Source organism: Heloderma suspectum, chromosome 5 (genome assembly GCF_057233095.1).
Source record: "Heloderma suspectum isolate Gila_16-S chromosome 5, 16-S_ref, whole genome shotgun sequence".
NCBI lineage: Eukaryota > Metazoa > Chordata > Lepidosauria > Squamata > Helodermatidae > Heloderma > Heloderma suspectum.
In genome coordinates, this window is record NC_139462.1 from 57809635 (window position 1) to 57881723 (window position 72089).

The following is a 72089-nucleotide window of genomic DNA, read 5'->3' on the forward strand; positions in this document are numbered from 1 at the left end:
TTTTCTATGTCTAGATCTATTTGCATGTTCATTTAGGGTGGTAGTATTAATCGACGAAAAGCTAAAAGGGCTATTTTAAAGGTGATTCTTGTGTGCATTTACCATGCCTAGCCTCAGAGCTGGTTGACTGGAAGCAGCCAAACAGCCAGTTATTCAGGCAAGCCAAATAAAATCAAGTTTTATTTGTGATTATAAGCCACCTTGAGTGCCATTTTTCTTGATAGAAAGGTGGGGTACAAATCCAATAAATAAATGGGCAGCCTGAGACAAAGCAGCATAGTTTATTTCTGAGCAATGTCTCACAGGTGCTCAGACTAAAGAGCTAAACCAAAGTCAGCTGCTTTATAGGGCCATGTGGTAATATATCGGCCCATTGTGTTACCTCAACCCTCATGAATTTGTAGCAGCCATCCATTCCTAACCTCTGGGAGTCTGCAGTGGTGATGGTACAGCACTTTAAGCCAGGCAGCACCTGCCTCTGTTGGCAAACTACCACAGTGGTCCAGTAAGGCATCATTTCTAGAGCTCTAGTTCAAAAGCCCTGGCACTTTATCACTCCTTTGTTGTACCTGCATGTATCACTGTATGTTGTTGAGTGCAAATAAGGAATTTAGCCCATCATTCCAGTTTAATTTAATTAATAAATCTATTCCAAATGTTTCTAGACTGCCTTTCAGGGCAGGACCCCTCCCAAGACAGCACTCAACAATATAATTCACATAATAAAAACAGATGCGGTAATAAAACAGTCAACAACACTCCAAAAAACAATGAACACCAGCATAAGACAAAACCTACAACACAATTGCAGTTACAACCCAGTCCAATAAAACATAGTCAGGGGAAGGCAAGAGTAAACAAGTATGTTTACAGGGCTTTCCTAAAAGCCTACAACGATCAGGCCTGGTGGACCTCCAATGGCATTGCATTCAAGAGGTGTGGGGCCATTGCAGAAAAGGCCTTCTCTCATGTACTCTTCCACCTAACTGCCCTCAAAGGTGGGCAAGTGAAAGGGCCGCTGTTGCTTGTGGGAAGGCTGATATGGGTGAAGGGGGTCCTTCAGCTGATTTGGCCCCAAACCATTTAAAAGCCAAAACGTTAGTGGAGGGTCCAAGAGGACTTGCAGACTATGCACTTGGTCTTTTACGGAGAGTGCAACCCCATCCAAGACAAGTTGTAAACCTCTATCCAGAGTAGTTGGTTTCTCAACCCACAGTACTTCCATCATGTCTGTTAAATCTCACTTTATTCACCCACATCTATCCCCAAACAGCCTCTGGACTGTTCAAGAGTTCAACAACCTCCCTGGGATGTGTAGGTGGAAATGAGAAGTAGAGCTGAGCATCATCCTCATATTGATGACACTTCAGGCCAAACCTCCTGATGACTTTCCACAACAGTTTTATGTAGATGTTTAGAAGCATGGGGGACAGGACATAACCTTTTGGCACTCAACACAGGCTAATGGCCATGGAGTGGAACAGAAGTTCCCCAGCACCACCTTCTAAGACCGCTCCTCCAGGAAGGACTGGAACACTTTAACACCATGCCTCCTAATTGCAACCCAGATACACGATCCAGAAGGATACCATGGTGAGGTCAATGATATCAAAGGCAGCTGAGAAGTCCAGAAGAACCAATAGCGTTGCACTTCTTCACATCCATTCCCAACAGAAGTCATCAATCAGGGTGACCAAGGCCATTTCCATCCCTTAACTAGGTCTTAAACCTGATTCTAAGTTTAGGGAGTTTTATATGAGTAGCATTCAAATTAGCAATCCTCCAGTAGTAGTTTAAAAGTATGGGGACCAGCAAGAGCTGCACTACATAATCCTGGTGTAGGTATATTCACCTCAAAGCCAATTCTCTTTGCATGTGCAGATTTCCAGGCTACTATGTATTGTTGCACACATATGCATGCACCACTAACATACCACAACTTAGCCCATTTTATGGCATATTGCTCGTGCATGCATCTATATGCATCAATACATAGTAGAATGAAACTCTCTACATGTAAAGACAATATACTGCCATAAGATTGAAAACTTGAATGTCAGTCCATTTTAAATCCCCCAAACTTAGTAAATTGGCATGTTGAGTAGGCAGGTCTACAGCCTTTTCCCTGGTATGCTAGCTTACTATATGCACATAATTGGGGCAGAGGGGAGAGAGAGCATTCAATCATATAATCCCCCACTATATCCCAAAGTGGTGTAGTCCAGGCAAGAACTTCACTACATGGTTTTCCTATAGCTTGAGTCTTAGACATTAGACATTGAGTCTTAGACCAAGAGTGCACTTAAGAATTTACCCTTTGACTTAAGTACATGTTATGTGTAAAAAAAAAAAAAAAACCCACCACTCCCAGACTATGATGACAGGGAGACACCCTATAATTGTCAGAGAAAAGCTGGAAGGGACACGGAGAGAATGGAGACAGCAAGTGATAATGGATTGGGAATTGAAGGATTGATATTTATCTTGAGTGGGGGGTTCAAAAATATCTGGGCATCGTTGCCCTTTCTTTTGCTTGCTAGCCAGTTGCCCTCAGAATAGAAACATAGAAACTTTGTACATTTATAACCATACCCTAAATAAATTGACATGTGCACATATACCTTCCTGTCCAGTGGGCTATAAATCCTGACCCTTACCTGTCAAGATACTTTCTAGTTCACCCAGAGTTGCTGCAAGCTTTCATCAGTTGCTGTGGCTTCCTCTACATACTGTGAATGAAACAGCAACAGCAGCAGCATGACAGATAGTTACATAACACTGTCCATCTTAAATCTGGAAAGTGAGCTACATTATCCATCACGCGTACTATAATTCAGATGCTACTTTCTGGATAGGAATATTTAGTGGTGTTTTTTCCCCCCTGTACATGAGACAAGAGGGTTCTATAATCTGTTCTATATCTATTTTCCCAAGTTGGAACCTCTCTGGTTCCAACTGTGGCCTCAACAATGCCTATCATCTCTTATTTAATGCAATCTAATCCAAGCACAGCAAGTGGCTCTTTCTAAAGAACACACACCCCCAATCACACGTGAACATATTGCACACACATTCTCTAGAGAGAAATGGTCGTGGAACAATATTCTCATAAGCAGTTCACCGGGTGACATTCCTCTCCCATTACAGATCTGAACCCAATGTGACCCGTCAGACAGATTCTCCTGCACTGAAATTTGTTTGCACTTGCCTCCCACTGGTCCTTGTTTGTGCTCCTTCTGAAAACCATGTCGGGCCACATTTAGTTCTGGCACAGACGTTTGTGTTTGACCATGTTTCACAGGGGAGATATACAATACAACTGAAGGCTCCAGATACAAAATTGACAGAATCCATTTTCATTCCTAAACTCAGGCAGGCTTTCATTGCATATGTATTAACCCTGTGGAGATGATGATGATGATAATGATGATAAATGTTCCGTTTTCAGTTAAAAGGCTGGGGGCGGAGAACCATTACGAACAACAATGCTTTCAGGATTCAGCCCACCATCTATATTTGCTTTGCAATATGTGAGATGGGCTCTATTTGGCTTCTTTTTCTCTGGTTGTGAGCTCTGAAAACCTTGGGACTGAGGAGAGAGATTGGATGTGTTTAGGCCTTAACTGAGGAGTGTGAAAAAGGAGAGAGAGAGTGGAAGAAAGAGGAGAAAGAGGAGGTGCTCATACATAATTCTTCCCTGAAACTCAACCACAGAAATGGGCAGATGAGCTGGCAGAGTTACCAATAATCCCCCTGCCAGCCTGAGGATTTCTGCCCACAGAGCAGTCGCCATATGTTTGGCTTCCAACCAAGCAGCAGAGCAGACAGCCTTGAGGCCGATACACTGAACACAAACAGATTCCTCTCTCAAGAGTGCACAGAGCCTGAGCATTTCCAAGGGCTTGCCAAGCTTCCTTAAGAAACAATGCTTGTAATGGTTGGTTCAGTGTGCTGTGCCTTGCACAAATATAGTCTGTCCCAAGCACCATCTACCAGAATAGGCCTGTGCACAATAAAGAAGCAATTACCACTGAATGGTTTACTAATAAACAAAATGGATGAAGCACACTGATTAGCAGAACCAAATAATGCTTCTGTTTATCTTCAGCTTGCTGAAGATGCCTAGAGGGGCTGTCCTCTAACCTCATTCATTTGCCATATATTCTCAGAGCCCGTTTCATGTCAGTGTTTTGTTCAGTACCTATTGAGGGCCATGCCTGTGGGATGTCTCTCAACGACAGAGTACATGTTTTATCTGCATGAAGTCCTGGGATGTTGGAGAACTGTTCGCTGTGTTTTGATTTGAACCAGTACTATGATTCTATATTACAGGTCAGATCTTGCTTGCTACCTTTCTAATGTTGTCCTTGCATACTTGATAATGGGCATGAAAGGAACTCAGGATCATATTCAGAAAATGAAAAAAAAAAATCTTTGCAAAGTTATCTCTCTTTTTTTTCTTTGAAAAGATACAAGCTGTGGAAATAATAACTGTGCCTGCAGGGAGCTTCTCTTTCTATATTTCAGAGGAGCACAAAATTTTAAATCAAAGGATATTAATTAAAATTCACTGATTTTTTAATATCTTTTCATCCTTTGTGTGTGCGTATAAAGATAGTTTAAAGCCTGGTATTCAAATATTGCATTATAACACAAAGGTCAGAGAAGAAATATTCCAGGATAAAGAAGTAGCAAATGCTCATAAAGTTATAGGAGATGTACGTCATTATCTTTGACTTTTTGGGTTTCATCCAAATACTGTTTTATGTAGCCCCTCAAGCAACATACTACTAGATTTATGCATGAATTCCCTCCCTGTCTCTCTGTCTCTCTGTTTATACACAAAAGTACTTAAGTAGCTCATGATTTGTTCGCTCTGACTGTGCCACAGAAGCAGAGAAATGTAAAATGATGGGTTGCTTCACACTTGATGATTTTCCTGTATGGGGATGGCAATGATGCCTTTGCAGGGTAAAACCCATTATGTGTACACCATCATGTGTGATGGTGGTCTTCAGGCTTTTAACAGGAAACAATTCCAGTTCCTCCATTCACCTATGCAACCCCAACATACGTTAAAGAGGTGGCTCTGTAGCCATGTTAGCTGGAGCAACATAATTGCTGCTGCCTCCAGGATTATGCAGAGATCCACACACAATGTGTCTATAATACCCACTTCTCGCAAACAGCAGGAGAGGTGGTAAAGTTTAAATTGATTTTATCTGTACGCCGCCCTGAGATCTTAATGATGTAGGGTGGGATGCAATGTTTTAAATAAATACGTTACAATAAATAATAATACATGAAATAAAGCTATGTCTGGACTGTACCACTTCTGGACAGTATCACTGTACCAGCCAGCAAAGAAGCTCACATGATTCAATGCTCCTTCATAGATGGACGGACGGACGGACGGACAGACATTTAGAAAACTAGATGTCACAGAGAAAGTAGCCTTCTCTTTGACATGCGCATTTTCCCTGTGTAGCATTCTGTTATGAGAGCCCTCATCTGAAGTCAAAGTGATATTGTGGTGATGCAGGTTTACCACTTCAACTGTTGCTTGTAAGAACTAGGCTTATCCAATCTGCCCACATGGCTTGTGTGTGGTTATGTTATGTATCCTCAGCAGCATGGTATATAACTATGCACACCCATGTAGACACATTGTATCCGGAAGGGCCATAGCTCAGCATAGAGCTCAGTGTAGAGCAGATGCTTTGCCCATGGAGGCTGGTGGCTCCGATTTTGGTGGGGCTGTGAATCCATCCTAGGTTCCAGTCAGAGCCAACCAGAACTCTAAAGGAGCTACCCATGGTGCCAAACCCTATCCCCACATAGGTTCAGTGCCTTGGTTAGCTCCTTTAGGGTTCTGGGTGGTTCTGATTGAAACCCAGAATGGATTCACAGCCTCACCAAAGTCAGAGCCACCAGCCTCTACTGTGCTTTGCATAGAAAAGGTCTGAGGTTCAGTCCCTGGCATCTAGAGGTAAGGCTGGGAAGGGCTCCTGCATGAGTCCCTGGAGAGCTGCTGCCAGTCAGTGCAAACGATGTTAAGCTAGAATGACCAATGGCCCGAGTTGGTGCAAGGGATCTTTCTGTCCTTCCCTGTTTGTGACATCTGCTCTCTCACATACTACAGTGAAGAGCTCCACAGAGAAGTCACTTCCACTTGGCTTGGTGTGTGTGTGTGTGTGTGTGTGTAGCCTTAGGGGGTGAGAGATGAATACGTTACCAAGAATGTGGCACTGGCAACACCACATCGTGCCACACTCTAAGTAACAGATAGTCTCCTGACTTTACACTGTCCCTGAGAGCTGACCCAGGACACCAGAATGGTTTGGGATCCTAAGTCAGTATTCCAATGTCAAAAGCCCCAAATGGATCCTCACTGCATTCATTTATATTCTAGGGATTTGGGTGGGATGGGAGTGCAGTGGCAACGTGCCAGGACCAAAACAGGTATATCTCACCTGTCACTTATGTGACTTTTTAAGGACCCTTTTCAGCCACCACTGAACCACCTACCTCAGCACAACTGTGGTCACCACTGACAGGTCAGGCAGCAAAGGAAGATAATATTTGCCCCACTTACTGAGCATGAGAACCTGCTACAGCTACATTGGCATGAGCTATTCTTTGTTTAGCACCACAGCTATCCATAGCTGTAAGGGAGTGCAAAAGGGTGAACTTAAAGACTGCTTTACAAACCAAATGCATTTCCATAGCAATTTCCCTGCTTCATCTTGGATTTCATATCTGACATGGTCCCTCTTCCGATGACTCAGATGTTGCTGAACCTGAAGGCTCCCCGACTCTAGCACTGCTCTGGCCAACCCCAGCATCTCTGAAGATGCCACGCTGGACCCGACCACAGAGGAGGACCAGGGGAGACCAATAAAGGTGTCCCCAACCACCTTTAGACAATGTCCCCCTGGTGCAGCCAGAGGTGGAGGTTGAGTCACCTCCCAGCCCTAGACAGTGCTGCTGCCAGAAGGTGCAGGGACAGGCCACCACTCGAAGGCAAAGCATGTGACTAAAGCAACCAGTCTCCTCAAGAGTAGGGGATTCTTCAGGAGCAGGGAAGCTCCAAAGATAGGACTAAGTATTTGCAGCTGTACCTGGGAGTGTGCTGGGAAATCTGACTATATCTGCTCTCAGTTGAGAGCTACTGCTAGTCGGAATAAGTCCATTGTAGGGATGGCGGAGAATTCCGCCACAGATTTCAGTGAGGCTGAAATCCGTGGCAGAAAGGCCTGCCACCCCCCCACCCCCCACGGATTCCCCCCAGGATGAGGCTTATCTGGGGCGGATTTTCCGGGTGGCGGCGGCTCCGGGGCCGGCGCCATGTCAGCAGCACCGGCTGGTCTTTCGACTGGCTGCCGAGCCGCCAATGTCATCTTGGTCTTTGCCGTGATAGGCTATGTAAGTATTTACGTAGCCTATCACGGCAAGCCAATAATTTAAAAAAACGGCGTACGCAAATGGCGGCAGCTACGGCGGCCGCCATTTGCATTCACCATTTTTCGCCATTCTAGCCTACATAAATATTTACATAGGCTATTACAGCAAAAAAAAGGGGGACGCAAATAGCATAGTGGGTGCTATTTGCGTTCCTTTATTTTTCGCCATTCTAGCCTACATATTTACGTAGGCTATTATGGCAAAAAAGAGGGGAATGCAAATAGCATAGTGGGCGCTATTTGCATTCCTTTATTTTTCACCATTCTAAATAGCCCACTACACTATTTGCGTTCCCCTTTTTTTCGCCATAATAGCCTACGTAAATATTTACGCAGGCTAGAACGGCGAAAAATAGGGAACGCAAATGGTGGCCGCTGTAGCCACCGCCATTTGCCTATACCGTTTTGTGGGGTTTTTGGATTGGCTTGCCATGATAGTCTAAGTATTTACATAGCCTATCATGGCAAAGACCAGGACGACAATGGCGGCCGCGGCAGCTGGTCGAAAGACCAGCTGCTGCCACCGCCGGACCCGCCGCTGGACCCGCTGCCGTCCGGAACGTCTGCCCCAGGTAAGCCTCGTCCTGGGGGGAATCCGCAGGGGGGGCAGGGGGGAGGGAGGCCATTCCGCCACGGATTTCGGGGGGCCGAATGCCAGTGCATTCAGCCTCATTGAAATCCATGGCGGAATTCCCCACCATCCCTAGTAGCCTATCACAGCTAATGCAGGGACGCACATGGCGGCTGCTACGGCAGCTGGCATTTGCGTCTACACCAGCCTGTCCACGGCCGGAAATCCGGCTGCGTACGGCCCTGGCCAGCTGCTCTGCGGAGCCACTGCGGAGTGGAGCTGGCCGGACAGGATTCCAGGGGGGAGGACTGGAACGCCTCCCCCCCCATTGAGGATTCCAGGGGGAGGGACGGAGCGCCTCCCCCCCACCGCAAATCAATCTGTGAAAAGGTGAGTTTCATACATCCCTAGATTGCAACCTAGTCTCACCCTGCATCTTCTCTTGACCAATCTCCTGTGCTGCTGACCCCTGGGCTCCTACTAACATGTTGCTCCTTGGATTGGGCTTGTATTGGACTGCTTGTCTGTGCTTGACTTCAGCTCTGCTCTTGGATTGCGCTTTTCTTGACTGGTAACACTGCAGTGCTGTTCATGATCTGCTTTTTAACTTTGCTGTATGGATTTGCCCCGGCCCGGACTGAGCTTTACCTAACCATAGCAGGACAATGGCTAAATTTGAAATGAAAAAATCCTACCATTTTTCAGTCTCACTCAAAAGGCTTGGACTCATTTTTTAAAGAATGTCCCACAGCTGTACTGGCTTAGCCATAACAGCAATTTATGAGATAGGCAAGGGATTTTAAAGCTATTCTAACCTTTGAAGAGTCTTCTATTCTTTGTGGGATGAAAAAAAAAACCTGGGTTTGCATAAGATTTCCTTCCTACTTCAAACTTGTTCCTTAAAAAAAAAATCATAGACTTTCAGCATGGGTTAGTCCTTTGTACTGTTCTTCTTGTGTTGTGAAACGTATTCCTAACTATGTTCTGAACTGAAGAAATAGGCAGGAAATAACATCCAAAACAAAATACACCGATTTTTGTGGTTTGGATTGAAATGCAAGCCTTATTTATTAAATAGAGAGGGCTTTTCAGATAAAAAACAAACAAGTAAACATTGTTATTTGCCCTTAATTATCTTGTGAAACAAAATACCTGTAATCCCCAGCTGGGGTAGGGAAAATGGTGCTGTAATTTTCAATTTTGACAGCACAGCTGAATGCTAGAAACAAGCAATTCCTTTAAGCTAGCCATATTGAAACATTCACATTGTTCCTCTTATATGCATCAATGTTGCATGCAGAAAAAAAGGCCTCATGGTATGGTGTGTGGGTTATATATGTGACAGTGTGGTAACAATGGAGGCATTTTCCTTTCTATACCCCCTCCTCAACAAATGGGGAGATCTTGAAAAAAAAGGGGGGATTTTTAATTCTCCCTCTCCAGTGCATTATGGTCCTGATCTGAAGTGCAGCTGTGTGCACTGTGCACTCACTCAAGTAACTGTGTGCATGCATATGTATGTATGAGTATAATCCTTAGCCACATCCTACTCAATTAATGCAACATGCTGTTTGACCCTCAGAGATCCTGGTCCTGAGCTACTTAAGGCTTTAAAAGTAATAGTCAGCACTTTGAATTGGACTTGGAAATCAGTCAAGAGCCAGGGAAACAGACGTAATAATGGAGTAGGGATGGTGGAGAATTCCGCCACGGATTTCAGTGAGGCCAAATGCATTGGCATTCGGCCCCCCGAAACCCGTGGTGGAACAGCCTCCCACCCCCTGCCCCCCGCGGAATCCCCCCCGGGATAAAAGCTTACCTGGGGCGGATGGTCTCTCAGCCAGCAGCGGCAGCTGGTCTCTCGGCCGGCTGCTGCAGACTCAAATGGCGGCCACCACGCCATTTGCGTAGCTGCCTTTGCCATGATAGGCTATGTAAATACTTATGTAGCCTATCATGGCAAGCAAAAAAAAAAAAACAGCGTACGCAAATGGCGGCGGCTATGGTGGCCGCCATTTGCATTCCCTTTTTTTTGCTGTTTTAGCCTACATAAATATTTACGTAAGCTATTAAGGTGAAAAAAAGCAGTGGGCGCTATTTGTGTTCTTTTTTTTTCACCGTAATAGCTTACATAAATATTTACATAGGCTAAAACGGCAAAAAAAAGGAACACAAATGGCGCCTACTACGCTATTTGCGTTCCCCATTTTTTCGCCGTAATAGCTTACATAAATATTTACGTAGGCTAAAACAGCGAAAAAAAGAGAACGCAAATGGCGGCCACCGTAGCCACCGCCATTTGCGTACACTTTTTTTTCCCAGAAGGCTGCCCAGCGGCCGGATGTCCAGCTGCAGGTGGCCCCGGCCAGCGGCTCCGCAGAATCACCATGGAGCGGAGCCGGCCAGATCAGGATTTCGAATCCTGATCCGCGAATCACCCCATCAAAAAGGTAAGTGACTTTCGTACATCCCTATAATGGAGTCATATGACCCAAGAAATTGTCCCTGTTCAAAATTCAAGCTGATAATTTTTGACCCAACTGAAGTTTCTGAATACTTTACAAAGGCAGTCTCACAAAAGAGCGTTACAGGGTGCAAACCTGTGGGTGCTAGACAGCATCTAGACAGCCACAGGATTTTTCATTTTCTGGGAACCAAGCTCAGAGCCAGCGCTCCCAGGTCAGTTCCCAGAAAACCGACTCCCCGCCACCTCATAGGCAGCATGGTTCACCCGTGGCTCCACACTCATAAGAGCAGTGTAGAGCGGCTGAAAAGGGGGCATTCCTGTGGGTGGGGTGGGGACGTCAGAAGTGCCATTATGCTTCATATATCTGCAGAGGGTTGCACCCACAGTAATCCATCCTTGATGTAATTAAGGGACCGTGACTTTGGCCAGGTCCATCATCTTCTTCAGGAATGAGCACACCTGGAATATGCAGCTGCCTACAAGTCCACCCAGGAGCTTTGTCAGCACAGGGATCTGACACAGTGGTAAAATTAAAATAATAATTGTGATACATTTTCTTGGACCAAATATGTTGACTGGCTTTGATAGCAAGTTTTCCAACATACTGTTTTAGTGGGCCCATGTGGGTCAGGAGATCTACTTGGAAACCACCAGGAGTAGGGACTTCAGCGTGATGGTCCCAACCTATTGAATGCCTTTCCAACTGAGATCAGGCACGCACCTCCGCTGTTTTGTTTTCAGTGTTTACCGAAGACTTTTCTTTCCAGGCAAGCATTTCCTGAATGGGTAAATCCCATCCACTGTTTTATTGACCTATTTGCTTTTACTGTAATGTTTTGTATTTTGTGTTCTAATTTTTTGTACACCACTTCACTATCTCAATGTGGAGCAGTTAATAAATTTTACAGTAAATAAGCATGGCTCACCCAATAAGAATTGCAATCTGAACAATTTCTTTTCTTGTTTCTTTGGGACCAACATGGGAATCACTCTTAGAACTTCTTGACATCAATTTTAATTGGATTATCCACATCTGATGACAAATCATGAGCAGACACTAAATGAGTTCGCTCGTTTCAAAGGAAGTACATTCATGCCTGGAAGAGAAACATTTAATTTTAGCAATACCACATCCTCTGCAATTCCCAGCAAATCTAAGGTGTGTAGGGAATAAATGCAGATGCATAGATGCATAGGACTTCATCACAGGGAGCTTTTATCCTGTGATTGCGATTGCTCCTTCATGGAAGTTTGCAGACTCTTTACATGGTGCTGTTAACCTGCAAGGTATCTCCTGCACTAAATGCCCTTTGATCCATTTTTAAATAGATCGTAGATAATGAGCTATCAAATTACCCCATTGTGTTCCGCTTCAGTTTTCTCCATGCAAAGAGTTAAAGCAGCAAGAAGAGGAGCAAGATCAGTGAAAGATAATGGAAGACTCAGATACAGGGAAAAAGTGCAGGGAGGAAATGCGTGTAAGGGAGTCAGTAGTGGTCCTGCATTTAGAAGCAGAAAGCCCAGTTTTAAATGTAGGATTTTAGGCTGGTGTAGAAATGCCCATAGACACAGACTCTCTCTTTGTCAGAGTGTTTGTTTTTTAGATATAAGAATAGCGTATCTTGATATGTACATTTATAGATGCTTCACTGATTCTGTAGTAAACTACACTCTTGTCTGCAGAACTTCCGACCTGGGAAATTTGAGAATACCCACGAGGGTTGCCACACATCATGTTACCGTTTGCTGTAATGGAACAAAAATCACTTCCAGAGAAGTCTTTTTCCTTTCTTGTTTTTGGTCATTACAGTGCATGGCAGTTCTTTTTATTTTGAATATATTTTTATTTATTTTATATGAATGAAATAAACAGTACCAGAATTACCAACAACCTCATCAATGCTTCAATTTCCCAGCAATATAATATTCTGATGAGGACACCACAATAACAAAAAGAGAAGAAAAAAGAAAGAAAAAAATAAAGGGAAAAGGGAGGAGGAAAGGAAGCAAAGGAAAAAGAAGAAAATTCCTTCCCCCTCGCTCCCCCTCCCTCTCCCTCCCCCTAATGAATTGAATTTAAGCTCCAACACCCCCCAGTCTCCAATGTCATTATATTTTAAAGACTATATCTATAACCTTAAATCTTACAATTTAGTATACAACCTTACATTTCTATATCATATCCTCAATCTTATATCAAAAAAGTAGAATTCATTCCCAAAAGCCTAGTATTATTAGTAATAATAATAATTACATATACATATAATATTATATAACAATAAAACTTAATATAAACCTTCAACATTCAGTAATATATATTATACGACATATATTATCTATTTTAAAACAAAAGCAAGAAAAAACAAGAAAAAGTAAGAAATGAAAGAAAGTAAGCATATATATATATATATATATATATATATATATATAAACATTTATCTTCTGAGTTAGCCTGGATCAAATAGACTAAATAGAAACAATTAACAAGGCTTGTTTAAAGATTCCAATAGGGATGTACGAAAGGTGCTTACCTTTCCCAGGATTATGCTGATGCTGGGGGGGAGGCGTTCCATCCCTCACCCCGGAATCCTGGCTGGGGGGGAGACGCTCCATTCCTCCCCCCCCCCAGAATCCTGGCTGGCCGGCTCCGCTCTGCAGGGATTCTGCGGAGCCGCCGGCCAGCTCCGCCAGCAGCCGGACATCCAGCCGCTGGCTAGCAGGGACGCAAATGGCGGTGGCCATAGCCGCCGCCGTTAGCATCCCTGCAGTGAGCTGTGATAGGCTATGTAAATGTTTACATAGCCTATCATGGCTGATTAAAAAACAAAAACAAAAACGCATGTATGCAAATGGCGGCACCCATGGGCGCCGCCGTTTGCGTACGCGTGTTTTTGTTTTGTTTTTTTGATCAACCATGATAGGCTACGTAAACATTTACATAGCCTATCATGGTGTTTTTTTAAAATCTAGCCGTGATAGGCTATGTAAATCTTTACGTAGCCTATCACGTTTTTTTGTTTTGTTTTGTTTTTTACCTGGAAATGGCGGCGGCAGCAGCCAGTTGGAAGACCGGCCACCGCCGCCAAACCACCGCCGGAGCCTCCGCTGGAGCCGCCACCGCCGCCAGAAAGACCCGCCTAAGGTAAGTCCCGTCCTGGGGGGGGCGGGTGGCTGTTCCGCCACCAATTTCGGGGGGCCAAATGCGCTGGCATTCGGCCTCCCCGAGATCCGTGGCAGAATTTTCGTACATCCCTACAATTCATGGGGTTGTAACGAAGTTCTCATGCTTTTTTTACATTCAGCCAAGCCTCTGCCATTTCATGATTTTGAAACTCCTTCATCTGATCTTCAGACACGAACGATACAGAGAGTATCTGGATATTTTAAGTGGTATTGTAAATTCATTTGTTTTGCCAAGTTCTTTGCTTTGATAAATTGCCTTCTTTTATTCGCCACCTCTTACGTAGTCTGGAAATAGCATAACTTTATCTTCTTTCCAGGAAAGGCTTCGTGCGTCTCTAGCCAAATGCAGGATAAAATTCTTTGTGAAGACTTTTGCAAATTGAGCTATGATAGTGTAATCAGTCCCTTTAGCATTTGGCACATGAAATGCCTGCTCAATATCAAGTAAATAATCAGATGGAATAGGGAGTATTTCATGCAAAAGTTTATCCACAAAAACAAGCAATTTTACATAATTAGGCAAAATTTTAATCCCCAAAATACATACATTGGATCTCTTCATGAAGGCCTCCAGTTGAAAAATTCTATCAGAGGTGTTTTTAAAATAAATTTGTGTCGTGGTTTCATGGTCTTCAAGCTCATTAATTTTTGCTTCCATTTTTTGCCGTGATGCATTAATCAAATCTACAGCTCCTTGCAGGGTGGTGATGGAATAATTTTGGATTAAATCCAACCTCTTGACTTGCTCTGTAAATTGCAAAGATAAGGTCTTTATCAGCATAAATAATTCACCAATATCTTCTCTTCTTGACATTTTTGACACAGAAGGTTCAGGGGGAGTAGATGCAAGTTCCCTTCTTCTCCTCGGCACAGACATGTTTCTCTCAGGCAGATCTTACAGGTCCTCAGATGTTCTCAAATATTGTTAAAATCATCCCTCAAAGGTTGTTGATATTTCTTAAAGTATGTATTATATGGGACACATCAGCCCTGTTTTCTCCTATAAAATAGGAGTCTCAGTACAGCTTTTTGCATTGGTAAAGCTCTGGGGAGATAATCCTGGCATCCAGCCCCCCCCCCCCACTATTGCGTGGGAGTTACCTTTCTCCAAGATGTTGTCCAAAGTTTGCTTGCCTTGCCCCCCATTTCCATTCCAGGGGGGAGATGAAAAGGTTTTTCAACCTTTTAAAAAGCTGTTTGAGAAAGCTCCATGGAGCCCCATGGGAAGCTACCAGAGAGACATTGGTCCCAAATGGAAGTCGTCGGTGCATGGCAGTTCTGAGGAAACATTCCTGGATTTCTTTTTGCCAGAAAGTCCCTTTTATTGACAATGGTTTTTAAATGCTTGTGGCTATCCATACAAAATGACTGGTGGGCACAAACCAATTTAAGGATTTTATATTTCAGACAGGTCGCTAATCCCAGTGGACTGTGAAAACTGAATTTATTGAATACAGTTGTTAAGGTCTAGAGGCATTTCTGGTATTTTCTCTTTTGGGGTAAAATAAGTTTATGTGGGAAAGGAGAACACCTATCACAGGCTCCAGAAATTAAATTTAGACTTGACTCCAGTGACACTACCTCAGGACAAACGGATGGGCTTTTAGCAAAATTCATCACTTCTGTTGGTACACCACATTCAAGCTTTCCAGAATACTAATCTTTCAATGTGATACGTGCTCCCATCTGCCAGCAGTGCCCGGCTGCAGTCCACGCAGTGGTGCCATTAAGGTCAGACCTTGGGGAAGTTGTCCTGGGTCTCACAGCCCCTACTCGGGGGGGGGGGAGAAACACTTGATGGGAGTGGCAGCAGTGCACCAGTGTTCCCCATCCCTGGCCCTCTCCTCTTTCAGCCTGTCATTGTTGTGCCAGTGCTCTGGCTGCTGGCAACACCCTGAGTGACCCTTTCTCCATGTTAGGGATGTACGAAAGTCACTTACTGTTTCGTGGATCTGCTTCGCGGGGGGGGGGGAGGCGCTCCATCCCTCCCACCGGAATCCTCGACAGGGGGGAGGCGCTATGACCCTCCCCCCAGAGTCCTGGCCGGCCAGCTCCACTCTGCGGGGATTCTGTGGAGCCACCGGCTGGCTCCGCCCACAGCCGGACATCCGACCGCTGGGCAGCAGGGACGCAAATGGCAAAAGCCGCCGTTTGCATCCCTGTACTTAACCGTGATAGGGTACGTAAATATTTACATAGCCTATCATGACAAAGTAAAAAAAAAAAACGCGTACGCAAATGGCGGCAGCTATGGCGGCTGCCATTTGCATTCACTATTTTTCACCGTTCTAGCCTATGTAAATATTTACATAGGCTAGAATGGAGAAAAATAACCAGGAGACCACCCGCCGCCGCCCCTGCTGCAGCCGCAACCGCTGCCGCCCCTGCCGCCACTGCACCCGCCGCTGCTGCCCCTGCACCCGCCGCCGCACCCGCTGCCAAATCTGCTGCTGCTGCTGCACCCGCAGCCACTGAATCCACTGCGGCCGCATCTGCCGCATCCGTCCCAGGCAAGTGCCATCCCGGGGGATTCCACGGGGCAGGGGCAAGGGGCAGGAGGCCGTTCCACCTGGGGAAGTACGAAAGTGACTTACCTTTCCGCGGATTATGTTGATGCTGGGGGGGGGAGGCATTCTGTCCCTCCCCCCGGAATCCTGGCCTAGGGGGGAGGCGCTCCGTTCCTCCCCCCCGGAATCCTGGCCGGCCGGCTGTGCTTTGCAGCGATTCTGCGGAGCCGCCGGCCAGCTCCGCCAGCAGCCGGACATCTGGCGGCTGGCTAGCAGGGACACAAATGGCAGCGGCCGTAGCCGCCGCAGTTTGCGTCCCTGCAGTCAGCTGTGATAGGCTACATAAATGTTTACGTAGCCTATCACGTTTTTTTGTTTTTGTTTTTGTTTTAACTGGAAATGATGGCGGCGGCAGCCAGTCGGAAGACCGGCCGCCGCAGCCGCCACCGCCAAACCGCCGCCAGAGCCGCCTCCAGAGCCGCCGCCACCAGGAAGATCCACCCAAGGTAAGTCCCGTCCCGGGGGGGCAGGCCATTCCACCACCGATTCGGGGGGCCGAATGCGCTGGCATTTGGCCTCCCCGAGATCCGTGGCAGAACTTTCGTACATCCCTAGTTCCGCCACAGATTCCGGGGGGCCGGATTTACAGAATCCAGCCTCCCTGGAATTCATGGCAGAATTCTCTGCCATCCCTACTCCATGTACCATTCAGCTGTCAGACTCAGAGAGAAGACTAAGTAGCAAGAGAAAGTGCACACACCCTTGGTGGTGATGTTTCTGGCTTGTCTTTCCCTTCTTGTGTCTGTGCTGCTCTTCTCCCATTGGTGCAAACCAGTTAGCAAGCAAGCAGAGAAGGAGGAAAAAAGAAGCTTAAGATGCCATGAAGTGCTGCTGGCTGCAAGTTCCAGTGCACAAATGCTAGGCCCCACTGGAGCTGATGTCGGCTTTCTAGTTAACATTGTTTATTATTTTTGTTGTTTTTATATTGCCCAGTTCTGAAGAGAAGCATTAGGTGAGGCAACGACAGGCATTGCTGCAGCCACCCTATTTCTTCTCTCCAATGCCTCATGGCACTGTGTACATCAGAGGTAGGCCCAGAGGAACTGGGAAGGGAAGCTAGCCCAGAGAGGGGGTCACAGAGGGCACCTTCCTAGATGCCCAGCTCAAACCTGGAGCTGGCTCTCTGTACACCTGCAGTTTGGTGGGGGGGGGGATGTGTGTGTGTGCATGCAAAGGCTGTGCATCGGGATGGTGGATAATTTCATTTACTCTGCGTTTTTAAGTGAAACCTAATTTGCACTTCCTGGACATAGCTTAGTGAAACTTGCATATGAAAATAAATGCATATCTTAATGCAGTTTTAAAAAAGAAAACATTTACAAAATGATGCTGAAATTGGACAATAGATGTGTGATTTAATACATTCAGAACTGACATGGACTGGATGTACATTAGTCCATCCTGGGGAGAGGGGCATAGTACCATTGAGCATAGAGTCTAAATTTACTAGGGATGGGGGAGAATTTCTCCACGAAACTTCGGGGGGCCTAGTGCCAACGTATTCAGCCCCCCGAAGTAGTTTCGGGGAGAAATTCTCTGCCCCACCCACCCCCCACCCGCCCCCCGGGAAGGAACTTACCTTTCCCGAATGTCGCTCCCGGTGGCGGGTCGCAGCGGTGGTTCAGCAGGGCTTCGACAGCGGCAGGGCAGGGGCGACAGCCGGTATTTCGACCGGCTGCCGCCACCGCCATTCCAAGAAAAGTACAAAAAAAAAAACGCCCCCGTGATAGGCTACGTGACGATTAACGTAGCCTATCACGGCTAGATTTGCAAAGTCAGCCATGATAGGCTACGTTAATCGTCACATAGCCTATCACGGGTGACTTAAAAAAAAAAAAAGCGCGTAAGGCTAATGCTGTAAGCGTAAGGCTGTAGTCTACGTAAATCTTTACATAGACTATGGAGAAAATAAGGGCAACGCAAATAGCGTTGCCCTTATTTTCGCCGTAGTCTACGTAATCTTTACGTAGACTACAGCGACCAAATAAGGAACGCGAATGGCAGCTCCCTATGGGGGCCGCCATTTGCGTACGCGCTTTTTTTTTTTTTAAGTCACCTGTGATAGGCTACGTGACGATTAACATAGCCTATCATGGCTGACTTTGCAGATCTAGCCATGATAGGCTACGTAAATCGTCATGTAGCCTATCACGGGGGCGTGTTGTTTTTTTTTTACTTTTTATTTCGCGGCCGGGGGAGGCGAGGCGCCTCCTCCCCGGCCTGAATTTCGGCTGGGCGAGGCGGGAAGCCTCCCCCCCCCGGCCTGAACTTTGGGGGGAGCAGCGAAGCGCCTCCCCCCCCACCGCGAAGCAAGCTGCAAGACCAGGTAAGTGACTTTCGTTCACCCCTAAAATTTACCTAACATAATTGAGTCTACATAGGACAAATTGGTCAGTCTTGTGACTCTTGGGGGGCTGTAACCCCATTCTGGGTTTCAGCCATTTACATAGGCTATTACAGCTAAAAAAAAAGGGGAACACAAATAGTGTAGTGGGCGCTATTTGCGTTCCTTTTTTATTCACCGTTTTAGCCTACGTAATTATTTATGTAGGCTAAAAACATACACCGTTTTGTTGTTGTTGTTGTTTACTAGGAATGGATGAAAGGGACTTACCTTGTCCCGTGGCTTGCTTCGCAGTGGGGGGGAGGCGCTTCGGTTCTCCCCCCGAAGTTCAGGCGAGGGGGGGAGGCGCCCCATCCCTCGCCGGCGAAATTCAGGCCGGGGAGGAGTGCCCCGTCTCCCCGGCCGCGAAAAAAAAAAGTAAAACACACACACACACACACACACCCGTGATAGGCTACGTAACGATTTGCGTAGCCTATCACGGCTAGATTTCCAAAGTCAGCCGTGATAGGCTACGTAAATCGTCACGTAGCCTATCACAGGTGACTTTGGAAAAGAAAAAGTACACACGCAAAATGGGCCATTTGCGTTCCTTATTTTGGCACGTCTAGTCTACGTAAAGATTTACGTAGACTACGGCGAAAATAAGGGCAATGCAAATAGTGTTCCCTTATTTTCGCCGTAGTCTACGTAAATCTTTACGTAGACTACCCCCGTCCAAATAAGGAACGCAAATGATACGCAAATAAGGAACGTAAATATTTACGTAGGCTAAAACGGCAAAAAAAAGGGAACGCAAATGATGGCCGCCGTAGCCGCTGCCATTTGCGTCCACTGTTCTGTTTTGGTTTTTTGCCGTGATAGGCTATGTAAATATTTACGTAGCCTATCCTGGTAAAATATAGGGACGCAAATGGCGGCAGCTACAGCAGCCGCCATTTGCATCCCTGCAGGCTGCCCAGAGGCCCGATGTCCAGCTGCGGTCGGCCCTGGTCGGCGACTCCATGGAATCTCCATGGAGCGGAGCCGGCTGGAGAGAATTTCGGGGGGAGGGACAGAGCGCCTACCCCCTACCGCAAATGTCACCCTTAGAAAAGGTAACTGACTTTCGTACATCCCTATTGAAAACACCAGTGTCAAGCTGCTGAATTAACACTTATCAAGAAGTTCAGTTCTATTACCTGTGGCCTAAATCAAGATAACAGGTTTTAATTCTATTACAGGACTTAATTTGCTTGCCAATGGCAGTATGTTTGTATTATATCTACATTGCTTTCTGGATGGTCATTAATTCACATATATTTAAACTATAACACAATAATCAGAGTCTGTGTTCTTGCATTTCATTTCCCTCTGACCTCACTGCTAACATTTTTCATCTCTGCACCCACCCATGTATGTGTGTGCATATATATACGTGCGAGTGTGCGCACGCAGATATATAAATGCATACCAACTCAAGAGGAAATTGCATGCATGTGATGAAGTGAACTCTAGTCCGCCAAAGTTTATGCCATAATACATCTCTTAATCTTTAAGGTGCCGCAAGGCTCTTGTTTTGCTGTTGTCCTCATTTTGCTAGAACAGACTACCACAGCTGCCCTTCTGGAAATTGCCCTTTTGCATATGGAGGCATGTATATAAAAACTAGGCATCAGGGAGATAGTCTTAGCCTTTTAGACTATTTTAGATCATTGCTGTCTTCCCTAAGGGAACATTCCATCATGTGAATTGCCTCCTGCAGTTTGAACTGGTACAGGCATAACACAAGTTTGCCATCTCATCTACTATTTCTGAGAACTCCTAATTCTCATCTCAAATATATATCAGATATCTCACTTGTGTTTGTTCACTGGACTCCTCTCCTGTGTTAGTTTGCTTGGTTTCCACTGTTAAGCACAGCCTAGACCCCATCCCTCTGCCCTGCAGCCACTTGGAGAGGAGACACCAGAATAAACCTGGTGTGTGTGTGTGTGTGTGTATGCTTGTGCTGCTGTTATCCCTTTTTTCCTGCTTGACTGTCGAGATGTTCTCTATCTACTCTTACATAGTAGAGAATTGTCAGTGCACTCCTGCTGCATTTATTTCATTCCCCAGCCACTGAATATGCTTCAGTATGTGTGTGTATGAAAAAATGCCGCCATTTCCTCCTTCGATAGCAATTCCTTGCCTACCTCCCAAATGCTATTTAAAAGCTTCCTCTATTTATTGAAATTCATTCAAATGTAATTTGCTCAGTCACATCTCAACTGCAGCCCCTGAATCTCGTATTGAACTTCCTGCCACCTATATAATTGCTAACATGAATTTCAGTTTCCCTTTTGGTGGCTGGATAACTCTTCCAATCCCATTTAGTTCCCAATAAGGCTTTGGTTATCCTTTTTCTCCTACAACTCAGCAGCATTCATGTGCTTATCGCTACACTGATACTAGTTTAGAAAACTGCTTTAAAGCCCCAAATGAAAAACCCGTTTTGGTCCTGATATCTTCCTCTATCGTCTCTTTGCAGAGGATGAATTCTTACATACCCAGTTCTGCTGAGAAGCACATCATTGGTTTCCCTGAGTCTGGTATTAAAGTTAGGCCGTATTGCACAAGGCAAAGAATATCAAAGCCTTGCACCCTGAATTCCCCTGTATAACCCAACACCACACAGGAGATACTGCAAGCTGAAAAACAATAACAGGATGCTACTGGAAGGCTATAGGTAAGGTTACAGAACACTTTCTTTTGCAGACAAATCCCAATTTGCAGTTAGTCATTTTACCAAGTATGCACTTGGACTTATATTCTATTTAATTTAACCAGTTTGTAGTTAAAACATTGTGGTTAAATGTGGTTTGTAGTTCAAACATTTTCATCTTAGACACTGTATCCAACCTGTCCTTATATATGGTACAGTCAGACAGATGACTTTGTTCATGTATACATCTGCTGCTGATTTATATTCAGCAACAGTTCTGAGATGCCACTAAGGGACATAAGATCAGACATTATGTTAAATCCAGAGCATGCAGCTGCCTGTCTACTTTTACTTACTCACAATAACCATGAGCAACCCCCAATCTAGACTGGGACCACATGAGGAGCAAATATTTGGAGGGAAGTGACTGAGAGGAGGGTTTAAGCCTCCTCTTCCCACATCTGGTGGTCCCTATCTGGATTGGGGTCCCCACAAGCTTATTTAAAAAGTAGAGAGACAGCTGATATGCAGTTAACATAAGGTAGATGTTGCAAGGCTGTTATTTTTCTGTCTGAGGGCAGCAAACAGCACCCCTGCCCCTGATGCACAGCAAGTCAAGGTATATAGCAGCACCCAAGGCAAATCAATTTATTTTGACACAATATGCAGAAAAATCCAACAAGTGTCTCTTCCCCTCCCTGGCAGTGAAATGCAATAAATATTATTATTAAATAGTATTAATAATACTATTATTAATAAAAATCGAATGACTGACAATTTACTGTCCTTCCAAAAGCAGCTGCCTGAGGTGGCCATCTCATTCTGCTCCTCCACACAAAACCCACTACAAAAACCTCCCCAATATAGAAAGCTAATATTAGGTAGACATCTTGGCCTCTCCCATTTAGCAACAGGGGCTCAGAATCCCACTCCATCCCACCCCCAATTGGCCAGGTAGTAGTTTTCCAGCCAGTTGGCAATTCTAGCTCCAGCATTAGATACAAGTTGTATTCAAACCAGCCACAGGCCAGCTTGACCAAACCTTCATTTCTGTGAGGAAATGTACTATACATATTCAACAGGTCTATAGAAGAGTAAGTATTGAAGTAGTAACCCTCATTTACTCAGGGATGAGACCATGATTGTGATAAGCTTGCTACAGTTTTAGATTTGCCTTTTATTATTGGCTACCATTTTTATTTACTGAGCCTCAATGCTAGACAAAAGACATATGTTTTCATCCTAATTTATATATAGCATATATTTAAATGACTGAATAGATGCAAACATGACTTTTAAGATTTTAGGTGAAATGAAAGGATAATTAGATCCACTACATGAAAGGGCATTTCTAAAATTTACCAAGATTAGAGACCTGCAGGGGCATCAAAAACAAAATAGCTGTAATGACGATAGCTAACCTAAACATTAAGTTTTAATGTTTTAAAGCTGCTTTGAGTCCCAGTATTGGGAAAAAGGTGAGATATAAATATTATTATTAATAATAATAGTAATAGTAATAGTAACAACCTGATAGGCGCTGGCACCTTAAGAAGATGTGCTCCATAATGAAGTTCAGTAGCCCTATCCCAGCCTAAATGCTCTATGAAGGACCTTAAAGATTACATTTGAAAGTTGTACTCAAGTTTAATATTAGTTTCTTTTTAGGATTTTTTGCCCATGTGGATTTTGTCCTGATTTGTGATAAGGATAATGTTCCTCTTTCCCCCTGCTCCTCTAATTATATTGGAGAATGAATTTATCCTGAAAATGAAAAGAACTTCTAGGCTTCCAGGGAGTTTGCAACACTTTATTATAAGAATGAAACATTGCAACAAGATGTTAGATCAGTTATTGAAACTAACATTTGGATAAGGTTTCACTTGATTTGATTTTGTACCATAACATTTAATTTGGGGGAAGGAACTCATGGAAAATGGCATCCCTTAGCTCTTAGCTTTTATACACTCTCGTGGTAGGAATACTGAATGTCAGACACAAACAGTGCCAAGTGCTTATATGTAGGAAAACATGCTTGCCCTGGGAGTACAAAAATAAAATTTATTTGTTAAATTACACATAAATATAAGGTACAAATGTATTTTTAAAATACAGTTAAAGATAATCACACTTGTATTGTGTACATATGAAAATACAGTATCTTAATATTCAACATACACAGACACATTTATGATAAATGTAACTAATTGGCAATGCCAGTTCTTTTCATTCTGGGTTCCCATCCCTCCGTTTTCCATAAATATGGAAAATTAATATGCTCTGAAACAAAACTCTCTAGTTCTGCCGGACATCTTGTAGCAGCTTGTTAATTTCTGCCACCAGCTCACTAGCATCCATGAGTTCATGTTTACCATCACTGAGGTGGTTGAGCACATTGTCAAAGTCATCTTCTTCGTAATTCTCTGGGATTTCCTCCATGGCCGGCAGCCATTTTGAAGATGGTTGGGCACCCGAGTGAGTCCCCAAAGTAAGCCCAGTGCTGTTTGCAGGGTTTTGGAAGTGTGTACTGGCTGCCCACGCTGCCACCCCTTGTGGGTAGCTCACAGTCTTGGCAGGCAAGTGTCCTTTCCTGCGCTCCAGTGAACTGGAAGGATCGATTTCGTTGCATTCTGTGTAGGCATCTAATGAAGGGGGCAGGAGCCGCTGGAAAACACTGTTCATTTCAGACAGCAGAGATGAGGTACACATGTCACCTGCCTCTTCCTCGTTCTGACTATCTTTGCCAAAAGTTGAAAAGCTCTTTTTCTTTTCAGATGACTCAACAGCCTGAGAATCCTCTTCCAGTACCGGCGGCGGCGGCGGTGGCGGCTGGCTTTGCTGGGGCGGAAATTCTTCTCCAGGAATAAACATATTACTCCTGTAATCAGAAGATGGAGAAGGCAGAGGTGGCATCCAGCACTGGTCTGAATGCCCTAGGACTCTGCATTCCTCTGTGCATAACCTCATTGCTGTAAGCAAAATGAAAGCAAGAACTTAATATGCATTCATTTCCACACACAATTCAAGTGCTGCTCTTAACCTCTAAAACCCTAAACAGCCTGGGCCATGCTTATTCTAAGTGTGATGGCTGTGGTTTGAACATGCATTTTATGGCCAAGGAAACAAACTCAGATGATGTGTGTTCAAAGCCTTATCCACCACAGTTTAGGATGATTGTCTCCCTTCTCCCTGAAGGAACACTCCTCCCATGTATTGAATGTGCTGAGACCAGTTATGAGTGACCCTGCCTGTCTGAGATATAGTGAATGGTTATAATGTCGGGGGGGGGGTGTTAAATGATGGCTGCCCATTATGGGAATCACTGTCCAACTGATTTTTATTTTTTTTTACTTTCCTCATTCCATATAAGAACAGATAAGAACAGTTATTTCCGTTCTTTTTCAGACTGCATGTATGTAATTATACTGGCAGCTGCCGATCGTATCCAATAGATTGTGTCCAATGTTAATCTAACTTAAGTCCCATTCATTCCAATGGGTCTCTACTAGTAGGACTAGAGATTTGCTTCTTCTTCTTCTTTTTCTTTTACTTCTTGCTTTGTTTTGATAGTGTAGTTGTAGTATGAGATTATGGTAAACTTGTGTTATTGGTATATTGGTATATTGACAGAGAATGTGTGTTTTAAACTCCTCCTGAAAGCGTACTTGTTTATGCAAGCTTTCCTTGTCTTGTAACTGATTATCATGATACTTCTCCATTTTACTGCTTTGTTCGACTGTTTCTTTTCATTTATTTATGTTTGCTGTAGTAGTTAAAATACATGTTAATAAACAATTACAACAGCAATTCTTGATAGTCTGTGTAAATTGCTTAGATACGTTATTATATTAAGTAGTAGATAAGTATTATTAATTAACAAACTAACAAATATTTTATCTGGAGGATTCTCCCTCACCGCTCCCCCCCCCCCCCACACACACACACCTTAATTTTTTCTTATAAACTGCTTTGGGAGCTATTCTATGAAGCAGGCAATGAACCTGCAAAATGAACATTTATGGTATATCTGTAAAAAGTTGAAGATTGAATGTCCTCAAAACCAAGATTCTTGACCAGCTTAGCAAATCTTATAAGTGGGAAAATTAGGAACTTTGGCTAAACTATTAATGTTGGAAAAAGAGCACTGCAACAACTTCCTGTCACTGTTTTCTAGTGACAGTGAATTTCACAGACTGACATCTGTTGCTTCCCATTTTATTCGGCTTTGTAAAGATAGCTAAATAGATGTGACCTATATGCGTTCAAGTCAACCCAGAACTCCATGTGGGATCAAATTTTAATTTCATTTGTTGCACTTATACTTATCCAGGATTGTACTTCCTTATATTGTTTCTTGGAAGAAGCTCAAATAGCTACAGTCAAGTTACTATTGGATTATTGATGAGCTTCAAAAAGCCTTTGTGTATAGAGAACTGTATAAATGTTGGCTCAGTTGACCTGCAAGATGTTCAGGCTTGGAAACTAAGCAAAGATTTGCAGCCTAAGATTACACAAACTCCATCCAATTTTTGAAAATGCTTCTTGCCTGAGTTAATTTTGCCAGTCTACATTTGTGCAGACAGGAACAAAACCAGTAGATTTTGGCATCCTCTCTGCCATCATTATTGGAAAATCCTTTTTTATGTTTTGCTTATAACTCCCATAGGTGAAGGGGTATGGCTGGAAATTTTGTTTGGGAAAAAGCCCAACACAATTTTTACAGCTATGGTTCTGGCATAATATCAGCAAGGGTAGACATAGTTATAAGGGAAACAGCAAAACCCATGAGACTCTGAGCGTTGTACACATCTGTAAAATGAAATGCATGAGCAGAGGTGTGTGTAGCACAAACGGGGATGCCTTACTTACATGGTATCCTAAGAGATTACATACATCTCAAAGTGAGCTCCTTTGACACAGTGGTTGGTGCTTTTATAATGGATGGGCATGACACAATTGTCCTGCAGAAATAATTCTACTGTTATGTTGGTATTATGCAAATATCTGCAGGGGACTGAGAAACTCCTGAGTGTCTAATAGCCTAACTTTGCTTTAATTATTTTACAGTGACCTAATGGTGATTGATGGGGAGGGGGTGTCTTCCATTATCTAATTTTTGAATGCCTCATATTAAATGAAAGTGCTATGAAAAAATGGATATGCCTGTCTACTTTTACATTCATGTACCACCAGGCAATCAAACAATCCAAGCAAAGTTTTTATTTCACTCTTGTATTTAGGAGGGCAAAGATGTTACACAAATGCCATTCCCTATGGAGACAGTACATAAGATGGTGCTTCATACTAGGTCAAATCATCTAGCCCAGTATTGTCTACCCTGACTGGCAGTGGCTTTCCAGGGTCTCAAGCAGAGCATCTTCCCCATCACTTGCTACCTAACCCCTTTTTTAAAAGCTTGAGATACAAGGGATTGAGCCTGGGACCATAGGCATGTAAAGCCTGTGCTCTACCACTGAACTACAGATCCTACCAATATAAATGAAGCTTAAGGATACCCAGCTTAGTAGCAATCTTACATGCATGTACTTAGGTACTTATTTCTCTAAGATTTATTTTTCATGGGACTTCTGAGTAAGCATAAGCATGCACAGGATTGCACTGTATTTATTATTTATTTGTTGCATTTATATCCTGCCTTTTCTCCAAGGAGACATACATAGTCCTCCTCCACTCCATTTTATCCTCACAACAATCCTGTGAGGTAGGTTAGGCTGAGGGTCAGTGACTGGTCCAAAGTCACCCAATGAGCTCAAGGCCGGCCCGATCATTAGGCAGTGTGAAGCAGTTGCCTTAGGCAGCAGATGCTAGGAGGTGGCAGCAAGTTATTGGAGGAGAAACCTGTATGCCATATCATCTGCTCTGCACCCCCTAAATTAGCCTGTCCCTTTCAGGTGCCATGGAGGATGCTGTCCCATCCTCAGGGTTAAAGACAGATTCATCTGCCAGTCCAGTTGGCTTTTGTATGCAGAATGGAAGGGGCACCATTTTTGCTCTTTACCTCAGGCTGCAGAATGTCTTGGAACATTTGAGTCAGCTTCATGACTGAGTGGGACTAGAATCTGGATCTCCCAAGTCCCACTATAAGCTCTACACCACACTGTCTCTCACACTGTGAGAGAACAAGTTCATCTGGTTGCAGCATCGTGGACTTAATCTGGAAGTGCAGCTGGAGTACAAGGAGAGGAGAGTCCCCATAGGGTTTAGGGCAGGGGTGTTGAACCTCTTTCAGCTCAAGGGCCAAATTCCATTTTGGAGATGCTCTCAGGGACCCCATTCCAGTGGTGGGTGGTGTCAAAGTCAAAAGGGGTGGAAATAAAGGCAAAAGGGATGGGTCTAAAATATTGTAGTTTAAAGCTCTTCCTGCCAGGAACTAAGCCTTAGGAGAAGCATTTCAACATTTCAGAATAGGGAAAAAAACTGCACCAAAGCTGGGAAAAGTCCAAACCATCAGTGGGTGGGGGAAGGGCTTGGGGCAAGGGAAGGGTGTGTGGCCATTTGGAGAACCCCAGAGGGCCAGATTAGGACCCAGGATTGCTGGATTCCCAGGCCTGAAGTTCTACACCCTGGTTTCAGGCTTTAAGGCATTTTGGATCACTGCACATAACAATTTAAATGTAGTAATAAACCCCCAAAGCTAGCTCACAAATGGCAGGCTGTAATACCAGTCATTCTAACTAAATACACATTTGGCCTAAAGGGGAATGGTCCTCTTTCACATTCAGACTTTCCATTGGAACACATCTCATATCCCTGTACAAGGCATTTTAAGTGTGACATGTGTGGCATTGCATCTCATCATCCTCAAACACACATATCTAATTGCCATTCACTTTATTTTAATGCAACACACCAAATAGGCTCCACAGATTGCAAAGCTCAGGGGACTTAACATTTTGTTTTTCTTCATTATAGGGAGGATTTAAAGAGCCAGTTCATGGGACTGCAAGAGGTATCAGGAATGGTACATGTGGCCTTTAAGCTTTGGATAGATTCGCAGCTTTTGCAATACACAACTGGTATATTCAAAGCTTTGGTGAGGTGGGCTGGGCTATAGGTATTGTCAAGGAGAAGAAGGATGAAGGCTAAAGAGTTAATTTTTCCTCAATGTGAACCTGCCTCAATGTGACTGTCAGAGAGCACTGTAAATAAACTCTTCAACTTTTATTGCATTCTTACCTGCAGGAATTCTTCCATCTGTAAGGAAAAGGTCACTGAATCCTTCTCCAAGAAGTCTGTCAATTGGAGAATCTCTCCCCAAATCATAATCACTGTCTCCTGCTTCACTGTCACCACGGCCACTGTCTTTCAAGCTGAACTTATCCATATCTTGAAGGGCATACCTGTGATATAATAGAAGTGACATGTTGATTGAATGTTGCTTTATGGGCTCACATGCAGGGCTGTCTCCTCAGGTAAAAACTACTTCCAACATTGATCTGGGTTGTTTTAAAAAAACACACAAAACCTTACCTGTAGCTTCTGGAATATTTGTTTCCTCGAAAACTTGGCCTTGGCTGATACTGGCCTTGATGAAGCATCGAGAGAAGTTGAGAGACCTGTTAAGAAATATGCAAGAAAGACTCATGATATAAAAATTCTGTAAGAACCAATCTGTGTTGTAAAGAGATAATATGATATAGTACAAAACAGATGAGAGAACCATCTAATGGCACGTCACCAATATAGTTCAGTCATGTTTATTAGCCTCAGGATCTAAAATAATTAAAGACCGGTAGTCCAATCCTCAATCTAGTTAAGCTGAAGTATTTGGATGTGAATGGATTTATCTCCATTGAAGTGACTAGAAAATCAGCTTACATTCAAGTGCTCTGATCTATGGCTCAGGGCCTTAAAACACATTCATTAACAGATTTGCATGTACAGTTCACACAAGCTGTTAGAGCAGCTGTAGTGAAAATTGCACCAGTGTCGGTAATATACTCCATTGTTTTGTGCCATTTGTATATGTAAATACATTATGAAATGTGTCAAAATACAGAGACAAAAAAGACCATGTGACTTTAGCATACTGAAAGGATTTGTGGAAAATGTTCCAAATACAATGTGAAACAAAGAGTTTTCATTAATAATAATAATTGTACCATTAATAGTCACCCTATTGGCATTGCAGTATAGCAGCAATTGTATATGGTTTTCATGTTCCCATAAAAGCCTAAGCACACACAAACACACATAGGGCTATTTCACATATTACACATTTTTCTACACAGAAGTAACTTCAGTGTAATGAACTATGTAAACCTCGCACAAACATTATTTCACTGTGTGAGCAGGAGCTAATCATGGTTTCCCAGTGCATATATACACAAACTGAAAATGCAAGTGCATGCAGTTATAATACATAACATGATTTGACAGACTCGTTTTAATTATATTCCAAATTAATGAATGTGTGAAATGGCCATAGGAGCTGTGAGTAACTTCTGGTCCATGCAGCACAGTATGTGAGCTTACCTCAACAGCAGGAGTAGCATGAGTGAGCTCAAGAGAGAAATTCTCTGGAACGTGATTGGATGAGATGGTCACCAGACTATTGAGAGACTGGTGACTGTGATGGCTTTGGCGACTGCTCATTTGCCCTCTTTCTAGTGTTGGAGATGATGAAGGTGAAGCTTTATGGTGGGACCTGATTGGTAAAGTACCATTAACAGTGGGCACTAGTGTAATGTCCCCTTTGTGAATCTGCCTTGATGGCCTTTTGGGGTGATGCTGGTATGTGGATTCTGCGACACGGCAGTTATAGGACCTGGTATCCTTTTTCTCACGATTGCACCTTGTAGCAAAGACAACCATGATAACTAGCAAAACTGCACATATTGCTCCTAAGGATATAATTGTGATCATGGAAACATCTAGAGAAGGTTGGGTAATATATGTGGCTTCCGTAGATGAAGGCAGATAAACATATTTAAGAACACTGCATTTCAGAAATGCTTTGGTACTGAGTTGAGGGCTTCCTTTGTCTTGAACAACCACTGAAAGTTCCCATTCTGTTGACTTGGCAGATTCAATGCTAGCATTGAGATAGATATCACATGTCTGTGGGTCCATTATAAAGAGGCTGTCTTCACTGCTACTTTTTAATGAACAGCTTAGCTCTGAGTTCATACCTGAGTCTCTATCTATGGCTCTTATCCTAGTGATATGGTAATTAATTTCAGCTTCTTTGGGGATTGAAATCTCTGCTGTATTGTTGTGCAGTATTGGCCCCACAATCACAGGTGCATTGTCATTTTCGTCAATGATGGTAAGCACGACAGTTGTATTGCTGGCAAGTTGCTGACTCCCTCCATCTCTAGCTTGGACCACAAAGGCAATCTGGTTTACTTCTTCATGGTCAAAGGTTCTAAGTGCATAGATGGCTCCATTGGAGGGATCAATGGTAACATAGGTGGTTATGGAGCTTCCCAAAATAAAGCTCTCCAAGATAGTGTAGGTCACCTGCCCATTATCTCCTAGATCTGGATCTGTTGCTGTAACAGAAGTGATATATGCACCTGGAGAGTTATTTTCCAAAATGACAATTTCATATCTGTTTGTCTGGAATTGGGGTGGGTTGTCATTTTCATCAATGATCTGGACAGTAAAGTGTTTCACTGTGGAGAGACTTGGTGTCCCCTTGTCTTCTGCTATAACAGTCAGGCTGTATTCAGATCGCTTTTCTCGATCCAGAGTGGTATTTGTCAAGATGAAATAGTTGTTTTCATAGGTCTTTTGAAGTTTAAAGTGGCCATGTCCATGGAGTTTGCACACCACTTCTCCATTTACTCCTGAATCTTTGTCTTGCACCCTGACAAGGGCCACAAAGGTCTCTATGGAAGCCTTTTCAGAAATATAGGCAATTTCCTCCTTCCCAGGAGACATCAGATTTAAATTGATCTCAGGTTTGTTGTCGTTCACATCAACAACTTTAATGATGATTTTGCAGTGAGCTGGGATAGAATTTGGACCCAAATCCTGCGCCTGAGCATCGATTTCATAGGACTTGGTGGTTTCATAGTCCACTGGTTTTAGAAGGGTCAGCTGCCCCCTTTCAGAGTCCATTTTAAAAGTCTCTATAATTTTGGAAGACACGTGACTACTGAAGGAGTAGACAACTTTACCATTGGCACCCTCATCTGGATCAGTAGCATTGAGGTCGATGAGCAAGGTCCCAATGCGGGAATTTTCCAGCAGCTGAATAATATATGTCTGTTGCTCAAAAACCGGGCTATTATCATTGGAATCAGAAATGCTGATTTTTAGGATAGAGGATCCACTCCGCTGAGGCACCCCATTGTCCGAGGCAGTGAGTTGGAGCTCGTAGCTGGATTTCAGCTCCCGGTCCAGTTCGCTAACCACAATCAGCTCCGCATACTTGGCACCGTCAGTCCTTGTTCTGACTTCAACGGTAAAGAAATCATTGGCAGACAGCGAGTATGTGTAGAGGGAATTTTCCCCAACATCTGGATCAAAAGCACTGTCCAAAGGAATCCGCGTCCCCACAGCTGCACTCTCTGAGATTTCAATAGGGATAAGAGCTCTGGAGAACTGAGGAGAGTTGTCATTAATATCCAGCACTTCAACTTCGACATGGAAAAGCTGCAGATGTTCGGTAGGCAGAGTGATCACATCAAACTCTATCGTGCAGTTTAAGTTTTTCTGGCAGAGTTGCTCCCGGTCAATTTTAGCTCCGATGCTGATCTCTCCATTATCCTCCCGGACCACCAGCAAGGGAGAGTTGCCCCTTGGCATGGCTCGGAAGCGGACCGACGAGGGGCTGGGCATTCTGTACAAAACGTCGGCGACATCTTCAGAGAGCCTGGCGATGACCGAGCCCACCCTCTGCTCCTCATAAATCCGGTATTTCAAATTTTTGCCCGCTACGCTTTTACAGCGAGACATCATCGTCGCCAGTGCAAACAGGAAGATAAAGTGCATTTTTTCCCGCCCCTGCTCAGCTGCGCTGCCTCTGCGAAGGGCTCAGCGATCCCTTTCTCCCCACAAGTTAGCAAGCAATGCTCGCTCGACTTCTTTTTGGCACCGCAAGCCCAGTAGACATTTGGCTCTTTCCAACACTGGAAAACGTCCCTCGTCCAAGCGAGCAAAGTTCCGATCTCCTATTCGCTCAGGAGAAAAAGTTGCTTACGTACAGATGCAGGCGGAGGCAGGGCTCCCAGATACATCCTACGGGCGCGCCGGCTTGGTTTCGCTGCTGCTCCTCTCTCGACCAAGAGGGTTGTAACATCAGGGCTTCCTCCTCCCCCCGCTGCGGTTACTGTTATCCACGGAGCGGCGAGGCAGGAGCTGCAACTGCCCGGCGTGCTGGCCTCTCTTCCCGACGAGATCCTCGTCCCGTCTCCCCGCTCGGCTGCCGACTAAACAGCCTCGACTGCTGACTCCCGTCTAAAAATCGGTGTAACTTCACTTCAACTCAGACAAAGCTTTTGCCCGGCTGCATGTGTTGAGCCGCGTCCAGCCAATCAGCTTGCTTCCAAATCAAAGGACAGTGAAGTCACCCACAGACAGGGAGAGGGAGAGGGAGCGGGAGCGGGAGCCCGAGCCGGGGGAAGGAGGGGGCAGCTCCTCCTCTTCCTCTCCCTCCCTCCAGCCGGCTGTGAGCGTGCCACAGCAAAAAGGAGACCAGTTCCTAAAGAACTACTTGAAATCAACTTCTTGTTCTCCTTGTTTTAATGACGATTTCACTTGGGGTGGGCTTTTTCCCCTTTGTTTTTGTTGCTGTAATTTTAATGAGTGCTTTCACAACCCCCCCCCCCCGCTGCCTGTACTTCAGAGTTTCTTTAACCAAACCAAATCTTTTGAGTGAGCTTGCCTAGCCAAGAAGTTCGCCCCCCTCTCTTCTTGGTCCCCCGTCTCCCATTTGAGGAATATTAAGATGCGTTTGCAGCTTCTGATTTCTAAGCAATCTTTCTTCTTCTTTTCTGTTCTTTTTTTTCACAATAGCTCCTCTTTTTAAAAAAATCATTTGCTTCTCTTCATCTTAAATTCAAGAAAATCCTTGCATAGCCTTGTCCTTTCGCTGGCTTTTGATGAAAGGAGAGAGAGAGAGAGAGAGAGAGAGAGCATTTGGCAAAGATACGGATTCATATGCGCTTGCCTTCCGTGTACCTTTTCTTCTTACTGCAGTTCTTGTAGGTCTTCAGAAGATCCCTTTCATCTTCATTTTAAAAGCAGCCTTTGCTTTTAACATGATGGAGCATGCTGAAGCATTTTGCCCACATGTGGCATCTGTTTTGAAATACGCTAGGGCGGGCTATAGGAGAAATTAGGCAGCCTGTAAAAGGCAGTTTCACTGTGATCCACCAATGGTGAAATTTCCACTGGTTTTAATGGAACAGGATTTCGTCCACAATGGACCTCATTTATGGAAGCAAGCATAAATGGCAGCCTGGGCGATAATGTAGTCCAGCCTGTACAGCAGCCTTCCACAACTGGGGCTCTCCAGATGTGTCGGACTGCAACTCCCATACTGGCCATACTGGCTGGGAATTATGGGAGTTGCAGTCAAATACATCTGGGGGGCACCAGCTGGGGAAGGCTGCCTGGTTTCCAACACCTAGAGGCCCTTAGCACGGCCTCTGATCTTAAGGTTCCCCGCCCCTACTACGAACCTCAGCTGTCTTCTCATGCACAAGAAGAGACACAGCCAGCCACCTCCCTTGTCCCTCTCCCCAATGTAAATAGGTACAGATGTATAAATAGAAGCCTTAGATGCTCTCCCCTGTATATCTATGTCTTGGCTCATAGTCAGAAGTGAGCAGCTAAGAAAGGAGAAGATGCTGACAGAGCCCCTTATCCAAATTAGGGGGGTCCTGAGGAGCTATTTGCTTGTGCCCTTGTTCCTGCAGGAGTCAGTTGTTACGGTGGAACGTATGTCAGAGATCACCTAGTCCAGTCCCCGGCCCAATGCAGGCTTTACAATGCAGGATGCAGGTACAACATCCCTGCTAGGTGGCTTCTGCTTCAATGGCTCCAGCAAAGGAGAACCCACCACCTCCTGAGGCAATCTGCTCCACTGCTGAACAGCTCTCGCTGTTAGGAAGTCTCTCTCAGTGTTTAGCTGAGATCCGCTTCCCTGCAATTTTCAGCCACTGATTCTAGTCCTGCCTGCTGCAGAAACAAAGAACAAATTGGGTCCATCTTCTGCATGACAGCTTTTTAGATATTTTAAGACCTCTATCATGTCTCCCCTTAATCTTCTCTTCAGGCTAAACATACCCTGCTGTTTCAACCTGAAGAGAAGATTAAGGGGAGACATGATAGCGGTCTTCAAATATCAAATGGACTTGGTTTCCAGACCCTTCACCAGTCAACGGAGCCAAGATTCCTGGGCCTTCAGCAGGGCCAGTCCTACCACTGGGCAGAGTGAGGCAACTTTCTCTGGTGGCAGATGCTGAGGGCAGCAGTGGTGCTCCCTCCATTTGTTTCTCCTGAGTCCCCCCTCCCCGCCATTCTCATGTATTGGAGGGCAGAACTGCATAAGCCACATGGCCTGTCCTGAGCCCTCTAAAGTAGTGCAGCGGAGAGTACTATCCTGTTAATTGTCAGTCCAGTTGGATTCTGTATGTAGAATGGTGGTGGGCACCATCTTGTCCTTTGCCTCAGGCAGCAATATATCTTAGTCCAGCCCTGTCCTTCAAATCAGTTCAGAATGATGGCTCCTTCTAAGAAATAACAGTTGCCAACCAGGGATTTATGGAGTGTGCTATCCCTAATGTCAAAATCTTCCAAAAGCCAAAAACTTCACTGGCTTCCAGGTTGTTTCTGGACACATTTTGGTTTTGACCTATAAAGCTTTAAGTGGCTTGGTACAAGTTTGTCTGACAGCATGTCTGCTCCCACGTTAACCTGCATTTCCCACCCAGTATCCTCTGGGGCCCTGCTTCTTCTGAAGTTCAGCAGGCGCCCTGGGACAGGCCTTTTCTATGGTGACCCCTTGTTTATGGAATATCCTCCCCTGTTTGTGCCAAATTTGTGTTCTTGTATGTTCCAAGTCAAGACCTTTTTTTCTCCCAGGCATTTGATAATTGATTTTCATTTCATTCATTCCATTTGTATACTGCCCAATAGCCAAAGCTCTCTGAGTGGTTTATAAAGATTAAAAAGCATAAAATACAATATTGTACATAATATAAAAACCATTTACATACAAACATATAAACACACACACACGTGTGTGTGTGTGTGTATACATACATATATATATATATATTTGTTGTTGTTCAGTCGTTCAGTCGTGTCCGACTCTTCGTGACCCCATGGACCATAGCACGCCAGGCCTTCCTGTCCTGCGCTCTCTCCCGGAGCGTGCTCAAGTTCATATTCATTGCATCCGTGATGCTATCTAGCCATCTCATCCTCTGCCGTCCCCTTCTCCTTTTGCCTTCAGTCTTTCCCAGCATCAGGGTCTTTTCCAGGGAGTTTTCTCTTCGCATTAGGTGGCCAAAATATTGGAGCTTCAGCTTCAGTATCTGTCCTTCCAATGAGCACTCAGGGTTGATTTCCTTTAGGATGGACTGATTTGACCTCCTTGCAGTCCAGGGGACTCGTAGGAGTCTTCTCCAGCACCACAGTTCGAAAGCATCAATTCTTCGGCGCTCAGCCTTCCTTATAGTCCAGCTCTCACATCCATACATTACTACTGGGAAAACCATAGCTTTGATTAGACGGACCTTTGTCGGCAAGGTGATGTCTCTGCTTCTTACTATGCTGTCTAGGTTTGCCATAGCTTTCCTCCCAAGGAGCAAGCGTCTTTTAATTTCATGGCTACAGTCATCGTCTGCGGTGATCTTGGAGCCCAAGAAAGTAAAATCTGTCACTGCTTCCATTTCTTCCCCTTCCATATGCCAGGAAGTGATGGGGCCAGATGCCATGATCTTCGTTTTTTTACTGTTGAGTTTCAAACCAGCTTTTGCACTCTCCTCTTTCACCCTCAACAAGAGGGTCTTTAGATCCTCTTCACTTTCAGCCATTAGGGTGGTATCATCTGCATATCGGAGGTTGTTGATAATTCTCCCAGCAATCTTAATTCCGACCTCTGATTCATCCAACCCGGCATTTCTCATGATGTACTCTGCATATAAGTTAAATAAGCAGGGTGACAATATGCAGCCTTGTCGTACTCCTTTCCCAATTTTGAACCAATCGGTTGTTCCATGTCTGGTTCTTACTGTTGCTTCTTGACCCTCGTACAGGTTTCTCAGGAGACAGGTAAGGTGGTCTGGTACTCCCATCACTTTAAGAATTTGCCACAGTTTGTTGTGATCCACACAATCAAAGGCTTTAGCGTAGTCAATGAAGCAGAAATAGACGTTTTTCTGGAATTCTCTTGCTTTCTCCATGATGCAGCAAATGTTGGCGATTTGATCTCTAGTTCCTCTGCCTCTTCGAAACCCAGCTTGTACTTCCGGTACTTCTCGGTTCGCATACTGCTGAAGCCTAGCTTGTAGGATTTTGAGCATCACCTTGCTGGCATGTGAAATGAGCGCAATGGTGCGGTAGTTTGAACACTCTTTGGCGTTGCCCTTCTTTGGAATTGGAATGTAAACTGACCTTTTCCAGTCTTGTGGCCACTGTTGAGTGTTCCAGATTTGTTGGCATATTGAATGCAGCACTTTAACAGCATCATCTTTTAGGATTTTAAATAGCTCGGCTGGAATACTGTCATCTCCGCTAGCTTTATTGTTACTAATGCTTCCTAAGGCCCACTTGACTTCACTCTCTAGGATGTCCGGCTCAAGTTCAGTGACCACACTATCATGGCTATCAGGGACATTCAGATCTTTCCTGTATAGTTCTTCTGTGTATTCTTGCCACCTCTTCTTAATCTCATCTGCTTCTGTTAGGTCCCTGCCTTCTTTGTCCTTTATCATGCCCATCTTTGCACAAAACGTTCCCTTGAGATCTCCGATTTTCTTGAAGAGATCTCTAATCTTTCCCATTCTGTTGTTTTCCTCGATTTCTTTGCATTGTTCACTTAAGAAGGCCTTCTTGTCTCTCCTTGCTATTCTCTGGAACTCTGCATTCAGTTGGGTATATCTTCCCCTTTCTCCCTTGCTTTTCGCTTCCCTTCTTTCGTGAGCTACTTGTAAAGCCTCATCAGACAGCCACTTTGCTTTCTTGCATTTCTTTTTCTTTGGGATGGATTTCGTTGCTGCCTCCTGAACAATGTTACGGACCTCTGTCCATAGTTCCTCAGGCACTCTGTCTATCAGGTCTAATCCCTGAAATCTATTCCTCACCTCTACTGTATATTCATCAGGGATATCATTTAGGTCATACCTGAATGGTTTAGTGGTTTTCCCGACGTTCTTCAATTTAAGCCGAAATTTTGCAAGAAGCAGCTCATGATCTGAGCCACAGTCAGCTCCAGGTCTTGTTTTGACTGACTGTATGGAGCTTCTCCATCTTTGGCTGCAAAGGACATAATCAATCTGATTTCGATATTGACCATCTGGTGATGTCCATGTGTAGAGTCACCTCTTGTGCTGTTGGAAAAGAGTGTTTGCTATGATCAGCATGTTCTCTTGGCAAAACTCTATTAGCTTTTGTCCTGCTTCATTTTGTACACCAAGGCCATGCCTGCCTGTTATCCCGGTGATTTCTTGACTTCCTACTTTAGCATTCCAATCCCCTATGATGAAGAGGACGTCTTTTTTTGGTGTTAGTTCTAGAAGGTGTTGTAGGTCTTCATAGAACTGATCAACCTCAGCTTCTTCGGCCTCAGTGGTTGGGGCATAGACTTGAATTACTGTGATGTTGAATGGTTTGCCTTGGATTCATACTGAGATCATTCTATCATTTTTAAGGTTGTACCCCAGTACTGCTTTTCCCACCCTTTTGTTGACTATGAGTGCTACTCCATTTCTTCTAAGGGATTCTTGCCCACAATAGTAGATATGATGGTCACCTGAATTAAATTCGCCCATGCCTGTCCATTTTAGTTCGCTGATTCCCAAGATGTCGATGTTCAATCTTGCCATCTCATGTTTGACCACCTCCAGCTTACCTTGATTCATTGATCTGACATTCCAGGTTCCTAAACAATATTGTTCTTTACAGCATCGGATTTTCTTTTCACCACCAGACACATCCACAGCTGAGTGTCCTTTCGGCTTTGGCCCAGCCGCTTCACTCTTTCTGGCGCTACTTGGAAATACCCTCTGCTCTTCCCCAGTAGCATCTTGGACACCTTCCGACCTGAGGGGCTCATCTTCCGGCGTCATATCTTTTAGCCTTGTGATACGTTCCATGGGGTTTTCTTGGCAATAATCCTGGAGTGGGTTGCCATTTCCTTCTCCAGTGGACCACATTTTGTCAGAACTCTCTGCCATGACCTGTCCGTCTTGGGTGGCCCTGCACGGCATAGCTTATGGCTTCACTGAGTTACGCAAGCCCCTTCGCCACAACAAGGCAGTGATCCATGAAGGGGATATATATATATATATATGCAATCAACAATAAGAAAATCCAGGACCCAATTAAATCTTATCTTGTTAATTGATACATTTTAGCCCTCCTGCCTACCATTTTATGTAGGGGTTTTAAAAATGTTCTTTATAGCTTAGTTTTAGCTTTTCTGAAGGCTTTCTAAAAGCAGAAAGGATACGTGTGAATGAATGAATGAATGAATGAATGAATAAACAAATAAATGTGCCCCAATCCAGGGATGTCTTAATAGACAGTACACAGGTGGAGACACACACCTGGAACAGCTGTCCCAGCCACTTATACAGAGGAATCATATCTACATGTGCATTCCTTTGCAAGCCGCAGTGGTCCACCTAATAAAATGAATGAGGCAGACTTCATGGGCAATTAATATGTCTATGATCACTGACGTGCACCATTCCTAGACTGGGAAGTATATTACATCTTTTAGTTTATGAACTGTTACATTTAGGCACATATCCTTATGTGTGTGAGTGAGGGGTAATGTGAGTGGTATAGCTAATTTGCATGACAGGATTTTGTACATTCACTGGTTCTTTTAAAACATTTTAATTGCTTTAATCATGGGGTTTTATTCTTTTATCTTGTTGTTCACCACTCTGAAATCTTTGATGTGGTGTGGTATATAAATATTGTAAACAAACAAACAAATAAATACATACATACATGTATAACCTCCATCAGGCTTTAAGTAATGTGCAGATCCATGGCATTTGCAGGAAGGGATGCAGGGAGTTGTACCCCCACTGCTGCAGATGAGCCATAATCCCCAGATTCCAGCTTTCATTTACAAAAGGAAGCAACAGATCTCCAGCCCTTGTAGAACCATTTGTTTTGTAAGCAAAAATAGCCTGCTTCCAGGGTTTTAGACAATGAAGTCACAGCAATTTCCGACACACCCACTGTCTGAAGAAAGAACTTCCTGGTTCATTTTAAAGCCTTGTGGAGAGGGGGAAGGGGGTTCTTCTGGTGGGAAGTGATTCCTGCCTCACATCAGTTCAGAAATCCAGGAATGTAGTATAGTTCAGTTTGGATGATAGTGTGTCCACCCAAAAAGATAAGGGGGGGGGGTTAAAAATGTGCAACAATACAAAATCCACATTTAGGCAATGCATGTACTGGGACCAACCACATTTTTATAAAACTGTGCAAACTTTCAAGTTCTCCAGAACAAGAGTGGGCAGATCTGGATGTAGATCTGGATGTACTGGTAGAACTTTGGGCAATTTGTGATAGATCAGAGAGGATTTCTGACTGCAGTAACAACACAATGTATCCTCCTCATGTGAAGTTGTCAGTGTTATAATAAGGACAGTGATGCCATAAAATAAATATCCAATATGACATTCTTAAGACTGTTCTGTGTCATGTGCATCTGTTTTTCCCATGTTGTTCTTAGTGGGGGGGGGTAATATCTTTCGCTCCAAGGAAAGTTTAGTTAGAGTTCATGATGTGTGAACTCTTCTTGTGTGAACTCTTCTTGTGTGAAGCTTGACTAGAATATTGCATTAGTGCTGTTAAATTCCAGAATTTTCTTCCACTAGCCTTCTAAATGTCATGGAATATAAGCAACAAAGCATGTGCAGACACACAAGGAAAATGCACAGGTGTCATAGCACTGTGTGCTATGTGTGTGAATTACAATCACACAACACTGTGCAGCTTTTCCCACCACCACCACCTGCCCCAGAAGAATTCCTGTGGATACCCATGTGCATATTTCAACTCCAAGGTGTTTTGGAGGTTATGCATATTGACCAGAGAATGTGCAAGATGTTGATGGGATATGCTAATCTCCCTATGTCTGATGTATATTGGCCAGGAAATTTGCACAATTCATTCCTCGTGGACAGATTAAATGCACATTCTCCATAAGGCATGGTGAATGTGCACATTTTCTGGTTGTGCGCATTAGCTGTTTAACTCATATTATCCCATATCACCCTGATTACTAGAAAAGTCTGAAAAATGAGAAATGTTTGCACCTCTTGTCCAAAATGTGCAGCACAAAATTTGCAGTAGCTTATAATTGGAGCCAGTACGCAGCAGTCAGCAAACCAAGCCATACTTCTGATAGATAGCAGGGCTGTGAGATTTCCCCTTCATATGCTTCAGGTTTTCAGTAACCCCCAGGAATACACATGTGACAACATTGAGGGAAATGGGGAGTCCTCCTTACACATGCACTGACAGTCCTTGCATTTGGGAACGGAGGTTTTTCAGTGGCCTGAAACACTGAACTCCTTTTACAGTGGAGATGATAATGATGATGATGATGATGATTGTTGTTGTTGTTGTTGTTGTTACTAACATTTCTATACTGCCCAAAAGCTGGAGCTCTCTGGCAGGTTTACAAAGATTAAAAATATAAAAAATACAATATACAGAGATTAAAACCATTTACATAAAAACATATGAACAGACAATATATACAAAAGAAACATATATCTAAACAACTTCAAAGAAGCAACCTCAAAAACAAACAACCATAGCCATAAGACACTCCAGGATCAATTAAACACTTATCATATACTGTTGAATGCTTGGGAGAAGAGAAAGGTCTTAACCTGGCACCAAAAAGATAACAATGTTGGTGCCAGGTGGGCCTCGTCAGGGAGATCATTCCATAATTTGGGGGCCACCACTGAAAGGGCCCTCTCCCTTATCACTGTCTTCCAAGCTTCCCTTGGTGTAGGCAGCCAGAGGAGGGCCTTAGATGTTGAGCGTAGTATACGGGTAGGTTCGTGTTGGGAGAGGTGCTCCATCAGGTATGGTGGTCCCCAGCCATGTAAGGCTTTATAGGTTAAGACCAGCACCTTGAATTGGGCTCGGAAACATACAGGAAGCCAGTGCAAGTGGGCCAGAGTCTGTTTTATATGTTCGGACCTTCTGGTCCCCATTAGCAATCTGACCATCACATTTCGCATGAGCTGCAGTTCTGAACCGTCTTCAAAGGCAGCCCCACATAGAGTGCATTGCAGTAATCTAACTTGGATATTACCAGAGCATAGACAACTGAAGCCAGGTTATCCCTGTCCAGATAGGGGCATAGCTGGGCCACCACCCAAAGTTGGTAGAAGGCACTCTGTGCCACTGAGGCCACCTGAGCCTCAAGTGACAAAGCCACAAGGAGAACCTCCAGTATGAACCTGCTCCTTCAGGGGGAGTGCAACCCCACCCAGAACAGGTTGAGCACCCTCCATCCAGTCAGAAGAACCACCCACCAACAGCATCTCAATCTTGTCTGGATTGAGTTTCAGTTCATTAGCCCTCATCCAGTCCATTGTCTCAGCCAGGCACTGATTTAGCACATCCACAGCCTCACCTGAAGAACATGAAAAGGAGAAATAGAGCTGCAAGTCATCAGCATACTGATGACAACGCACCTCCAAACTCTGGATGACCTCACTCAATGGTTTCATGTAGATGTTAAATAGCATGGGGGACAGAACTGACCCCTGTGGCAATCCATACTGGAGAATCCGCAGGGCCGAGCAATATTCCCCAAGCACCATCTTACGGATCCGACCATGCAAGTAGGAGAGAAACCATTGCAATGCAGTGCCTCCCACTCCCAGCCCAGACAATCGCTGCAGAAGGATACCATGGTTGATGGTTCTGAAAGCTGCTGAGAGATCAAGGAGAATCAAGGTCACACTCCCCCTGTCTTTCTCCCAACATAGGTCATCATATAAGCCAACCAAGCCTGTTTCCATGCCAAAACCCATCCTGAACCCTGACTGAAATGGATCTAGATAATCGGTCTCATCCAAGAGTGTCTGGAGCTGGTTGGCCACTCAAGAACCTTGCCCAGGAAAGGAACATTTGCCACTAGCCTAAAATTATTAAGATTTTCCAGGTCCAGGGAGGATTTCCTTAGGAGTGGTCTCACTACTGCCTCTTTGAGGCAGCCTGGGACGACCCCCTCTCGCAAAGAGGCATTAATCACCTCTCTGGCCCTGCCAGCTGTTCCTTCCCTGCCAGTTTTTATCAGCCAAGAGGAGAAAGGATCCAGTACAGAAGTGGTTGCATGAACCTGTCCAAGCATCTTGTCAATGTCCTCGAGCTGTACCTAGGAATGATAGGGATGTACGAAAGTCACTTACTTTTTGACGAAATTGATTCACGGTGGGGGGAGGCGCTCTGTCCCTCCCCCCAAAATTCTGGCCGGGGGGGAGGTGCTCCATCCCTCCCCCCCGAAATTCTGGCCGGTGGGGAGGTGCTCCATCCCTCCCCCCCCTGAATCCTGGCCGGCTGGGCCCGCAAATGGCGGCGGCCATAGCCGCCGCCGTTTGCGTCCCTGCAGTCAGCCGTGATAGGCTACGTAAATGTTTACATAGCCTATCATGGCTGAGTAAAAAAAACAAAAAAAAATGTGCATACGCAAATGGTGGAGCCCATGGGTGCCACCATTTGCGTTCCTTATTTTAGCACATCTTAGTCTACGTAAACATTTAAGTAGACTACAGTGAAAATAAGGGGAACGCAAATAGCGTAGCATCTACGCTATTTGCATTCCCCTTATTTTTGCCGTAGTCTACATAAATGTTTAAATAGACTAAGACATGCCAAAATAAGGAACGCAAATGGTGGCGCCCATGGGCTCCACCATTTGCGTATGCACATTTTTTTGTGTTTTTTTTACTCAGCCATGATAGGCTATGTAAACATTTACGTAGCCTATCACGGTGTTTTTTAAAATTTAGCCGTGATAGGATACGTAAATCTTTACTTAGCCTATCACGTTTTTTTGTTTTTGGTTTTTTTAAAACTTGGAAATGGCGGCGGCGGCAGCCAGTCGGAAGACCGGCTGCCACAGCTGCCGCCGCCGAACCACCGCCGGAGCCACCACCAGAGCCGCCGCCAGAGCCACCACCACCAGGAAGATTTACCGAAGGTAAGTCCAATCCCGGGGGGGGGCGGGGGGGCACACCGTTTCGCCACCGATTTCGGGGGGCCAAATGTGCTGGCATTCGGCCTCCCCGAGATTCGTGGAGAAATTCTCTGACATCCCTAGGGATGTACGAAAATCACTTACCTTTCACGGATTATGCTGATGGTGAGGGGGGAGGTGCTCCGTCCCTCCCCCCGGAATCCTGGATGGGGGGGAGGCGCTTCGTTCCTCCCCCCACGGAATCCTGGCCGACCAGCTGTGCTCTGCAGCGATTCTGCAGAGCCGCCAGCCAGCTCCGCCAGCAGCCAGACATCCGGCCGCTGGCTAGCAGGGATGCAAATGGCGGCGGCCATAGCCGCCGCCGTTTGCATCCCTGCAGTCAGCCGTGATAGGCTACGTAAATGTTTACGTAGCCTATCACGGCTAACTTAAAAAAAAAAACACGCACGTATGCAAATGGTGGCGGCCATGGCCGCCACCATTTGCGTTCCTTATTTTGGCACGTCTTAGTCTACGTAAACATTTACGTAGACTAAGACAGCGAAAATAAGGGAAACACAAATAGCGTAGCGTCTACGCTATTTGCGTTCCCCTTATTTTTGCCATCTTAGTCTACGTAAACGTTTACATAGACTAAGATGTGCCAAAATAAGGAACGCAAATGGCGGCGGCCATGGCCGCCGCCATTTGCATACGCGCGTTTTTGTTTTTGTTTTTTTAAAGTCAGCGGTGATAGGCTACGTAAACATTTACATAGCCTATCACGGTGTTTTTTTAAAATCTAGCCGTGGTAGGCTACATAAATCTTTACATAGCCTATCACGTGTTTGTTTGTTTTTTTAACTGGAAATGGCGGCGGCGGCCGGTTGGAAGACCGGCCGCCACTGCCGCCACTGCACTGCCGCCGGAGCCACCGCCGGAGCCACCGCCACCGCCAGGAAGATCCGCCCATGGTAAGTCCCATCCCGGGGGGGCGTGGGGGCGGGCCGTTCCGCCACAGATTTTGGGGGGCCGAATGCCAGCGCATTCGGCCTCCCCGAGATCTGTGGTGGAACTTCCGTACATCCCTACCTGTACCAACTCGAGGAAAGTTGGTACAGAGTTGGTTCTCCTCATCCAGGAGAACAGGACGAGGCTGTGCTCTGGATACCTCACCAGATTCACCTGCTATAACACTGGAGTCTAAGTTCTGGTGGGTGCAAGAGATCTTATCCTGGAAGTGCCTAGCAAATGCACTACAGTGGGCCGCCCTCAGGGGGATCTACAGTGTCCTTAGGGCCAGCATGTAATAGCCCCCAGACGACTCTGAAAAGCTCCTCTGGGCAGCAAACAGAATATTCAATAGAGGCAGCAATATAATTTTTTTTGCCACCCTCAATTCTGCTGCCTTTCTGGAAATTTTGAAGCCATGGGGGGGGGGATGACCTTTTTCCGGGGGGAGGGGTCAGGGGGGAAAATGGAAATTTGAGGCAGAATTGAAAAATAAAAAATACTTATTTTTTAAGCACAGTTTATAGATATAAAGTCACTTTGTTGCTTTAGGACAGCCTTCCCCAACTTGGTGCCCTACAGATATTTTGGACTCAGCTGCTATTAGCCTCAGGCAGGATGGTGAATGGCCAGGAATGCTGGCCATTGTAGTCCAAAACATCCAGGTTGAGGAAGCCTGCTTTAGGTACATAAAGCAGCCTTTATGTCTCTAAAGTTATATTATGTATGACATGGTTTGCTCATAAAATTATCATTATATTTGAAAGCTTTAAAAAGTGAACTCAGTAAATATTGTAAGTATTGTAAGTATTGTCTGATAAACTATAGTTTTAAAATTTAATATACCAAACATGATTGATTTTATGAGCAAACCAAGTTATACATAACATATTTTACATTCCTAGTTTATGTCTGACCAGAACTTCAGCAAATAGTCCCTGAAACATCTGAATCATCTTAGAAGCCAGAAGAAGCAGGAAGAACTGGAGGCAGAGGAAGACAAGTCCAGAAACACAGGACTCTGCAGAACAAAACCCAAACTGTCAAGAATGTACATTTTCTTCCATATTATGATATGGTGACTATTCACATGTTAGGAACATAGGAAGCTGCCTTATACTGAGTCAGACCCTTGGTCCATCTAGCCCAGTATTGTCGACACTGACTGGCAGCAGCCCCCCAGGAATTCAGGCAGGATTCCTTCCTAGCCCTACCTGGAGAAGCCAGGGATCGAACCTGGGACCTTCTGCATGCAAAGCACGTGTCCTACCACACTGAACTATGGCCCCAGTTGGCAAATTGAGCATGACTTAGAGCATCCCAAAATATCTATCAGTAAATGATACATTGGACCAATAATTTTAATGAGAAATGGAAGAGGTAACTATGCTGAGAATCTTACGGAGTAGATTAAAAAAAAAAAAAAACATTTTCCCCCATGGCTTCATTATTTCCAGACATTTTACATCTCTAGTCTTTCTATAAAAGTCTTCTTATTACATAGTTCTTGGAATCATTTGTGAGGGAGTAAAGGCTTAGTAACAATATATACATACCTTGTCTTAAATTCTAAAACAAAATATTTCATAATCCAAACCTGTTCAATTTTTTTCCAATTTTTCAGGAGAAAAACAAAAACGGTCCTTGGGCGGGGGGGGAATGGAAAAAAAACTAGTTTTATTTTTTTCCTATTTCTGGGTTTTCTCTGGTTGTTCACATCTTGAGTCTAGAATATGTCTATGCTTTCAAAATGGAAGCTGAATTTGCTAGTATAGAGCAATCAGATACACAGGTGCATTCCATTGCATGCCACAGTGGCCTATCTACTCGACTGAAGGGGGTAGACTTCATGTGCAGGATTGCTAACTGACTTTTCATTTTTTCCCATTTTTTTCATGTTTGGACTACAGACAAGTTGAGGTATTTTGTTTTAGTGGGGGAGATAGTTCCTCACCCCTTGAATGATTTATAATTGTGCACATGTACACACTGATGAGGCTGTTAATTGGCTGTTAATCTGCTACTTTCAGTTTCACCACTGAATTGAAATCTAAGCACTGCATGAAGAACTTTTCCTTTCCTGTTTTCCCACTGCATAACCTCTAGGTGGCACTGTGGTATAGTGTATTGCACAAATACACAAGTGAAAAAAGCTGTTTATTTTACTTTCACAATTAAATGCTGCATTTTCCCTACTCGAAAAAAACTTGTTGAAAGTGCTCGTTAGACACAGAAGTGTCTATGCTCGCTAATGGAGTAAATGGAACACCACAACATCGTCTAAAGAACCCATAAACAACCGTGAGTAGGGAATAATGAGTGCATGATAAATGCCTCATTTAGAAAAGCCTTGAACATGTATGCATACTGAGCAGCATAGATGAGAGAGGACCAGATGGAAGATTTATTGTGAGTACACTCACTTTGCGACAAAAAATTAAACTAAAATGGAGAGGCAGAAGGGATGGTGGCAACATCACATTCCATGTCAGTCTCCAGCTTGATTCAGAGACTTGATGTCGCAAGTCCAGGCTATCTACGGCAATGGTGGCTGACAGACAGCAATTAACCATGCCCCAGTGTGTCAGTAGGCCCAATCCCAGAATGCCTATGGGCTCCTTCAATGGCAACAGCAGCCCAGTAGCAGCCTGGCCCTCTCTACAAGCCCATAGTGTGCATGAAAAGACAGTAAATGAATAAGATACATACATATACGCTGAGAGTCAGGTCAGTTTTTTCAATGATCTGCCCTTTATAGGTTCTCTATTCACTGCCATTAATTCAATTATCAACCTGTGGCTAGGCTAGGTTTGAATTATTGGCATAATGTAGATTTTCACTTCTCTCTAATGATTGACTTGATTCTGTTATAGTTTTTGTGTTGACTTGACTGCCATGTTCTCACTTACTGTTCTGTAACTGGTGGGGGCAAACCACCTTGAGTTATCTGCTCTGCAGGTATATTGAGTTCTCTCCATGGATTTTCTTGATCTGAACCCTGGACTATCTCATTTTCTTGTTATCGGCTTTGCATGGGTTTCCTATGAGTTCACTTCTTGTCCTTCATACTAGAGCCTGGAGGAGACTTTCAGCCTCGTTTTTTTCTATCTCTGAAATGTGTAAACATTCTCTTCAAAATAAGTAATTTCCTAATGATATGCTGCATGGGGACTTTCCTGATTAAGGTATGCAAGTTTAATTCTTGCTTTGTTCTTTAACAAAGTTGGAACCTGAATTGTGTAAGGATGATCTATGCTGGCCAGGTAGGTATGGCTATATTGGTTGATGGTGAGGAGCTTGTTAGGAGATGTAAATGCATGGAATATTGGGGCAAAACTGGATCAGAAGACAAATCCATGATCAGATCTCTGTTCTCTTTATGTTTTGGAATGGCACAGGCCCAAGAGATTTTGCTGCCTCGGGCAAAAGACAAAATGGCACTGCTTCCCATTCCACGTACAGAAACAGTCCAAAGTGGTAACTGAATCTTATTTCAACACTGGAGATGAGACGATGTCCTCCACCACACATGATGGCAGCAGACAGAGTGCATGGAACATACAGCTCTGTCCTCCAACAACTTGCCACTGTTCCCTGCCCAACATACACACACCCACACACTTCATAAATGTAGGTGTGCTGTACATGACATGCCCATGGTGTACACTCTGATTTGAAGGATTATTAGGCCTCTATCATTAACATACTGGTGGTATTGTTAGATATCTGAAGTACTATAGAATGATTATTGTGCAAGCTTCATTCTGCTTCCAACTTCCAAGGTGAAAAAAAAGTATACATTCTTTTCATTTCAAGGATAATAATTTATGATGTGCTTTCTCTTCCTGTTTTCTACATTTTCCTTCAAGATCATTATTATAGGCACTTTCTTGCTGCACTTTCATTTTCTTTATATTATTTGTTTGATGTCTTTATCTACTGGTTTATTTGTGGTGCCCATAATCTTTCCATCACTCGTTTTTCTTTTTTTCTTTTCTCACTCTCTCTCTCTCTCTCTCTCTCTCTCTCCCTCCCTCTCCTCAGTTCAGGTCTCCCATTCCCTACAACTATATTCCAAATATAATAACTAAACCTTCTCCTGACTTCCCCGTTGTTGTTGTTTTTTACTCTCAGCAGAATTCAACCAAAGTCACTAAGAAGCTTCTTGTGGCAAAAAAAGAAAGCAGAAGAGTCTCAGTGTGAACTCGCCTTCTTTTTAAGCATTCAAAAGCATTTTACATGCTATTGTCTCTTCTTCTTCTTTTTCAGAAACCAGCGCCGTGTAGCAAATTGCGTAGAATAGAAATGCCTATAATGAATGTATTTAGTAGTGGGTCACGCCGATGAACATTCTATCCCCATGAATAATACTGTTTTACAAGTTTGCAGCCCTTTCAAAGTTCTGATCCCCAAACCCTATATATATAGGCAAACTCGAAAAGCTAACACAAGCAACTGGGACTTTAGAAACCTATAACCATCTGGCCTAAACCTCTAACAATCCAAGCCAATAATTATATCAATTCAGGCTTTAGTGAACCCCTTTGCAAACACCAAAAGAGCAAAGAAAGGAATTAGTGCCCATTCTAAGTTGGGATGGAGAGAATTCAAAGATAACCTAATTCTATTAGCTCATGAACAGCTTTTCTAGCAGCTCTGGTAAATCTTTCTAAAACATGTTTTAAAACTCCAAGTACAATTTCCTTTTTGCACATAATTGGGGAATTGTTTTTTTAAAGGCCCTTTTTAATGTCAATTAATTGTATTACGTTGTTGGAATTGAAGCTGTCGCTGTTTTAAACAGCATCAAATGAATAATTCATGGGGGGGATAATTTCGGAGCTGAGTACTGAAATATTTAAAATGGGATGTAAATTAATATATATCCAACAGGAACCTGTTCTTATGAATAATAGTTCAACAAATGCAGGGATGTTGCTTAGTGTTGCGGCACTTATTACACTTGTCTTCTGCTCCTTCACACATAGTCATTCTTTATTACATTTTCCTTCAAGGTTAGGGTTTGGGGAGACATGTGTGTTACTGCTAAGCAGCAAAACATACCTGTAGACATCTCCTAGAGCAGGGCTTTAGCCTTTGAACATTTATCAGTCAGGCAGTTATGAAAAGTTCAGCCAGGTCAATATTTTCATTTACGGAAATAGCTGATGCTATCTCAGTGTGAACAAATATTTATGGAACATCTTGCTAATCCTGAATTAATATTATGAATGAGGTAGGAAACACTCATGTTTAAGGAGTATCACATTTATCACAACCTACAACCAAGGCAGAAATCCTTTCTCTTTTTTAATTGAGTATCTCTGTTGAATTCTGAAACCTCTGTAGAAAGTTTAGGCATTCTAGCTTATCCAGTAAACTGCTTGCAAACTGTTGGAGCATCCTGGCCAAGTGTTTTGCTTGAATGTCCATAAACCCCAGTCCACCTTTTGATATGGTTAGGCTTCAGTCACAAAGACAGAGTTCCACGTGCATCCAGCAGACAGTTCCTACAATGGGTTGCGTTGTAACATATTGTTAGGCATGTGAGTGAAGGGCTGCTAACCTCTGGGAGGGCAAAGAGTTCCTGCCACCAAAAAATGCTGAAGCATCCTACCTGGCTCTAAGAACAAGCTGGTTCTAAGAATGACTTCCTGCCTGACACCTACAACACTTCTTCTGAAGCCACCATTATCTAGCAGCTTCATTAACTTTACTCTTAGCCACTTATAGCTTTACTGTGTACATTGCACAATATACACATTAATATCTGCCACATTTTCTCAACGGAGAAGTTTTGAGCATACTCTAAAGCAGACTGTTATTTCAGCCTTTAGGTACTCAAATAGGTGTCATCAATTTTGGACCACGAACTTAAAAAAAGAAAGGAAAGAAATAAAAGCCATTGGATAATTTCACTAGAACAACAGGATTTGGTGCTTCCAGACTGCAAAGTAATGCAATTAAGGAACTCTGTTTTATTTTTAAAAGATGAATTCATATTTTGCTTTCCACCTGGTGCATTGCCTTTATGTCACATCATGTTATATCTTGTCATTCTCTGCTCTAGCAAACAAGATGTACTGAGATGAGATGTGATTTGACACCTTCATAATGAATGTGAAAGATATAACTTGCCAAGTCAGAATTACTTTTTAAGAGAATCTTTCCGTCATAATGGAGGAGTTGAGGGCCATATCTTTGTCAATGGCAAATAATCACTCCTCCTGCAGGGGAAAGAAAGGCAGGAAAGTTATAAAGATGTTTCTCACAGATAAATGTAGCATAAGCCCTTCTTCACCCCTAATCAGCAGTAATAGAAAGAGAGGGCTGGATCCAGAAGACTGTTCTCAGTTGGAGTAGGTGCCTTTCTTCAACTGAAGCTCCTTTGTCAGAGGAAGGTCCTGTAGATCCAACCCAGAATTAAGAGCCAGTGTGGTATAATTTACAATTGTTATAGGGCTAACTTGAATGTGGGAAGTCCAGGTTCAAACCTAAGCCTATCACCCATGAAGGTCGCTGGACAGTGTTTGGCAGCTGCCCTTCCTTATTTCAGGGCTGCACTAAGGATAAAATGAGTGGTAATTACCACAAATGACTAGAATGTGTGAGAAAGAAGTCTAACGGAGCAATCCTATGGCCGCTAGACAGCAGCTAGATGGCCATAGGATATCTGGATTTCCAGGAACCAACCTCGGAGCCCGCGCTCTGAGGTCAGTTCCTGGAGAACCCACCTCCCCCCACTTCTGCGCTGTCTCAAAGGCAGCGTGCTCCGCACTTGCAACAGGAGTGCGGAGCGGCCGAAAAGGGGCATTCCAGGGGGTGTTCCGGAGGGCAGAATTGCCTGCAGGACACATCCAATGTGTCAAACAGCAGCCTCCTCCCCCGCTCAGCCCTCCCGAAGCTAGACAGCCACAATCAGCTGTCTAGTTGAAAATGCAGGGCAGGAGGAGCGGGGAGGGAACAATCCCTCCGTTCTTCTCCTGCTCTGCATTGGAAAGGCGGTCACCTTCGAGTTCAGAGATGGCCGCCTATCTGAATAGGATTGCACTCTAAATTATATAAAGTAAACATATTGCTTTGAGAAAATCTGATCCCATATGCAGAAGTCAAAGAAGTATGTGCTATAGTTTCCACCTAGCAAAGATAAGGTTGTCTGACTCATTTAATAAATAAATTATTTTTTTACGTTTATATCCTGCCCTTTCCTCTAAGGAGCCCAAGGCAATGTAAATGATCCACCTCCTCTCTGCTTTATCCTTACACCAACCCAAAGAAGTAGGTAAGGCTGAGAGGCAGTGTCGGGCCCAAAGTCACCCAGTGAGCTTCATGGCTGAGTGGGAACTATTTTGTCCTTTCGTTTCATCTCAGTGTAAATTCACATGAACCATAAAATGCAGTGTGGTATTAGCATGGGTACCAAAGTCTCTAGAGACGACATCATGGAAGTCCATAGGGTTTTGCACATTCAGGGAAACATCAGCAGGCAGCAATGATAACAGTACAAAGTATCTTATTCAAATTCGCCACGTTAATTAATCTGAAGTAGCTCCTATCTGGACAACAAAACCTATACTTCCCAATGTCCTTCTTTTGTAATGGTCTTACAGCATAATGGTTACAAGTGGGCAGCTCACCCAGGCCCCCCTCAAAGCTAAGGATGTCAGAGAATTCCGCCAAGGATCTCGGGGAAGCCGAATGCCAGCGCATTCGACCCCCTGAAATCGGTGGCGGAACAGTCTGCCACCCCGCCTACCTCCCCGGGATGAGACTTACCTGGGGCGGATCTTCCTGGCAGCGGCGGCTCCGGCGGCGGCTCCGGCGGCGACTCCGGCGGCGGTTCGGCGGCAGCGGCTGCAGTGGCCGGTCTTCCGACTGGCTGCCGCCACCACCATTTCCAATTAAAAAAAAAAAGACGTGATAGGCTACGTAAAGATTTACGTAGCCTATCACGGCTAGGTTTTTTTAAAAAAATGTGATAGGCTACGTAAATGTTTACGTAGCCTATCACGGCTGACTTAAAAAACAAAACAAAAAATGCGCGTACGCAAGTGGCGGCGGCCACAGCCGCCACCATTTGCGTTCCTTATTTTGGCACATCTTAGTCTACTTCAAGATTTACGTAGACTAAGAAGGCGAAAATAAGGGGAACGCAAATAGCATAGCGTCCGCTACGCTATTTGCGTTCCCCTTATTTTCGCCATCTTAGTCTACGTAAATCTTGACGTAGACTAAGACGTGCCAAAATAAGGAACGCAAATGGCGGCAGCTGTGGCCGCCGCCATTTGTGTACGCGCGTTGTTGTTTTTTTAAGTCAGCCATGATAAGCTACGTAAACATTTACGTAGCCTATCACGGCTGACTGCAGGGATGCAAACGGCGGCAGCTACGGCCGCCGCCATTTGCGTTCCTGCTAGGGATGGCGAAGAATTTCTCCCCGAAACTTCGGGGGGCCGAGCGCCAACGTGTTCGGCCCCCCGAACAAGTTTCGGGGAGAAATCCTCCGCACCCTCCCCACCCCCCGCACCCCCCCCCCAGGACGGGACTTACCTTCGCCGAATGTCCCTCCCGGCGGCGGGTCCGGCCGGCGGTTCGGCGGGTGTTCGTGCGGGGCGGGAGCGGCAGCCGGTCTTTCGACCGGCTGCTGCTGCCGCCATTCCAATAAAAGAAAAAAAAATGCCCCCGTGATAGGCTACGTGACGATTAACGTAGCCTATCACGGCTAGATTTGCAAAGTCAGCCGTGATAGGCTACGTAAATCGTCACGTAGCCTATCACGGGTGACTTTTTTTAAAAAAAAGTGCATACGGATAATGGCGGCCCCCATAGGGAGCCGCCATTCCCGTTCCTTATTTGGTCACTGTAGTCTACGTAAATCTTTACGTAGACTATGGCGAAAATAAGGGCAACGCAAATAGTGTTGCCCTTATTTTCGCCGTAGTCTACGTAAATCTTTATGTAGACTACAGCGACCAAATAAGGAATGGGAATGGCGGCTCCCTATGGGGGCCGCCATTATCCGTACGCACTTTTTTTTTTTTTAAGTCACCCGTGATAGGCTACGTGACGATTTACGTAGCCTATCATGCCTGACTTTGCAGATCTAGCTGTGATAGGCTACGTTAATCGTCACGTAGCCTATCACGGGGGCGTTGTTTGTTTTTTTTTAAACTTTCGAGTTCGCGGCCGGGCGAGGCGGGAAGCCTCCCCCTGGCCTGAATTTCGGCCGGGGCGAGGCAGGAAGCCTCCCCCCGGCCTGAATTTCGGCCGGGGCGAGGCGGGAAGCCTCCCCCCCCGGCCTGAACTTCGTGGGGGGAGCAGCGAAGCGCCTCCCCCCCACTGCGAACAAGCTTCGATGACAGGTAAGTGACTTTCGTCCACCCCTAGTTCCTGCTAGCCAGCGGCCGGATGTCCGGCTGCTGGCGGAGCCAGCCGGCGGCTCCGCAGAATCCCTGTGGAGCACAGCCGGCTGGCAAGGATTCCAGGGGGGGAGGAACGGAGCGCCTCCCCCCCCATCCAGGATTCCGGGGGGAGGGACGGAATGCCTCCCCCCCAACATCAGCATAATCCGCGAAAGGTAAGTGATTTTCGTACATCCCTATTCAAACCTAGCAGCAGCTCTGTTTAGACTAGTCCTATGCCAAAAATTTCTCCCACTGTTTTTGACTATTCTCATTCAGTTTGATAGAAAAGAAATTGCTCTAGAAAATAAATTCAATGGTGAAGAAAATTTTCTTCTGCACACAGCTCTAATTTAGATTATGTTTTGTTCTTTTCAGGGTTCAGAGTAAGATCTGCCCATGGAAAACAATGGAGAAACCTAGCATTTAACTTAGCCATGACTAGGCAGAAGTGTTTTTTGTGAAAGCCACAAATACACAAGGTAGGAAGAACGACAATTGTCACATTCACTGTGAAGCCAGAAGTTCCATCTCCAAACCATGACATGAACTACTTTAGGAGTTTCTTGACTCTATGTTTTGTTTCAACATTCTGTTAGTCTTGGTGAAGGAGAAGACGTTTTTAAGCTGAAATGCAACCTCGAGGAGGCTGTGAAGTGGAACTGCAGGGAGGGCTTGATTGGAGAAATGGTCTGCAGGGAAAGCATTAAGTAACCTCCGATGCTACTCCTATAAACAAAAGTAAAAACCCACAGCTTCATTTAAACAAACAAACAAAACAAGCAGTTGGGAGAGCTCTCATGCATCTCCATGGCTTGTCTAGTTTGGCCCAGCTGGCCATTATTTTTTTCTTATTCGAGAAACCTCACTAGTCAACTAGAAGTTGACTCCTACTTCTCTTTCTGCCCCAGTATTAAGCATTCGATCTCTTAACCTCATGTGTCACCACTTTCTTTTCCACTCCTTCCTTTGACCCTACTGTGGCTGAAAGGAAGGAAAATAAGTATGTTTATTACACCCTTGGTACACATGTATACTAGGTTTTAAATCTACTTTATTCAGTTGCCCAGGAGGAGACAAACATGAACTGTTTTGGACCCCTTGGATCTGCCCTTGGTAGCCCACCCTCTGTCCCACTAGCCATAGTGGTCACCAGTCAACACTGCTTGGGTGATGAAGGAGCTACATATATGTGGCTCAGATACATCTTTCCCCTCTGCCTGATCAGCCTGTTGGAATACAGGCAGTATTTGAAGCATTTGTTTTGAATGAAGGATTGCTGGTCTGCAAACATTTTTATATTTTCTCTCCCCATTCACCCACCCCCGCCACCCAACTATCACTGCTACCACTTCTTTGGAGTTATAAATAAATGTAAGAGAGGAAAATTATACGAGGTAGAAATGGACTAAATATCTCAGTACAGTCCTTAGCATGTGTGAATAGTTTAACTTGATATTTACGTATATAAACTGCAGCCTTGCAAAACTGCCATGAAAATTTACTCACACAGCAGAAAATCTGCTCACCTGCCGTTTCTTCTGATGATTGATGATAATGAAAAAACTAATATTTAACTCGCTTGTCAAAAAAATTTCTCACTCACTGGCAGGTGGGCAGGAGGATTTTGCAAGCCTGATATAGTTTAACATATTATCTGATTCTCCATATCTTTTAAAAATATTTCAAGTCCAATGAAAATAATAGATTCACTGCAAGATATTCTGATCTGCTTTTTTATTGCACAAAGACGTGAGCCCATACACTGTGTTCCTCATCATGAGATAAAGAGGATACATAGTGTAGTAGTCTTTCCTGTCTATGAGCTCCACGTTCTGTCTGCTGAAATTCACAATTCATTTCAGACAGTATATGGATGGCGAAGATGTTTAAGTGTTAATGTTATCAGTCTTCAATGTAATGCTCTTCAAGTGTCCTCCATTTTGAAGGAAATCCCCATATTATTTTTCTCTTTTCTAACATTTCTCTTGCTAGCTTTGAAAAATCTGGTCCGTTGCTATAGGGCAACCTTCATTGTCATTCAATCTTTCAGGAATATAAAGGTACCATGCATGAACTGTGATGGCCATCAGAAAGCAGAATGCTTTCTATTAAAGCATTATCTATTAAAACAGCTTGGGCTTCTTCACACGGAGCTTTTATCCTGCTATTGAGATTGATTACTCATGGACATTTGTGGGTACTTCAGATGACATCGTCAACCTCCAGGGCGTCTCCCGCACTAAATGACCTTTATTCCATTTTTTTTAAAGATCGGACATAATGAGCTATCAAATTACAGCACTTGGGGAGTTAGACCACAGCACCATCTAGCAGCTGTATAATGAAACATATGGAAGACTCAGATAAGGGGGGAAGGGGCGGGGGGAAGGAAATGTGTGTAAAGGGAGTCCAGCATTATCCTGCATTGAAAACAGAAGCAGAAAGCCCCGTTTTAAATGTGGGATTTTAGGCCAGTGTAGTAGAGATGCTCATTATCTTGTCAAGAACGGGTTTAACAGGCAAGATATTTCAGGTATAGGTCTATAGGATAGCTTGCTTCAGAGAAGAGAGTTGAACCACTGCATCTGTTCAACTGCAATGAAACCTCCAACTGCTGTCAACCAGGGCCAAACTACATGTGATATTATAGCTGTGCACAAATAGTCTCTAGAAATTTTCCACCCTATTTGTCGGCAGAAAAATTGCGGGGGGGGGGGACTATTTCACTAAATTTCTCCAGGGAGAGGAGAAATTCTCCAACAGTTTCTCAGAGCAGGGCTCACCATAAGCAGCGGTTCTTTCTTTTTTCCAAAGGGTTTTTAGTTGTTGCACTGCCACCATTTTGATGGTGCTTTTGAGCTTACCTTATCATGACAAGGTGGCCGAGGATGTTGTGTGTGTTCTTTCTTTCTACTACACATCTCTCCATCAGTCTGCAGCCCCCTGGCTGGCTGCACTTCCTGATCTGGAAAAGCCCTGTGGGGGTGGAGTTATGAACTGGGTCTATGTGTGGCAATGACAAGAACATGCAAAATCCCCCCCAATTCAAAGTCATAAGTCATGCTCTTATGAACGCTACTACCATGTATGCTGAAAACAAGGAATCTGCATGTTCAGTCAGGAAAAAAAAAAGGCACAGCAGATTTCATCGTGTGATTCAGGGGCTGCTGTTAGTTCTGGTCTGTGAAAACTCCAGTACTTTTGACCCATCCTTAGATATGGTGCTTCAGATATATAGTCAGGTAACCAGAGGTCTGGTTCAAATTTTAAAAAGCCACTGATAGCATTGGGTACAGCTATTAAACCCTGGTACGTGCCTATGGTAAGATATACTTAGAGGCAGTGAGGGTGGCAAAGAAACAACATTTCACTGCCTCCATTCAATCTTCCAGATGCTGCCCAGTGGAGTTTCTTAGGGTCATTCCTGGCCTATTACATGCTGGCCCTAAGGAGACTGTAGAGCCATCTGAGGCCTGCTGTAATTCCTTTGCTAGGCACTTCCAGGATAAAATTGCTTGCATCCACCGGGATGCGGGACTCCAGTCTTACAGCAAGTGAATCTGGTGAGGTGTCCAGAGCACAGTCTTGTCCAGTTTTCATGGACAAGTTTCAGTTGTACAGCTTGAGGATGTTGACAAGGTGCTTGGACAGGTTCATGCAACCACTTCCATATTGGATCCTTGCCCCTCTTGGCTTATAAAAACTGGCAGGGAAGGAACAGCTGGCTGGGCCAGGGAGGTGAATAATGCCTCCTTGTGAGAGGGAGTGGTCCCAGACTGCCTCAAAGAGGTGGTGGTGAGACCACTCCTGAAGAAACCCTCCCTGGACCCAGAAAATCTTAATAATTTTAGGCCAGTGGCAAGTGTTCCTTTCCTGGGCAAGGTTCTTGAGTGAGTGGTTGCCAACCAGCTCCAGAAACTCTTGGATGAGACTGATTACCTAGATCCATTTCACTTAGGGTTCAGGCCAGGTTTTGGCATGGAAACAGCTTTGGTTGCCCTGTATGATGACCTATGTTGGGAGAGAGATGGGGGAGTGTGACCTTGTTGATTCTCCTTGATCTCTCAGCAGCTTTCTATACCATCGACCATGATATCGTTCTGAGGTGATTGTCTGAGTTGGGAGTGGGAGGCACTGTATTGCAGTGGTTTTGGTCCTATTCCGATGGTCAGCTCCAGAAGGTGGTACTTGGGGGATATTGCTCGGCCCCATGGACTCTCCAGTAGGGGTTCCGCAGGAGTCGGTTTTGTCCCCCACGTTATTCAACATCTACATGAAACCATTGAGCACAGTCATCTGGAGTTTTGGAGTGCACTGTCATCAGTATGCTGATGACATGCAGCTCTATTTCTCCTTTTCATCTTCTTCAGGTGAGGCCATGGATGTGCAAAATCGATGCCTGGCTGCGACAATGGATTAGATGTGGGCTAATAAACTGAAACTTAATCCAGACAAGACTGAGATGCTGTTAGTGGGTGGTTCTGCTGCCCGGATGGAGGGTATTCAACCTGTTCTGGATGGGGTTGTACTCCCCCTGAAGGAGGAGGGTCATAGCTTGGGGGTCTTCCTGGAGCTATCTTTGTCACTTGAGGCTCAGGTGGCCTCAGTGGCATGGAGTGCCTCCTACCAACTTCAGTTGGCGGCCCAGCTATGCCCCTGTCTGGACTGGGATAACCTGGCTTCCCAGGTTGTCTATGCTCTGGTAAACTCTAAATTAGATTACTGCAATGTGTTCTACATGGGGCTGTCATTGAAGATGGATCAGAAGCTGCAGCTTGTGCAAAATGTGGAGGCCAGACTGATAACGGGACCAGAAGGTCTGAACATATAAAACCAATTCTAGCCTGCTTGCACTGGCTGCTGATATGCTTCTGAGCCCAGTTGAAAGTGCTGTCTTTGACCTACAAAGCTCTACATTGCTTAGGGCCACAGTACCTGACAGAAGACCTCTCCTGGCATGAATCAACCCATATATTATGCTATACATCTAAGGCCTTCCTCCAGGATCCTCCTCTGAGGGAGGCTTGGAGGGTGGCAACAAGGGTGAGGGCCTTTTCGGTGATGGCTCCCCATGTATGGAATAATCTCCCTGATGAGGCCTGCCTGGCACCAACATTGTCATCTTTTCTGTGCCAGGTTAAAACTGCCCTCTTCTCTCAGGCATTTGACAGCGTATAATGAGTCTCTTGATTGTCTCTGGCTGATTGTTTTAATTTTTTTTAGATATATGCTGTTGTGTGTATTTGTTTCATGTCATTATGTGAATGGTTTTTATATTTTATATATTTTAATGGTTTTTAATTTTCATGAACGGCCCAGAGAGCTTCGGCTATGGGGCGGTATAGAAATATAATTAATTAATTGATTAATGATGGGATGAGTGGCAAAATCAGAGGGGAAGAGAAAGAAAAGGAACCCAGTTTTGTCTGCATTTCTCAGGAGAGTTATGGTGGCCCATGATCTCTGCAGATTCTATTGCCAATAGGCCACGATCATCCTCTGCTGTTGTTGCTGCTCTGTGTCAGGATGGATTCATGTCATGGTCTCATGGACTGATGCCCTGCCCACACAGCGATAGAATCACTGCAGCCAACTAATGGCTACAGTAGCTAATGGACTGGATAATGTTCATCTATGGCCAATGGCTGAACATATTGAGCATACTATCTTGGGAAGAGTCAATATGGCCTGAATGTTTTGAATGATGGGTTTGTTATAGAATACAGGTGCAGCCACCACAAGAAAAAATGGCTTTTGTGAACCAAACTTAACATTGGCGAGATATGTTGAACTGCCAGAATAAATAATAGTTATGTCCACTTGTAAAATATACAGGCTGTGGCAACACCCAGAAGGAAGGAATCGAGTACAGATGGCTGGTCCACAGCCTTTTCCACTTTGAGAAAAGTATTGGTATCCCCCCAAACCCATGATAATCAATAAGCTAAAGATGTATCCGTGACTACTGTTTCCTTTTAGGATACTGATGAGATAAAAAAGTATGTATCATTGCCATGCTATATCTGTGTACCTATCTATTTCTTACATTACCCAAAAGATAATCCCAGTCTTTAGCATTTCATCCAGCAAACTTTGAATTGTTTCCTACAAGGCATAGTTGTCACAGCCACAAAGAACTCTTGATGTATGAAAATGTAGGAAGGTGAGACATGCAGTGGCAGCCTGAGCTGTGGTTTTCTTATGTCCCTTATTTGAGCAATGAAACACTTTGAATCACACTTTGGACTTGAGGCAGGCTGGGTGATGTGGAGGATCTCTGCCAGCTCCTGAACCTGATCCTCTATGAAGAAGCAAGGAGACCTAGGGCATGATAGCAGCTCCATGACCAGAAATGGAGCTGGACCCTATAGATGATGAAGCAGTTGTTTTCTTGTGTGTCCAGGTCATATGATTTTGGAAGGTGGTTTTTAGTTGAAGAACAGACAACATGCCCATGACATCTTGCTGCCTGAGATGGACAAGGTCTCCACTCCATTCCCCAAATAGAAGCCAACCAGCCTGAACATTGAGTTATACTTCAAAACTGGCAGAAGGACAAGATCATCTACCCCACCTGAAGGCAGGATTGACCCTACTGTTAGACAGAGTGAGGCAGCTACCTCAGCCAGCTGATTTGCAGCATCATGAAATGGCTACATATGGTTAATTTTTAATGTACAATTATTACACTTTTACAGTTAGGGAGGTATGGAGGTTCTTGTAGGATTTTCTGATTCCAAAATAATTTGATTGGCCTTGGCTACTATGCACTTTGACAGGGGTAAGGGGTGCCATTTGTTGCTCCACATCTAGCAGCAAAATGTTTTTTGCCTGAGGGCAGCAGACTGGCTTAGGGGATGCATGGCAGGCTGTACAGCGCACACACAGTTCTGTCCTCCAACATCATGCCACTGTTTGCTCACCTCTCCACCTGTCACTTGGTCATTGCCTGCTGTTACAGAGGAGCTCTCTGACATGTGTGTTGAACACTATGAATTGAATTGGCATTATCCTGACACCTTGGTTTAAAAACTCATTTTGTTCTGGAAGGCATAGCCTGAGAGTTGCCAGGAACACTGTTAAGGCTCTGGAACCACTGCAGAGACAAAGGAACCACTGAATAAACTTTCTTCCTCCTTGATTAAATTAAAGAAGGTTGTTCACTTCATCCAGGGAAAACATGCAAATGCCTGCCTGATTGCCATACCACTACCCAACTGACTAATCCATGAGAATACCTTTAAATTGGCCAATAAAAAGACCTGTTGTGGAAAATGGTTCTATCCTGAAGTGTCCCTATCACCCAGCCAGGTCAGGAACTACCTGAGTATATTTATGGAGGACATCCTTCTGTTTTAAATATTGTGCTATGCCACTCTCTATAGCAAGCTAGATGAAAAATTAATCAAGAGGCAAGGAGCTTCCCTGCACCTTCCATTCAGTGTCCAGCACCAAACTAACCAAACTACTGTTGTCTTACTATTAGTAGTAACCCAACCTGGGTCCAACCTCTGAGTCATCGAACTCTTTGTTTCCTTTGTTCCAAAGCCTATACTTCTTTGGAGGAGTTCGGGCATGCAGTGTTCACTCTTTCTGCTCAATGTTCATTCATTCACGTTGGTGTCTCAGCTCTGAGAATAGACTTGGGAGTCCAATCCAACTGACTTTTAATATCGTTCCTCATAACTCTTTCCTAACACAATTCTCCACTCTACTCTGGTGTCTTATCATATGTTTCTATAGCCAGAGTTGTTGGTTCTGAGTCTGAAAGGTGGAATCAGTTCTACAGGAAGACTAGAGCACTGGGAAGCATTTTTGAAATTTGGAACTGAGAAACCCAAGGGTAGTCTGCAGCATTTTCTTAATTTTTGGCAACAACCAGGAAGAGAAATCCTTTGGGTTCCCCTTCCTCTGAAGTCTGGTAATTTATAGTCACTTTTCCTTTCTCCTAAATCTATCCATTTCTGCCCTCATGCCCCACCATTTTCACCAGCACCCAAGCTGTCCTTGGTTATATAACATTCCAGCCCCCTGCCCTGCCATTTCCATAGCACCACCTTCCCTTTCTTGTTTGGTAAATGCTAATTTCTCCAGTCTTCATAATTTACTATCTTTTCTATGGTTAGACCTATTGGATTGGATGCACTGTCCTAAATGCAGTACTCATCAAGTCTATTTTCTCCTCTGTAACAAATGGGCATGTGTGTGTGTTTGAGAACAACAATCAGTAAACATAAGGTTCATGTTTTTGGACTTTGAACACGCATTTGAGCTAATTTCCCCATTTGAATAATATACATTCCCCATTTTAGTAAGAGCAGAGTGCATAAACCCACTGTGCGCACACCACACATCCAGTTAAAAGCCCCCTAAGATCTGCGTTGGTCATTACACATGTGTACCTGATAATCATATTTATGTGTCAACAAGGATGCACATCAACATCCCTCAAACAAATGCTTCAGTTCAGCAGCAGTGGCACCAGCATGTGTCCCAGGACCAAAGCAATGCACACGTGAAGCTCTCTGGAGCATGTGACCTGTGTTGGCTTCTTCTTTGCCTGCTCACTGAATGAAGGGCCTTTCCCAGCAGCACTGTCTGTGATGTGTTAGGACTAGAGAAGGCAACTAGGCAGGACAGCCAGACGATCCAGGCCAACAACAAGCATCACTACCACTGTTGTGCTAGGTGACAAGGATGGGAATAGCCAAGGGGCTCAGGGGTGGATGGGCAGGGGTGCTCAGGAGAAAAAACCAGGACTGCTATCGGGACTGCCAGGACTGCCACCACCACCTAGAATCCATGGCCTGAGGCGGCTGCTTCATGCTCTGTAATGATAGGGACAGCCATGGCATCATCAGCCACCTTTTCTACAGACACCCTTTTTGAAGGTTCGGGTCCCCTCTGACCTGGAGTGCACACGTATTGGAAACCTGGGATCATGGAAACAATTTGCTGTGAGTACAGGGCCAAACTACACATTATGCTAATTGTGTAGCATGCAACTTAACCTGATAGTTTTATTTCCTCTCATCTAAGGGTGTGGCCCTGATTTGGATCAGGGCCATTGCGCTCCAGGAGGGGAGAATTAATCTTCCTTCCATCCTTTTTTTCCCTGATGTTCCACCCCTGTGGAGGGGAATGGTAATAAAAGAGGGGAAAAGCATGAATCGACTCCAGGGTACACTTTTTTCCCCTTTTTAACCCTTCTCCCTGGGAGTGTGTGTTGAGATTTTGGGGAGGAAAATGTGTGGGGAAGATTTAATCTTCCCCTCCCAGAGTGCAGTGGTACCAATCCAAACTGGGGCCAAGTGTGCTCAGACAAGAGTAAAAAAAGAGAGAGAGACGCCTCAAACACACGCTACGCAATTAGCATAACATGTAGTTTGGCTCACGGTTGCACAGACTGTGGATAAAATTGCATTGCTCTCACTAGTTCAAACCATTATTTTCTGTCCCAGTACAGAGAGGGATATAATCTTTTTGATTCCTTTTTTTCTCTGATTATTTTCAAAAGTTGGATTATGCTTTTAAGCATAGCAAGGCCCTGTGTTTGAAAGCAATTATTTTAATAAAAATGACCAGAATATTTGAAGAGGCACTCGGAATGATGATGATGATGTGCACCGCTAGTTCATAGTTCAGAATGTTCAGTAAAGCGAGCTCTGTTAGGAAAATGTTATGGCCCTCCTTCCTTTCCTATGCTGCCTTACTTCGTCAGAAATTCAGCTGAAAGCATTGTTGTGCATGAATGCCATTTTCACCCATTTCCTAGTTTATTGGTTTTCCTTAATATCAATTCAGTATCTTCATAAATGCACTAAATTAGGAGCACTATGCTCCCTTTCTATGGGAAACCTAATTATCTGATTTGGCTGAATAACACTCAGAAGTCAAGACTGGAGCGTGAAAGCAAAGTTAAGTCTATACTATCACCTGAAGGCTGCTGCATATCCTAATGAAATCATAACAAAATGCAAGGTCTAGCTTAACCTCAGATTAAAGTCATCTGCAGATAATATGTGACGCTGCTGTGGAACTACATGGTCAAATGTACCCTTTATGAATGCCCTTTCTGGAACCATCCAACATGAAGACTTCCAAATTGCTCTACTTTCAGTGGATGTTCAGACCCTTGTTTGTCTGTTTTTTACTTTTTTCCTTTGAATAGCAGAATCTTCTGGCATATCACAATCCACTTTAAAAGCTCCCCTCTGTTTCAAAAACAGTTTACCACGAGGAGTTATGGATGTTAAAACACAAAAGCCCAAGAGACCTTAGATCACAACTAGTTGTATCGTTGCCTAGGTATGATACTTAGTATATTTACCATTTACAAGCTCACTGTGTCATGATTTTAAAGGCATATCCCAGTCTTCCCAAATCTAGTGTCCCCCAGATGTATGGCTGGGGAATGCTGGGAGTTTTGTCCAACACATCTGGAGGGCAACAGGCTGGGGAACACTGGCATAGACAGTGAATCATCTGTAGTCTCTGACGACACATTACCGCACTCCTGCAAATCTGTGATGTGACTTGGCTCTACAGACACTTCATTCTAATCGGGGGTACAACATAGGAAAGATTTATGCAGACGCTGCAATAAATGCTTCTGTGATTCCACCCATGACATTTGGGAGGAAAAACATACTATCCTTATTTGGGCAAAGTCTGAGTCTCTGTGCAGAATTTTTGTCTTCATACAAAATTGACATTTTAGACCAATATACACAGTCAGAGAAAAAGGATGTCACAGTGTCGACATCCTTACAGTTATCACTGATAATCCCTCTCTACACATAACAAAGGTCGGGATTACTTTCTTTTTTTCCTTCCATGTTAAGGAACATCCACTTTAGACTAAGAATCTATACTGCTGATAATAATAATGAGTGTGGAATCACATGTGGAGAATTATGAAGTCCGTTAAGAGACAGTGTCAAGGTTCAACATCTATGCACATGTGACTTTGGCTTCTATACAATGGCACATCACATGGGTTTGAGGATAGAATTAATGTTTCATAAGAAACAGGTCTTCTTTCCATGTTCCCATATCCCAAAGGTATTGTTGATGTCATCTCCATTTTCAGTTTTCTGAAGTTTTATTATGGAAGAAAAATGTAAATGACTATGGGTGCTTCATGGTTTTTACAAACACATAAATCATGTGCTGAATTTTCTATTCACTATATAGCAAACCATGTTTCCCTATATATATCAAATCGACCCCTGAGACCTTCTGAGGAGATCTTGTTGGTCATCCCACAACCAACTGCATGTCATAAGGTAATGGCATATAAACATAATGGCACTCAGCCTCTGGAATGCTCTGCCCTGTGTGGTCAGAGAGGCAGAAACTGTGGCAAACTTTAGATGCCTCTCGAAGACACACCTTTTTTCTCAGGCATTCCTTGATGTGTAATTCGCACTGCTCTGTTTTATTGTTACTTTAATTTTTTATGTATTTATTATTTTATATTGTTTTTAATATTGGCATGTATACTGTATTTTATATATTTCTTACGTAAACCACTTAGAGACTGTATGATATCAAATGGCATAGAAGTATTATTTAAATAAATAAATAACTTTAGCAATTGTTCATATCACATTACTTTTCTTTATATGCATTCCTAAGATTCATGTAGATAGTTGGGCAGAAGAGACTTGTCTTTCTAACATACACATACATAATTACGCAATTCAGATGTGCGCTGGATCATTCAGAATAGCTTAATTAGTTTCTCAGCTATAACTATCCACAACTCATCTTCATAGGTGCATTTTAATAACAGTTTCCAACACCACTGTGTCTAGATGGGTCATTTATTTCTTTATATCAAATTGCATTTGGACTATTTGCCTGTGATTAATTTGCCCAGGAAGTTATCCATCATTGATCCAGTTCATATATTCACCAGGGACAAGTGCTGAAATAATATGATGAAGAATAGCATAATACTGTCTGCCCACCATACAGATGGCTTCCTATGAGGAAGCTGGGGCCTCTGTGTAAACCACCTATCACATGGAGGCCTAGTTCATACAGTTATATATCCCTCCTTTTTTGAATGGGATAAATCACGCTGAGAGAGTCTCCATGGAGTCAAGAGGTTTTTCCATTTCCTGTGTGGTACAGAACAGAGTCTTGACCATGTACATCTCTGCTAAGCCATTTCAGCCCTGGCACCAGTTGATGTATGAAGTGGGCCAATGAGAGATATCTTTCATTACAAATTCTGCACAGTCCAAATGCTATCCCATTTGAAGAAATAAATAGTGGATATGGACTCAGCAGATGGGCAATATATATTTCTCAACTCACTTTTGGAAGATTTGACCCCCATGGCTGGAGCCATATGTGCCCAGGCCAAATACAGCCAGAATGTAATTGAGGCTGGGGAGAAAAAATAGCCCAGCAGTAAAACTGTTGTGTGCATCAGGCCTGACAGGATAAAAGGCTGAATGTCTCAATGGCAAGAGCACAAACCAAGGGGTGATATGAGAGGCATACAGTTGCTGTAACCAGCTGGAGCCAGGACAGGATTCTAGAGTAATGGAGTTATTGCATGCATGGGCAGGAATCTGTTCCAAAGACACGTGACACAAAGGGCTGACCATTTCTAACAAATGCTGGTACATTTCCTTTTCCTGATCCTCTTTTCCCTTGTAAAATCATCTATGAAGTGTTATAGAAGAAAACAATAATAATAAACTCTCTTATATAAATATACTTGTTGTTGTTGTTCAGTCGTTCAGTCGTGTCCGACTCTTCGTGACCCCATGGACCATAGCACGCCAGGCCTTCCTGTCCTGCGCTCTCTCCCGGAGTGTGCTCAAGTTCATATTCATTGCATCGGTGATGCTATCTAGCCATCTCATCCTCTGTCGTCCCCTTCTCCTTTTGCCTTCAGTCTTTCCCAGCATCAGGGTCTTTTCCAGGGAGTTTTCTCTTCGCATTAGGTGGCCAAAATGTTGGAGCTTCAGCTTCAGTATCTGTCCTTCCAATGAGCAGTCAGGGTTGATTTCCTTTAGGATGGACTGATTTGACCTCCTTGCAGTCCAGGGGACTCGTAAGAGTCTTCTCCAGCACCACAGTTCGAAAGCATCAATTCTTCGGCGCTCAGCCTTCCTTATAGTCCAGCTCTCACAGCCATACATTACTACTGGGAAAACCATAGCTTTGATTAGACGGACCTTTGTCGGCAAGGTGATGTCTCTGCTTCTTACTATGCTGTCTAGGTTTGCCATAGCTTTCCTCCCAAGGAGCAAGCATCTTTTAATGTCATGGCTACAGTCACCGTCTGCAGTGATCTTGGAGCCCAAGAAAGTAAAATCTGTCACTGCTTCCATTTCTTCCCCTTCTATATGCCAGGAAGTGATGGGGCCACATGCCATGATCTTTGTTTTTTTAATGTTGAGTTTCAAACCAGCTTTTGCACTCTCCTCTTTCACCCTCAACAAGAGGCTCTTTAGATCCTCTTCACTTTCTGCCATTAGGGTGGTATCATCCGCGTATCGGAGGTTGTTGATAATTCTCCCGGCAATCTTAATTCCGACCTGTGATTCATCCAACCCGGCATTTCTCATGATGTACTCTGCATATAAGTTAAATAAGCAGGGTGACAATATGCAGCCTTGTCGTACTCCTTTCCCAATTTTGAACCACTCGGTTTCTTCAGCAATAAGTATTTGTACGGCACTGCAACCTATTTTTTTTTTTAAAAAAAACACTCTTTGTTTTTCTGGAAAACATAACGTTCTAGTTGATGGGAAAATATGTGGTCAGCATAAACCCCGACAGAGGAATCAGGCTTGTTGGGAGTCACAAGAAAAGAAATATAGGTCTGGCTTATCAGCAAACATTGAACACCTGGGATTCCAAATAGGTTGTTAGAGCTCTGTACAAATGTCACTCCTTAAGAATCAGATATTTCAGTCGCTCCAGTATGGTAAACCTGGTGCCGTAAAGTCAGTGGACAAGAGGCAGCAAACAACTTTGTTATCGTAACAGGGTAGTGTGGTGTGTGTGTGTGTGTTTTGTTTGTTTTTTTACTATTATTTAAACAATGGATCTAGCAGGTGGCAAGTGGCTGAGACAGGGCCTATCACCATCTCCAGGGTGCCAGGATATCCCTCAAAGTTTTTGTGGGTGGAATGTGTTGGTGGGATTTGGATTGTAAAGGCACGCGAGCATCTGGTGCCTGCTCAGTCTCATTACCATCCACACAATTAACTCCTGCAGCTCTCAGGCCAGCAGCAGAGGCCGGGGACTCAATTTTACTGCCTCTTTTTGACAGTTCTCATTATCATTCATTTGAACGGAGAGCTCCTCTACTTCAAATCACTGAAGCAAACATTTTCTGTGGGGAGGAAAAAAAAAAATTGAACACTCGGAGAGAAACAGTTCCTGTAATCAAGATTGAGCTGACAATGAAAGTTACTTTTTAGCAGCTTAAAAACAACCTGAGTGCTCTATGCCAAAAGTCAATGCTCATTGTAATAACAGCTTTTATAACTACCCCGCAGCACAAGTAACTTTGAGCTTTTCTGCTTTTTGAGGCAATTATATACTGTATGACCCTTTGTAAGCTTCTGTTAGTACTTTTCAATGGAGGTACAACTGATGGGGATTCAGAGGTGCCCTGTGTTTTTTGCTAGGATCACTCATTTTTCCTCGCTTGCATTCTTGTAACACTTTGACCATAACTATAATGCCTCGAGGCCAAACACAATTACAGGAAAATAGGTACACTCAAAATCAGCAGAATACACATTCACATATATGTTCTTAGAATCAGCTGCTATTTTTATTTTCAAAAGCATTCTGAGGTAGTGTGGAGAGTGGTATGAGATAGACGGATGGATGGATGGTTGGATGGACAGATGGAGAGACAGGTATAAACAAACTTAAAAGATGGTAGTAAGAACACGTTCCTTTGCCAGCCACCACTCAGCGGGTTTGATCAATCCATACAGTAAACTCCCTGTAACTATCTCTGGAAAGAACAGCTGTGCTATTCCTTAAGTTTCAAGTCTCTTGACAGATATTCATAAAACAACAGTTAATATCATTGCATGCTGAATTAAAATGGTGTAATAACTTAAAATGGTGTAATGTCCCTTTGGTGCCATGCCAGCTGAAGACATTTTTATTTGTCCAAACATTCCAGCATGTTTTATAACTATTACTTTAGTACTGTTTTTATAATGCTGCTTATTAGTTTTATGGTGTCTGCTCCTACACTTTTAATGTTTTATGTGGACTTTTAAACATTATATTTCTTATTTAAATTGTATGTCAGTCTAAGAGTCTTGAACTGGAGGACAGCTTATGCCTAGATTTATTTATTTATTTATTTATTTATTATTTACAATATTTATATAACACTCCACATCAAAATATTTCAGAGCAGTGAACAGAAGAAATAAAAGAATAAAATACCATGTTAAAACAATTAAAAAATTTTAAAAGAAACAAATCACGAATTTAATACAACACAGCTGGTCACTTAAGGAAGGCCTCTCGAAGTAATAATGTCTTCAGGAGGCACTGGAAGCAACACAGCATTGGAGTCTGCCTAACCCTCCGAAGGCAGGGGCTGAATCGACACATAGCAGTTATACCGTTATCATAACTATTGGTGCCAACTGGTGTCATGTGTTCCAATAGTTATGATAGCAGTATGATAACGGTATAACTGCTATGTGTAGATTCAGCCAGGGAGTTCCACAGGAAGGGGACCACCATACTGAAAGTTCTTTTCCTGGTGGACTCCAGCCAGGCCATGGGTCCATATGGAACCACCAGGATATAAATGAACAAATAAATAAATAGAGTGCTATGGTACACCACACACACTTGAATGCTTTTTGTGACTTATTATATATTATAAGACATACTGCATAAGCGTACGTGCTTTACTGTGATATGCAAATCTTTTATCATTTTCAGTATTATATATTGGCACATGTTGAGAAACCTGCAGCCTTCCTCCACCCCACAACTATACTGGAAACCAACAAAAGATGTATACTTCCCATAAATCAATAGTACAGGTGATTCCCCTCAAGCAATCAATATTTGTTTATAATAAAATATAAACAAATTTTATTATTTATTACATTTCTATACTGCCCTATAGGTAAAGCTCTCTGGTCAGGTTACAGAAGGTAAAACACTAAAATACAATATACAAAGTTTAAAAGCCATTTGTATATTATATTTTAATGTTTTAACTTCTGTAAATCACCCAAAGAGCTTCAGCTATAAGGGGGTATAGAAATGATGATGATGATGATGATGATGATACAGTTTCTTCTAACAAAATGTAGATGTGTTATCTGAACTCCTGGCTGCACAAATTATTCTTGGGGTGTTGTTTTTTTAATGTTACTGGCATGTGATGTGCTGGTAGAGATGCATTTGTCACTGTCTGAATCTCCCAATGAGTGACTTGCCATGTCAATGTGTAACAGTTGTGCCACTTCAGAAATATATAAAAATAAAACAGGGCTAAGGAGTGTTTTCCCAGTCATGGGTATCAGAAGATACTGAACTCATTTGGCAATTCAGAGATGCCCTACATCAGTCCTTCTGGCTCTGGGAAGACAGGAGGAAGGACTGATGTGTAAAACATGGCCTTTCATAACAACATAAGAAGAGCCATGCTGGATCAGACCAAGGGTCCATCTAGTCCAGTATTCTGTTCACACCGTGGCCAACCAGCTGCCTGTGGGAAACCCACAAGGAGGACATAAGTGCAACAGCACCCTCCCTCCCATGTCCCCCAGCAACTGGTGTACACAACCATACTGTCTCTGATACTGGGGGTAGCATATAGCCATCAGGACTAGAAGCCATTGATAGCCTACTCCTCCAGGAATTTTTCTAGCCCCCTTTTAAAACCATCCAAAGTGTGGCCATCACTACATCTTATGGAAGCGAATTCCATAGTTTAACTATGTGCTGTGTGAAGAAGTACTTCCTTTTATCTGTCCTGAATGTCCCACCAGCTTCATGGGATGACCCCAGGTTCTAATATTATGAAAAATGTCTTCCTATCCATTTTCTCCACACCATGCATTTCAGAGGGCTGTCAACCACTGTTAATGGCACTGGTATGCTGGGGAAGACTTACTACATTCTCCTCGTATTATTTTGTGTGAGGTCCAGCAGATGTCATACAAAACTGAGGACAGTAGTCACACAAAATTGCCTGCAACAGGCCAGCACAGCTCTACCCACCCTGCCCCCACACCTCCAAATTAACCTTGTACAACAAGATCTGTATTAGAGAGGGCAAGTTACACACACAGTCAAAACAAGCAAAGGTATTACTCTTCAAGAATAATCCATGTAACTCAGTGTATCCCCTGGAGAGCAGTATATTTTGGCCCTTGGGAACTGTAGTAGGGAAGTTTCCTCTGCTGCAGGGGAGAGACCATTGTTACCATCAAGATAACACTTGCTCTGCCCTATTGCCCTACCATGGAAAACTGGGGGGGGGGGATTTGGAGATAATGGTTTTTGTTTTTAAGCATGAAGAAGGATGCATTTTAATTTTAAATATATGACTGAGATATTGCTGCTTTACGTCTGTAAGATGTATTTTTTCTTGTATTGTTTGAATTTCATATTTGTATTGACTTTTGTGCACTGCCTTGAGAGCCTCTTTTGGCTGAAAGGCAGCTCAGAAATAAACAATAACATAACATCTCAGGAGATGCTAGATGAGAGTTGTTGGAAGAGGGTCAGGGTGTTCTACATTAAGCAAAAACCCAGCAAAAACCCACATCCTTTCCAGAGCTTCCTGCTTTCAGTTTCTTTCTTTGCGGGATTAGGAAGGGCTTCTTTACACAGCAGCCACATGGTTTGAACTGAGGGAGTGCCTCCCTCCCTCCCCAGCATGTGTGCACTGCAAAGGAGGGGTAGTCTTGTTTTTGTAGCTTAACTTCTGCTGTACTGTTTTCTCACAGCCCTTAGGAAACCTCTCACTTACTTCTGAGTAGAGATAATACTACGGTA

General features: G+C 43.9%; 1 protein-coding gene across 1 annotated transcript; it reads right to left on the bottom strand.

The window, feature by feature from the left end:
- Window positions 1-23069: 23069 nt before the first annotated feature.
- On the bottom strand, window positions 23070-32800 carry PCDH18 (protocadherin 18). The gene is made up of 4 exons (XM_084856068.1): window positions 29775-32800; window positions 28770-28855; window positions 28476-28639; window positions 23070-24247 (listed from the first exon to the last, which is right to left on the bottom strand). Exons 1-4 carry the CDS (start codon window positions 32238-32240, stop codon window positions 23574-23576), a joined length of 3390 nt encoding a protein of 1129 aa, XP_084712194.1. The 5' UTR covers window positions 32241-32800; the 3' UTR covers window positions 23070-23573.
- Window positions 32801-72089: the final 39289 nt, after the last annotated feature.

Excerpts from the sequence above, each read along its gene's own strand:
- PCDH18 (XM_084856068.1), bottom strand. The coding sequence starts at position 32,240 with ATGCACTTTATCTTCCTGTTTGCACTGGCGACGATGATGTCTCGCTGT. Across the intron at positions 28,856-29,774 it reads ATGCTACTCCTGCTGTTGAG|GTCTCTCAACTTCTCTCGAT; the intron begins GTAAGCTCACAT and ends ATTTCTTAACAG. Across the intron at positions 24,248-28,475 it reads AGATGGAAGAATTCCTGCAG|CAATGAGGTTATGCACAGAG; the intron begins GTAAGAATGCAA and ends TTTTGCTTACAG.